At 35.9% G+C, this 50839-nt stretch overlaps 3 protein-coding genes and 1 pseudogene across 3 annotated transcripts; 1 reads left to right on the top strand and 3 right to left on the bottom strand.

Annotated features, from left to right (window-relative positions):
• Positions 1–2833: 2833 nt before the first annotated feature.
• LOC114499817 (olfactory receptor 52E2-like) lies at positions 2834–3919 on the bottom strand. The gene has a single exon (XM_028516299.2). The coding sequence runs from the start codon at positions 3773–3775 to the stop codon at positions 2834–2836; it is 942 nt and encodes a 313-aa protein (XP_028372100.1). The 5' UTR covers positions 3776–3919.
• A 10043-nt stretch (positions 3920–13962) lies between these two features.
• Positions 13963–19326, top strand: LOC114500662 (olfactory receptor 52D1-like). The gene is made up of 2 exons (XM_028517409.2): positions 13963–14074; positions 17987–19326. Exon 2 carries the CDS (start codon positions 18027–18029, stop codon positions 18975–18977), a length of 951 nt encoding a protein of 316 aa, XP_028373210.1. The 5' UTR covers positions 13963–14074; positions 17987–18026; the 3' UTR covers positions 18978–19326.
• Positions 19327–32570: 13244 nt separating this feature from the next.
• LOC114499900 (olfactory receptor 52E2-like) lies at positions 32571–33615 on the bottom strand. Its single transcript, XM_028516416.2, has one exon. The coding sequence runs from the start codon at positions 33560–33562 to the stop codon at positions 32627–32629; it is 936 nt and encodes a 311-aa protein (XP_028372217.1). The 5' UTR covers positions 33563–33615; the 3' UTR covers positions 32571–32626.
• Positions 33616–42602: 8987 nt separating this feature from the next.
• Positions 42603–45672, bottom strand: LOC114498887 (annotated as a pseudogene).
• Positions 45673–50839: the final 5167 nt, after the last annotated feature.

The raw sequence follows: 50839 nt of genomic DNA, 5'->3' as shown, positions 1-50839 counted from the left end.
ATACAGACATGTGAACCACATGTACCAAGTATTTTGATTTGGGCATCCCAGGAAAGAAGACAGAGAACAGCTTGTAACATCTGAACACAGGAGAGGACAATAAAGATTAAGTAAAAGATGAAGGTAGCAATGGCAAATAAGCCATAGATGATGTTGACTTCTTTGACTTATCAACAAATTTAAATCAGTTTCAATACTATAAGTGGAACCTCAGCAACAAAACAATGAAATGAGCAAAACAGAACCAGAGACTTGGAAATAAAGAACTAACTGACAGTGAGTAGAGGGGTGGGGGATAAGAAGGGAAAGAAGGGGAAAGGGCAAGCCAAGGAACACAAATAAAGGACTCATGGACATGACAATGGGATAGGTATTGACTGTGAGAGCAGGGGCAGGGGAGAGCAATGGGAGAACAATTGGGACAACTGTAATTGAATAACAATAAAAAAGGAAAAGAGATTTTGTTTGGATAGCAGATTTTGAAAATTAAAATGCAAATTCCAGAAAATTGGTGTGGAACTATTATTTAGCAAATGGAGAAGAAAGAAAATGGCAATAAGTTTTATAAAGTAGGTAAACTTGGATTGTAGAGGAGTTTACCAAGGAATAGACATATCTCTAGAAAATGAAGACAAGGAAGCATGTTGAGTGTGATAGAAAAAGCGAACATTGGAGAGATGTTTGGTGTGAAGAAGTCAGCAAAATGGTAAATATCATGTACTAGCCACTAGAAATAGCAAATAAAACCATAGTGTTAGAGATAGAAAGGAAAATATCGAAGAGATAATTGTGAAATTAAATCCACTGGCCTGGAAGACTGAGAATGGCTTGTGATACAAAGGTACATCAGAGATAAAGCTATGACATAGCTGATGCAAGAATTTAGGATTCAGGATACATGGAAAAGGAACATTTAATTAAGATTAAGAGATTATGAGCAGAAATGACAAAAGGTTATGGAGATAACTTCCCTCATATTACAAATGGAGGAAGAGAAGAATAAATTCTGAAAATAATTATTTACAAATTAAAAATGTCTGCTCTACAGACTAAGAGGTAATGTCATATATATATGTGTGTGTATATATATATATACACACACATATATATTATATACATATACATATATATACATATATATATAAGTGTAATTTGTGATGGACTTAGAGAAACTTCACATTTTTGCAATTTCCCTTAAATCAGAATTTCAAGACAATAACAATGTTTTTTTAAAATATCAACAAATTGCCCTGGCTGGCATAGCTCAGTGGATTGAGTGCGGGCTGTGAACCAAAGTGTCGTAGGTTCGATTCCCAGCCAGGGTACATGCCTGGGTTGCAGGCTATAACCCCCAGCAACCGCACATTGATGTTTCTCTCTCTCTCTATCTCCCTCCCTTCCCTCTCTAAAAATAAATAAATAAAATCTTTTAAAAAATCAACAAATTACTTATGCATTTATGTCTGGTATGTATAAATATAATGTGCATATAATATATGTAATCTTTATATTATATTTGATACTTATAGTTCTTTAGTTATATCATTTCAGCTTCATGGTATTTTATATGAGGGAGATATTAATAGGAAAAAACAGGTACATCTCTAATAAAAACATTATTATCAAAGGTAACAATAAAAAACAAAACAGAGTAATAAAAATAATTACGCTAATAATACTAATAGCAATAATTATTTTGTATCTACTGTTACCAACATGCATGACACTGTACTGTAATACTCTAGAAGCAATTACATAATTAAGCCATCATACCTTATATTTGAAATAAAACTATAACTATATTATTAAATTAAAAAATTCATGATCTTTGAAACTTACACATTAAAGACAGAACTAGCACTAAACTCAAGTTTTCTTCAACTGATTAAATTTTATGAAGAAAAACAACAAAGGAAACAACTACAAAATGAGCCTAAAATAAGTTAGAAAACAGAACAGATGAAAGTAAGAAAACTATTTAGATTGTAAGTGGTTCCTTTATTTATGTTTGCACCACAGTTTGGTTAGGAAAACGTTAATGTATTTGTGACAGACTCTATACAAAAATTTATAATGGATCTTTTGTAGCTTGTCACCATCTTTCCATATACAAAGTCAATACTTAATCTATGACACAATTTTGAATGTTTACAATATTTATGATGAAATCACAGTATATCATAATACAGTCCTTGTGACAAAAGAAGATTGACTGATTTCTGATAGAGAATAAAAGGAAAGGAAAACAATAATGAAGGATGAAAAGGTGAAGGAAATAATTACAGAGAGGCTTAGAAATAAAAAAGGAGTGGGAATCATTTAAAAAATCCATAAAATAATATAAGGTAGCTAATGCACACAAAAAATATGGCACATTCTACAAATCCTACTTTATATCTACTTCAAACAATGATAAAAATTACATATAGAAATTTGTAAGTCATTATTTGCCATACAAATTGAATAACAAATCTTAAATTTTCACTCTCTGAAGTCATTTGTATGATTAAAGAAGGCAGCCGAAATAAACATTTATGTCAAGCACGTTTAAATTTATTTAACTTAATATAACAAGGTATTATTCTGTTTAAAATTTCCATCTGATACATATTAGGTGCTATTTCTTTTTTAAAAAAAGAATTTATTTATTTATTTTTAGAGAGGGAAGGGAGAGAGAGAGAGAGAGAGAAAGAAACATCAATGTGCGGTTGCTGGGAGCCATGGCCTGCAGCCCAGGCATGTGCCCCAACTGGGAATCAAACCTGCAATGCCTGGTTTGCAGCCTGTGCTCAATCCACTGAGCTACGCCAGCCAGGGCAGGTGCTATTTCTTTTTAATCATATTTTTTAAATAACATTTTCTTCAGACAGTCATAGATCTGCTTAGTTCTGACTCCATATATGACAGGGTTCAGCATTGGTGGCACTATAACATAAAGATTCGCCAGAAGTATGTGGACATAGCGGGGGACATTTTGGCCAAAGCGATGTGTCATGAAGGAAAAGAGGGCTGGTGTATAGAAGGCGAGAATTACGCAAACATGTGAACCACATGTGCTGAGAGACTTGAGTCGGGCTTCATGGGAAGGGAGACGGAAAACAGCACAGAGTATCTGAACATAAGAAAGGGCAATGGCTATAATATCAAAAACTAGGATTGAAATAGCACCCAAGCCATAGATGATATTGACCTTGATGCTGGCACAAGAAAGACGAGCAAGACCCATGTGTTCACAGTAGGTATGAGGAATGACTTGATTCCCACAGAAGGGCAATCGCAAAATGAGAAATACAAATGGAATAACAGAAATAAATGCCCTCACTAACACACCAAGACCAATCACAGAAACAACCTTGTTGGTGAGGATGGTGCTGTACCGGAGTGGGTTGCAGATGGCCACATAACGGTCATAAGCCATTGCCAAGAGGACTGCCGACTCCATACAAGTGAAGTTGTGGATGAAAAACATCTGGGTGAGGCAGGCATCAAAGATTATCTCCCTAAGACCAAACCAGAAGATCCCAAGCATCTTAGGAATGGTGGCTGTGGAGAGACCCAAGTCAATGGTAGCTAACATGGCCAGGAAGTAGAACATAGGCTGGTGTAGGCTGCTCTCAGTCTGGATGACAAACATAATAGTGAGGTTCCCTGTGAGTGCAATCAGGTACACAGCAAAAAAGGGAAAACCAATCCAGATATGGAGTGTTTCCAATCCTGGAATGCCCAGCAACAAGAAGGAGGAGGGGTGGAACTGGGTGTTGTTGGGAGAGGGCATCCTGCTAGGTAATGTGTAAGTCCATGTTCCTTACAAATGTATGTTTGCCAATGTGTAGGACACCAGGTAAAACAGCAATGTTTCAAACCTAAATAAAAAAAAACACCATACAATTATGAATATTCTCTCTTGTTAATTTACATAAAACATAGTACATAAGAGCAATGTGTAGAAGTAATTTATCAAAGAAAAGGACTTAAAAGAAGTTATGCAGTAGATTGTAATTAAAAATCTACATATTATATTCATCTTTCTTGGCACCTTTTTTATCTTTCAGAAAAATGGTCTCATTTGCAATGGTCACCTCATTGGTATTATGCTAAGATTTTGCCTTAATACCTACTTCATTAATTAATTACCTTCTCTTATCATCACCAACATAATTTACTTTCACTTTTGACATTCAAAGGGCTCCATAAACAGTTCTTTCTATTGTTCCCATTTGGTTGGATAGTAACACTCAGGCGTTAACACACAAGATGGCTAGAAAGTGTTGATGAAAACAGATTCATTAAGATGTGTTCTCAAATACTAAAAATAATTCTAAAAAATGTGCCCTAGGCAGTGTGACTCAGTTGGTTGGAGCATCATCCCATAAACCAACAATCTGTGGGTTCACTTTCCAGTCAGGGCACATGCCTGAGTTGCAAGTTCAGTCCCAGTTTGGGGCACATACAAGAGGACCCCAATTGATGTTTCTCTCTCATATCAATGTTTCTCTCCCTTTCTTTATCCTTCCCATCCCCTCTTTCTAAAAATCAGTAAGCATATCCTCAGGTGAGGATAAAACAACTAATCTAAAAGATTAAAACCAACCCACTCATTAATACTTATTCTTTATTATTACAAAATAAGTAGTAAATATAGTGAAAACAGTGTTATCAACTACTATTTACTGAGATTCTCCTAGTACTTTCAATGCTGTCAAAACCTAGGAAAATATCATCTCTAATCATTATAAACACAGATAGGCAAAGATACTCAACTCTATTTTTATATACGGATCTGAACCTCAAATAGTTTAAATAACTTACCAAATGCTTGAAATGCTTATAGTTAAAGAGCTATAAAAAGAAAGTAGAAAGTGGAGGGGATATAAGTAAATTGAAATGAAAAGAGAATGGAGTCAGATATAAGAAAAAGATAATTCATGCCTCCCTTATGTCATATATACACATTCGCTCTCCTTCACATATATTCATACAAACACAAGCTCTTTTAAGCTCCCATCTATCTGAATAAGACACGTCAGTGTCTTCATTACAAGTTTGAGGCAATTGTGGTTTTAAGTGTTTACAATACATGGTAAATATTTTGAAGAGACTAGATAGAAAGCATATTCTAAACAACTTAAATTGATCACTTTTAATGTTATGTATACTGTTTTTTAAATAGTTTCATGTATCTTACTTATAGAATTTGTTAGAGGCATATTTTCAAAGCATTTGACCATTCATTATGTATAAATGTTTTGTAGTAAAAAGTATCTTTTCATCATTTTGTGCCACTGGAGGTTTACAGAGGAGAAATGATAGTTATGATCAGTTTCAGTAAGACAATCATGGTATTATGAAGACATTGATACATGAGAAGCAAATCCAGGAAAAGTGTCCTGTCCATGCTAGACAAGTAATAAAAGGAAACTACAAAGTAGATGAGGGAATAGGGAATGCCTAGTATTAAATGTAAGCATCAGAAAGGAAAAGGATCTAAGAACAATAGATGTTTGTGAGAAACACTTTATGAAATGTCCAAAAGAATAGTCTTTCTAGTATAATGTTCTTACCTTGTAATGGCACAGTGAATATTCCAAAAAGGTGTGATATGAACAACATAAGGAATGACAGTTGGATTCAATTATGGAAGCATAATTTTCTGTGCCTTATCAGTGTAAGTTCCAATGGCAAGATTTTTTTAGTAAATAAAGTTTTGTATTCCTAAATAACATCTCTGAAGATCACAAATATAGACAATAGTCTCTGAAAGTTAGAAAGACAATGTTTTCCTTTTTTCTTCATACCTACATGCAATAGATTCTCAATAAATAAGAAAATTACTCTACCTAATAGGTGCAGAGCCCATCATTAAAGGAGAGAATAAGCTACTTTCCACTTCTTTGAAGTTTTTTAGTTGTTATTGTTCTTACAGGGAAATGGTATTATATTCTGTGTTCAAAAATAAAATTATAGGGAATTATATCTGTCAACGTAGTTACATTCTGCAAAGGGGCCTTGGTAGTTTATTAAGTACAGAGTCAGTGATATGAATAACCATAGAAATAATTAGAAGATATATACAGAAAAATGAATTTCTATAGCTGTTTGTCTTAAATCATTATTATTCTGTGAATGGGCTAGATCAAAAAATCTAAATATCATCCTCCTCTCCTCCCCAAACAGTGAAGAAATACAACCAGTTCTACTTCTAGTACCTTTAAAATCAGTACATTTGTTTCATTCTAATAGAGCTATTTCAAACCCTCACCATCCCTTGGGTTTATTACAGCACAGTACTTGGCAGTGCTTAAAAGCAGGAGTTCTGCCCTGGCTGGCATAGCTCAATGGATTGAGAGAGGGCTGTGAACCAGGCATCGCAGGTTCGATTCCAAGTCAGGGAACATGCCTAGGCTGCAGGCCATGGCCCCCAGCAACCGCACATTGATACATTGATCTCTCTCTCGCTCTCTCTGTCCCTTCCCTCTCTAAAAAATAAATAAATAAAATCTTTAAAAACAAATCAGGAGTTCTGCCATCAGACTTGAAACCAACTTCAAGACGTATTCACTCTGTATTGAAAGGAAAGTAAATAACAAGCATTTTTATTTATAAAATGCAGATAAGAAAGTTTTTATTTTTAAACAGGTAACTCATTTAAAACATTTCCAATCTATTCCAAAAGTACTATGTTATCCATCATTCTTCAGATATCAGGAAATTGATTTTTCTAAAGTATACAAGAGAAGGATTCAAGTAAAATCCAAATGTGTTTACTAGTATAATATAGCCCTTTCCAAATGTGAGTCTATTTTTTTCCTAAGTGTCAGCTTCATTTTCTTTCCCTCAACTTTATCCTGTGTCTCTTCTCTTCCTTTCTTATGCTCCTTCTTTCCCTTCATCCATCACTGTAAAGTAAGGATACATTGGGAGCTGGGGCATGGGGAAGACTCACCAGACCAAGCATCAGGAACCCCATCTCTGACTTGTCTCAATCTGCCCGGTTTTTATGAGGGCACCGCTCTTTGCCTGGGAGGAGCTTCCAATAGAAAAATACCCTAGAGCCAGTTTTGTAAAGGACACAAGGTCTCTGATGACGCCAGTGTCTCACCTGCCTCTGACTCAGTGAGAGGCATAAGGAGCTCTGGCTTCTGAGGAAATGAAGTCAGAAAAGTGAGGTTTATGGTAGTAAGATGACAAAATAGGGGGTAGTGCTCCTCCTCCCATGGAAACACCAAGTTAACAACCATTAATGTATGAAAATACCTTTGTGAGAGTTTCAGTATCCAGATGAAAGTTTACAGGGGCCCTGATGGAACACAGAGGAAGAGGCAGGTGGAAAGGATATGAAGTAAAGTTTTACTCTACCCACATTACCCTTCTTTGACCTGAAACTTCTCTGCTCCACAGAGATTCCCTCAGCCCATGAGTTCTCCCATGGGGGAAGACAGAGCAAGCCTATCCCCAGATACATGTGTTGGTGTGTTTGTGTGTGTACTCACATATACTCATATATGTATTCACACAAACACACAGTAAATTCTTATTATTCTCATCAATGTCCTATAAAGTCACTGTGAACAGTGAATTAGAAAATATAAAACCATTGTTCTGGGGGAAATGCAAGAATTAGCTTCCTGTAACCTCTTGTCACATTTTTGTCAATCAATGAAAACACAATCATGTTTTATGTGTGTTTCTCCTTAAAGACACCTCATTTATGCATAGTTCTTACAAATGATTAATTTTACAGCCTTGAAATGATTAAAAGCCAAGAGCTTTGCAGTCCACTTGCATTATATTTGCTCATTCACCAACATCCTTGCATAATAAGCCAGTCTCATCAGTATCGAAAACCTGCTCTTCCACAGAATGCTTTACCTGCACCCTTAGCAGACATTTAAAAAATTCTTCTGTAGCCTCCTGAACCTTAACAGAATCTGCTTAACCTGCAAGTTTAATATGTTTTGTGCCTTGATGACTTTTAAAATGTGATACATTACTTTTTTTTAATTCTGGATGATAGTGATATAACTGGAAATATCTTTGATCTTGCAACAGAGCTGTCCACTACACTTATTTTGTTAGCTGTCATCTCATGAATCCACAAATTTAGCCTCTTTTTCATCTTTTTCATGCCTTTACTAAATAGTGCAGATATTACTTCAGTATATTCTAGAGTGACTGTATGTATAGATAGGCAAATTTCCTCTTTCTTTGTCTGATTGTACCTCATTTTTGGTTCATTAACTTTGAATTCACAACCAAGAGTGCTATTATTCATACCTGAATAAAGCTATGTAACACAGGTATTTTCTCCATAAAACACACCAAGACCTTCTTTCACTTAGGAACACTAGAAAAGTACTAATTTATCCCAGTGCACTCATAAATAAATAAAAAATATTTAATCTATGGCACTTCAGTGGTGTTCTTGGAAATATTTTAAATAGTGGAGTCATCAAAAAAAGCACAAAATAAGAAATACATGGCACTCAAAAGAATAAAAAGGTTCATTTGTTTATAGCTAAAAATGAGAAGTTATGGTCTTGTCTTGTTCAAACTTGCTGGGTATCTGCTTGTCAAGCAACTAAAATTTGCATATCTTCAAATGACTGTTAAAGAGCAACAGGTATTTATTTGGGTTTACCAATAAATTTTAAGGAGTAGAAAAATTTGCAAATATGGGATTCTTATATAACAGGGATTCACTGCATATATGAAATTTATAGGACATAGTTAAGACATATACAAAAAATACAATTAAATGTAAAACCAAAATGATATAATATCAAGTTCTACAATTTAAACATTGACATGAAAAATATTTTAAAATTGTTCAGACAAGGCAAGCAAACAAAAAAAAACTTATAGACACAGATAAGAGTATGGTGGTTAGCAGAGGGAAGGAGTGTGGAGGGGTAGTAAAAGGCATAGGGGAGCAAATATATGGTGACATGTTGCGCGTGGGTCACCGGCCAGCAGTGACCACAGAACGCTGTGGATGGCTCGCCGAAAAACACGTGAGAAAAAAAACCACACATGCACAGAGACAAGACTAGTTTCTATGGGGAAGTAGGGACAGAATGGCCACCCCCCCTAGTGGGGGGTGCCATGATTTGCCGTCCATACATGCTTTTATTGGGCTCATTTTGCATAATAATTCAGGTAAAGTACAGTACTTATCAATGGGAAGTAAGGAACCATAGAAAACAAGGAACTCTGCTGGTCTATTTTGAGTCAGGGTAAAAGAGCTGTAAAACTTTGAGGAACAAACTTCCTCCTTGGACCCCTCTCATTCAACTGAGAGCATTCTAAACAAAGAAGGTTTCACAGTAATTTACATGTTCTTTCTTAGGCCTGATCACCCAGGGAATCCGCCCCTTTTCAGCGCAGAGCTGCACCACCCTGTCATTGTTTCAGGCTTAGCACGGGAACTAAGGCAATAAGGAGATATTCTCCCAGACGCTGAGAACTCATGCTATGTCCAAGCCGAGGAGCGAGAGCCCGTCACCCTCTTTTGCTGCAGCTCCCAAAGTCCTTCTTTTGGGGGCCTCCCAAAGTGATCGTGCCTGCCTTAGGTCGTTCCCCCCGTGGGGAATCTTACCTGTCTTTTGCTAACCGACCAAGCGTTTTGGGGTTCAGCAGCAGAAGCAGCATTCCTGCCAGGGAGACAAGCCCTTGTGTCCTTGCTGGCTTACGGTTCCAAGGGCGTTCCCTTAGCCTTAGCCTAGGCAGGGGTTTCAGCTTCTGATACCAGTCAGGGCGGTTCCCAACAGTGACAGAAGACAGTTTGACTATGTGTGGTTCATACACAATGCAAGACACAGATAAGGCATTATAAAATTATACATTTCACATGTATATAACTTTATTAACCAATGTCACCCCTAAAATTTAATTTAAAATTTTTAACAATTGTTCAGATATATCAAAGGAGCCTGGAATACATGTAAAAGCATATAAATTCTAGATTGTTAAGAGGATTGCATGTTTAAACATGTAAAATTTTCCACATTAAAATTTAGATACAATTAAATTTTCATCAAAATTCCGTTTTATTTAATATAACTAAATATTTTTCTGTAAAATTTACTCTGGTGAGCTATGAAAAGAAGGTATATCACAACAGTTATAGAAAAATTTTAATCTAATATTATTTAAATGTTTAAAATAATATAAATGAAAAAATCAAGGAATAATATTAAATGAAATATGAAAGTGACAGTATGATTAATGCTAGTTTTTATTTAAATTTTCTCATAATAAAAATAAAAAAGGTGTTATTTATAATGAAGGAACTAGACACTATGTTTTTTTGATACATATATATGATCTATTTAAGAACAAACAATTCTGAAAAGCAGGCTTCATAGGCAGTCTAGAAACACTCAACTTCCCTCCCTTAGTCTCCTTAGATTCTCCTGATATGAAGATGTTAATTCTAGGTAGGGCCTGCAGTCAAGATGGCAATGTAGATAAATGTGGTACTTGAATCCTCCCACAACCACATCAAAATTACAACTATAGAAAACCATCATTCAGAATCATGTGAAATATAGTTGAACAGAAGCCCTACAACTAAAGATATAAAGAAGAAGCCACATCAAGTGTGGATAGGAGGGGTGGAATGCAGAACAGGCTGGTGTCACACACATGTGTGACACATAAAAATTGGTAGGGATATCTTGGCTGCAGAGTTTTTCCCTGAGGAGAGGGGGTACCAGTCCCACACCAGGACCCCCAGCCCAGGGTTCCTTCCAGTGCCAGGAAGTTGCCATAACTTGTGGCTGTGAAAACCAGCAGGGATTGTGGATGAGTGAGATAGAGGCTTTTGGAGACCCAGGCATTTCTCTTAATGAGCCTGTGCACAGACCTATTCAGAATCATTTGCTGTGAGTTCTGATGCTGGGAAACTAGAAAGGTGCCAAGGATGTATGGGAAGGGACTGAAGGATCTGGTATCAGAGTGAGAGCTGAGCTTTCTCCCAAACAGAAGTACTGGCACAGGCTATCTTTTCTTGGCTACCACCTACTACCACCCATGGAGCCAACAGACTGGCACTACATGAGTCTCCGTAGGGTGAGGGGTAGCACTCTTTGCCCTATCTGTTGATTCTCTGAGACCCCATCCCACCCTACTTGGGGGCCCACCCAAGCTGATTCTAGTGGCTTTTCCATATGAACAGCTTATCTTGGTTCATGCTTCAGACTTTCCTAAAATCTCTCAAGCAAGCATAATCTGGCCTTGATATGCTGCGTGTGTTTAGCTAAGTGGCCCCAGGCAGCCAGCCTTGGTTCAAGCTTGGCTTTTCTTGGGCATCTCCAAATCCAGTACAAGTAACAGCAATCTGCAGATCACTTTGTAGCTCATGCCGTGTGGCTAGGTGGTGCCTGGACTTGGCCTGCATCTCTCAGAAAGCCCTAGAGCCAACATACCCAGTGGACAACTTCAACCACATCAATGTACCACTCAACTATCTTCACAAGCAACATACCCAAGGGGTAGACTCAGTGGGCACCAGAGTCTCACTGAAGCAAGTCCTGGTCTGTGGAGTGGGCTTCTGCACAGCTGATTCTCCATGGTGTCAAAGCCAGTCTTTGCAGGCAATCAGCCTGGCATTAAATTCCTCCCACTGGTGTGCCAACAGCAATCAAGGCTACAATGGAGGGTGTAAGCAGCCCTCACAATGGGTGCACCTGGAGTGCCCAGCTTGCGTTAAAAGGGAGGTTGTACTTCTGGACCCTACAGAACACCTACTGCATAAGACCACTCTACCAAGCCCAAAATATGTAGCAGATCTACCTAATACAAAGAAACAAACACAGGGAGGCTGCCAAAATGAGGAGACAAAGAGACATCTTCCAAAAGAAAGAACAAAGCAAAAGTCCAGAAAAATAACTAAACAAAATGCAGACAAGCAATCTACCAGATGCACAATTCAAAAGACTGGAAATAGCCTTGGCAGTTGGTTGGCATGTCATCCCATAAACTGATGGGTTGCAGGTTAAATCCCCAGTCAGGGCACATACCTAAGTTGCAAGTTCAATTCCTGGTTGGGATGTGTACAGGAGGGCAACCAATTGATGTTTCTCTCTCACATCAATCTCTCTCTCTCTCTCTCTTCCTCTCTTTCTAAAATACAATAACAAAATGTCCTCAGGTGAGGATTAAAAAAATAAGAAAAACACTGATTATAAAGATGTTCCATGAACTTTCAGAAAGAATAAGTAAACTAAGTGAGAACTTCAACAAAAAGTTAGGAAACATAAAAAAATGGAACTACCAACAAATCATTATTACATAAAATGTTAAAGGAGTTTCTTTAAAAAGAAAAAAGATAAAAAATATGAAAAATAAAAGAACAATAAATACATATCTATCAACAACTGAATCTAAAAAACAAGAATAAGCAGAACAGAAACAGATCCACAGATATGGAAAACATTTTAAAGATTGCCAGATGCAGAGGGATGGGTAAAAAAGGTGAAGGAAATAAGAATTACAAATTGGTAGTTGTGAAACAGTCACAGGATTTAAGGTACAGCATAGAGAGCATAGTTAATAATATTCTAGTAACTATGTATGGTGTCAGATGGGTACTAGACTTAGTAGGATGATCAGATAGTAAGTTATAAAATGCAGTTCATAAGTTATAAAATGTCTAATCACTGGGTCGTATACCTGAAACTAATACACCAATAATGTTATATGTCAACTGTAACTGAAAAATAAAAATTTATTTCAAAAAATAGATGTTACTCCTAAGACTTACAATATGAGTTATGAACTCAAATTTCCAATTCTCAATGGTTTCTTTTCTTGACACCATGGGGAAGCCAACCCTACTCCATACCCATGGGAGTCTCAGAAATTAAGAGACATATCTATAACTGAGTTCCTTTGGAAAAGGTGTAAGTCTTGCAAGAATTAACGGCTTCCTCAGACCAGGTAGGTATTCACCCTGATCTCCACAGAACCCCTGGTGAGGTAAGGCAATGTACAGTCATTTTCATCTGTGTCTTGTTCTCAGGGCTTTAGTCAGCAAACAGGCTCTGAAAAAACAGCATTGTGTAAGATTTCTTGGGGAAACTGAACCCATTTGGTTTTGTGACCCCTGAATAGACTACCTGTGTTTCACTCTGTGATGGGTTGAGATTAGGCTGTGACTTTTGTGGAGAATAAATCAATGCATGGGTTTCTCAGCATCAGAAATGTATGGAGATTATCAGAGGAAGGCCAATGAAACAAGGATGGTACTATAGATGCAGCAATCCTAGATTTTGAGCAAATCTATGATATCTGAGCAATGTTTCATACTGGTCAAAGCAGTTTTACATGGGTTATGTCATTTTATATTTGGAAAACCTTACAGAGTACTCATCACTTCAGGGTTGATGTAAAGATTACAAACTTTGTAATTATACTTGGCTTCAAATTTATAAATCTTGAATTTGTAGTAGAATAATTTTAGCAAACTTAAGTCAACATTTTTAGCTTATTTTTAACTGTTACAAGTATGATTATCTATCCAAAAACCCCCTTAAGGACTAAATGGGATAAGTCTTCAATGTGAATAATGTAGCACTTAATATAAACCAAGTAGTGCAGATTTATTTTACTTTTATTAAGAGATGGCTAAAGATGTAGAATTTAGCAGAAGATATTACTGTTTATTCCTCCCCAAAAGCAGATGTGAATTTCCTTCACTCCAGTTCCCTCTTTTTCTCGATTCTGTAGTCAGACAAGGAACAAAATGCAGACAGAGTTCAATTTTGTTGGTGACTGATCCCTGGGTAGATCTGAGAGGTGTAATATTATAATCAAGGAAACTGTTAATGTACTACAGTGTACAGAGATAGTGCAGACTGTAATACATTCATAGGGATTACATTTTTAAATTCATATTAAAATTATTCACCAGAAAATGAATAGCAATGTCTTATATATATTTTTCTTTTTCTTCATTCATTGGAACAGCAAATGTATGAAAATACATGCCCTTTGACAAGTAAGAATTTGCAATATAGTAAAGATAAAGATATGCAGCAACATAAAATACAGTGTGACAAAAGCTAGAAGACAGGTAAGTGCACAGACCATAAAGAAACTAAAGAGGTATGTGATTATAGTTAAAAGTTGCTAGAACATAATGTCAGAGGAACTAGTTTGTGAATAGAACCTTCAGTTCTAACCAAATTACTGAGGATTTTTGTGTGTGAAGAAATATCATGAAGGACAAAGATATGTCATCTCTTTACTGAATTAAATAAATAACCAGTTCTCTATGCAAACAAGTACAGGAAAAAGTATTTCAAGAGGTTAGAAAAATTCCTAATATTTTAGAAAACATAGAAGCCCAAATCCATGTAATTTCTTGGTTTATAACATTTTATGATGAATACAATTGTAACTCTGCATTATTTATTTTCTTATCCTAAACTATACAGGTAACACGTGAATACATAGAATACATTGGCACTGGTAAAAAAAAAAAATTCAAACCATAGTATTATAGCTAAATTATGCTGTCAGCATTCTTTTCCATCCATCCCACATTTTAGACCTCTCCTAAGTTGGGTATGTGTCCTTTCAAATTGTTTCTGTATTTACAAGTGTGGTTTTATAAATATATATGTGATTATATTCTCTCTATATATGTGTATATGTAAAATTACTATATGGTAATATAAATAAGTATATAATACATAAAATTATATAAAATATATATTTATATAACCACATTTTGAAATATATATGCATACACACATATCTGTTTAATTTTTCAGGTGTTTCAATGTTAATAAACAATCAAACTTATGCTTTATTTTTTATTTAGATGTTTTTCTTTGTCAGTTTATTTACAATTTATTCTAAGTGTTTATGATTAGTCCATAATAAAAATTACCACAGATTATGAATGGACATGTTGAATGTTTTAATTTCTATTCTATTATAGGCACTTTTACAACAAGAATCACTGTATATACTTCCATGTGTATATGTGAGCATTATTCCCTAGGATGGCAAGTAGTTAAATAGATTTGCTCATTTTTTGATTTAATAATAATGATTACTAAACAATCTTTCTCTAAGTGTTGGGTTAATTTTCTCCAATCAGTTGTGCACAAGACTTGCTCTTTAACCCATAGTTTACTAATGTTCATTATCATAATCTTGACGTTCTGTTGAATTGTATTATAATGTATAAATTGTATTATATTCATTTTTAATTTTTAATTTTCTGTTTGTGAATAAGGATAAGATTTACTTTATGTAATGAGACATTTGCATTTATTTCAGTGTGAATGTTTTCATGACATAATTTGCCCACATATTTTCTATTAGTAAAGTATATTTAAATTGTATAGTGAAATTGTGCAAAAGGAGAAAGTGAAGGTTGTGGTTCAGGTGAAATATGAGAGTGTCGATGGCGTCTCAGATTTAAATAAAAGGATATATAGGCTTATTTGAGGACAAATAAAGGAAAGCATAAAAATGTATTAGTTCAATGTATATATACATAAACCTAAAGGTAGAACAGTGTAAGACTGAGAGAGCTTTTATCTGGTGACAAATGTTAATTTTCCCTCTAAGGTATGCGTAGATAGTAACTCTCATCTTTTGAGATGAAGTACACTGAAAGAGAGTTAATTAGAAAGAGAAACTCTTAAACTTGGACAGGTTCCTTTATGGACTTTAAAAACAGGGAGGCTTTTCCTGGACCAAGTGGTTCAATTTGTTGGAGTGTTGTCCTACACACCAGAAAGGTTACAGGTTCGATCCCTGGTCAAGGCACCTCCAGGAGGCACACGTCTTCATATGATGACTAAAAAAAAATACATGAAAGCAAAGTGAAGGGGTTCAATAATTATTTGTAATCAAATAAATGGTGTTTATATTTTCTAATTTTAGATATGGAACAATCCCTATCCTTTTATTTATATGTACAAATGCAAATAGACTGTCACATCATTAGGGCAATTAATCACTACAGTTAAGAGTAAGTGCTCTAGAATCAGTGTGAAGCTAAAAAACAAGGTGCATTATATAACAGTTGTTTAAACTCATAGAAGTTACTTAAATTCTCTGCATTTCAAAATGAAGATAAATTTATGAGTTAAAATATGAATTGTTCTCAGGAAAACAACTGATTCACATTAGCATTTAAAAATATTTAACTATTACTTTATTACATAAATTCCCAATAACCTGGTTTTCCTGCATTCCCCATGTCCCAGTTTACATCATGATCCAGAAATGCCATAACAGACTTTCCAGAGCTCATTGACCCACATTTCCGTATGTCAAAAGAGAGTACCTATCCTTAGGAAACTTGGAGGCTAAATAAGCAAAAGCAAAAACTTTGGGATGAAACTTCAACAACCGATTAAGAGACAATACTGTATCACTATTATAATTAACACTGATTCCCAGTCAACTGTTTATATTCCAATCTCTACTTCAATGGACAGTGATTTAGAATTATTTGTTCCTGATGACAAAGACTCCATAATCATACTCAAGTATCTGTACTAGTGGGTAAAGTACAAAGAGTGTCTCAGGAACAGTATCAATTGTGTTTCCAAAAAGAAAGGGAAAAACAAAGTATTAGGGGAGCAGTATGACTTTTGTGGGGATGGAAAATGTCTTCCTTTTTTCTAACTTCTATGGCCGGTGTATAACTAAATTGACATAACACAGATTAGAAAGAAAAAACAAATTTAATTTCATACATACAGAGGTTATTTCTATGAGACTCAAAAAATTAACTAAAATAGGAAGTTTTTATATCTCTTAGACAAGGGTACAGAAAATAAGGGGGCGAGATAAGGGGGTCTGGATTTGGGGTAGTAAATTAATAAAGAAATAACAAGTTTTTTTTATGCAGACTTCTTAGACTAAATTTCCTATTTCTGGTGATAGTGATGACTTTTACACTCCTGGTCCAGGAAGATGCCTACACATGGATATATCTCCTGCTTTCAGAGAGATAAAGGAGAGTCAGAGTGCCCTTTTTATACTGGCTATTTCTCAAATAACATTAACTTGAAATAATATGCCAAAGTGGGAGTCTTATTTCTTAATACGACTATTAGACTATTATTTTGAATATGAAGGGGAGCAGAATATGCTACCCCAAAGTATGCCACTTAGGTGTACTGATTATATTGGAACAAGTTTAATCAACAAATTGTGGCATGGGGGTTGGGGTAGGAATCAGCTAGTACAGTAGAAGTATGCAGAACAAAAGAAAATTTATAAAGGAAAGTTTGGATGAAGTAAACTGCTTGTAGAGTACATTTAATGAAAAGCAAGTCATAAAATTGTTTGACTAATTAGATACATGTAGGAAAGTGAAGGAAGCTCAGAATATAGGCTACAATAATATTGAAATGTTTCCCTGTTAAGGTCAGGAGTAAATCCCAGGGCCACTGAAGAGTGATGCCAAATGCAATGTGCTGTTTGTTTCTTGACATGCTGCCATCAGGCCCACTTTTCTCATCCCAAATGAACCATGTGTAAGTGAGAATGAACCTCTTTCTGGTCATTCTCCAATAATCAACACATTCTCTAAATGTTAGTATTTCAGTTTCAAAACTACTCCCTGTAAGTTAGTATGTCCCCAAACTGTTATTACTAAAATTATTTTTTAAGAGCCTATTTTTCCATTCAAAATACCCCTTCTGTCACACTCTATTTTGTGTTTCGCACTTTTCTTACTAACTCATCCAAACCATTTCCTCCGGAAGAAGAAATCTTCCTCTGGATGGAAGATTTTGGATTTTTATATATTTAACTCTGAACTTTGGTACCTAGATACTTTTCCTCATTTAGCATCAATACATAAGTCACATTGCATATTACAACCCTGAAATACTATTTGACACTCGGGTGATGAAATAACTTCTCCATGATTGGCAATTCCTGAATTTTGGCTTATTTCTTAACTCATAAGTGGTTTCAAAATAGTTAAGTTATGATTTATTTGCTTTAGAGGAAAATCCAGGAAGAGAAAATTTGACATCTGACTGATTATGTCAGTATACAATAAGACCAATGTCCATCCATCAACTTTTATTCTTATTGGCATCCCTGGGTTGGAGGCTGCTCACATGTGGATCTCCATCCCCTTTTGTGCCGTTTACCTTCTGGCCTTAGTGGGAAACTGCTCTCTTCTGTTTATCATCAAGACAGACGCCAGCCTCCATGAGCCAATGTACCTCTTCCTCTGCATGCTGGCTGTGGCTGATGTTATTGTGTGTACTACAGCTGTGCCCAAACTTCTCAGCCTCTTCTGGTTCCGCGATGGAGAGATTCGCTTTGAAGCTTGCCTGACTCAGGTATTCCTGGTTCACTCTTGCTCCACCATGGAGTCTGGCTTCTTCCTAGCCATGGCTTTTGACCGTTGTGTGGCCATTTGTAATCCATTAAGACACTCAGCTATTCTGACACATTCTGTAATTGGGGTGATGGGTCTAGCTATTGTCCTCCGGGGAATGGTACTTCTCAGTCCTCACCCTTTCCTGCTACGTTGGCTCCCCTACTGCAGAACCAATATAATTTCCCACACCTACTGTGAGTTCATGGCCCTCATCAAGATTGCCTGTGCTGAGACAAGAATCCGCAGAGCCTACAGCCTCATTGTTGCCTTTCTTACAGGAGGAGTGGACTTCATATTGATTATTTGTTCTTATGTCCTCATATTGCACACTGTCTTCCACCTTCCATCTAAGGATGCCCGACTCAAGACCTTGGGCACCTGTGGCTCCCATATCTGTGTAATCCTAGTGTCCTATACTCCAGCCTTCTTCTCATTTCTCACCCACAGGTTTGGGCACCATGTGCCTTCCCATGTCCACATATTTGTGGCCAACATCTACCTTCTGGTTCCACCAATGGTGAACCCCATTATCTATGGGGTAAGGACCAAGAAGATACGGGACAGGTTCCTTAAATTTTTCAGTTTTTCAAATCCTCTGAACTAAATGATTTTCATTGATGAGTAATAACCAAACAAACATTATATTACCTATCTCAGAATGTATGGTTTCTTCATCAAGATCTTCTTTTAGTAGTCAGAGAGCTAGTGATTTTTTTCAGAAAGTAACTACTCCAGAGATATATTCTATGTGTTAATAATCATCATATTAAGGCAGATATATTACCAAGTAGGATCTTTTTATCAAAATATTAAAACATTGTTTTCTAAAAACAAAACAAAACAAAAAAAAGGAAAACTATGGAGAGTCATCTGAGGCTAAACACAAGAGATATTTAAAATCAATAGGATAAAGGGGGAGGGTTTTCAGGGACCTGTATAAAGGACACATGGACAATACCAAAGGGGGTTAGGATGAAGGGTGGGAGATGGGGATGGCTAGGGTAGGGGGGAGTGGTGGGGGGAAAATGGAGACAACTGTACTTGAACAACAATAAAAAAAATAATAAAAAACAAAATCAATAGGATATATCACATATCTTCAATTTACCATTTCAGACTTACTACCAGATTTAGAAATTTCCATTTTTTTCACCCTAGTCTCTCCTTCTTGACTAAATTACCTTCTTTAAGAAGTATATACATCAAGATTTTCTTTGTAAGTTACCTAGTACTAATTTCTTTGTTACCTGTTCATCTAGTCTTCTTTATTTCACACTCATGTTTTTATACTTTTCTAGCTACACAATTCCATTTACTAGTTATTATATTTCTTGGGCTTTTGAAGTCATTACTCTGAGTCTTCTGGAATCATTATTACTTTGAAAAAATCTGTTGTTGGCCAAATCACCATACCTCTGTAGGCAATTGTAATTTTTCTCTGTCATTAAATCCTATTGCTTTCTTTGGTGTTCTGTGGTTTCACATGGATAAACCTCCCAGGCATTAAACTAACTGATACAAGTCAAACACAAAAGACTACATAATGTATGCTTCAGCCTAAATGAAACTCTAGAGAAAGTAAAACTATACCAGGGATAGTGTTTAGACACATATCTTTTAAAGTTTCCTGTGCGATTCTTAGATGGAGCTAAAATTAAGGTGTCGCAGTGCAAACTGAGGCACAGAGGAGTTAGTTGACACTGGAAAAATATTTTAATCATGTATTTCACTCCCCCTCAGGTTGAAAATGTGAAAAGAATCTACATTTATTAAGTATTTACTTGGTCACAATCTCTTTATTCTAATTTGTGTGTATAATCACTAAACTTTTTTAATGTTTTAGGGTTAATTATCATAAATACCCACATGATAAATAGTTTAACAAGCTCATATATAATAGGCTAGTGAGTAGAGGAGCTAGGATTTAAAGTCTGTTTGGATCTAAAACCATAATTATCCCATGATCTCGGAATGATTCCATGCACAGCCAAATCTCACTGAATGGCAATCTCAAGTGTCTGAGTCCCAGGTGTCAGAATTGTTGCTGCTGCTCATTCCATCCTCCATAGCCACCCTCAATTTAGATTCATTTCGTCAATGTTTAATTATTGACCGGATTTCATGAGGCCTACAGAGATGCCTAATGTAAGGTTTGTAATCCATTTCAGAGCCTTAAAGGTACACACAATAAACATATCCTTTCTTTCCCATGTGATTCATAAAAAAGATTGAGAATAGAAAAAGTATAGCAGATGTTCATGTATTGTAAACCCCACATTTTTTGTATACCCTTATCACTATATGCTAGAGAGAAGCTGATATTTTGCAAGTACAAAATATATCCTTTTTTTATTGATGAAGACTATTCTGGAGGACTTAGTTTGGCTTGAGAAGCAGTGTGCACTCTAACTAAACCTCAGAGTGAAGCATATATTCCTAATCATAATAAGAAGATTTACCACATAGAGGAGTAACAGAGAACACGTGATATTTTTAGAAAGTCTCACTAAAAGTGTGTGGAGAGTTTCAGAGGGAGGAAGTCTTAATTAAAATTACTCAGTTTAAAATTATTCAGTTTATTCTTACCAGATTTTAAAATCTACTACAGCTTCTCTTTAGCATATAGCGGCAACGGTACACACAAAACGGGGCTTTGCGATACGTGAACATTAATAGTGGGGTGGAAACATATTGCTCTAGTAGCTCAATAAAGTTGATTTAGACATATAAACAATTTTTCAGTATAATGACATCTAACACTTATATAGGGCTTACTTTCTCATAGCCCTTTCTGAGTTCTTTACATATATTAACCCAGTAAACTCTCAAACAAACTAGGAAAAATTTGTAACATTTGTATCTTCTTTTTAAAATAATAAAACTTAGGAATAGAGAAATCAGTTAACTTTCCCACAGTCACAGAAATGGTTAAAAATGAAGCTAAGATTGAACTTAGGAAGTTTGGCAGCAGATTTACATTCTTTATCATTACACTATATTTAGTTACATTATACCATATCAGTATGACAAATGGTATAACAGAAATAGAAAATAGATACTTAGCCAAGTAATAGAGTTTAGAAAGTCAAATAACAGTTTCAGGAGATTGGACATCAAGAACATCAGGAGGTAATTAAACAAAGTTCTCTGCAGACCAGGTCAAGCCAGGTGTGTGCATGTGTGTGTGTGTGTGTGTGCACGTGTGTGTTGGGATAAAGGGCAGGGAGTTGTCCAGCTTTGAGTTAGCCAATTCTGCATTCAAACATCTCGCTTCCTAAAAATTATCCCATTTTCAGCATACACCAATTTGATTAATAATCAAGTCTCGATCTTTAGAATAATAATTTCCCAAATTTTGAAGATTTGAAACCTCTTAAAAATACAGATTTCTCAGGCCCACTCTAACATTATCAGAGTAAAAAACTGTGGTGCATTTCATAATTAAAATCCCATTTGGTCTTCATCAATCATCTTGGATATTTATGATTCAGTGGCCCATGGCCCATGATTTGAGAAATACAGCTATAGGAAGATGACAATAGACACACAGATGTCCTTCCACTCAGATACATTTAAAATGTCTACCAGGACTTGTAGTTTTCACTTAGCATATAGAAATCTGAAAAGAGTGCCACTCAAAACCTTATGACCAATAAAAACATGCTGCATCAAACAACTCACAATTTTCTTGAACCTTCAGATATTTGAAATCACAGAGCAATGAAACTCAAAATCCAAAGAAAGGTAGGCAACTTCAAAGAAAGATGGAACACAATCCCATGCATACAGGGGTATATGCCAGGCTCCATACAAGGCAGTGAAAATAATGCCTCCAAATAATTTTTTAAATTAATAAGGATTTTTTATTGAACTTTTGGGTGACATTGGTTAATTAAATTACATAGGTTTCAAGTATACAATTCTATGGCACATCATCCATATATTGTATGTATGTCCATTTCCCAAAGATCTTCCATCATTCCATTTACCCTTTGCTACCTTACCTCTCTTCCCTGTGGTAACCACCATACTATTGTCTGTGTCTAGTTTTTGTTTGTTTATCTTGTTTCTTCATGTGTCACTTTCAGTTTTCTTTCCCACATATGAGTGAAATCATATGGTTCTTGGCTTTTTCTGTCTTATTTAGCTTAGCATGATATTCTCAAGGCCCATCCCTGTTGTCACACATGGCAGTATTTCACCTTTTTTATGCTGAGTAGTATTCCATTTTATGCTGAGTAGTATTCCATTTGGGGTACATATTCCATACATACTCCATCTTCTTTCTCCAATCATCTACATGAGGACACCTCCACTTCTTGGCCACCATGAATAATGCTGCAATGAACATAGGGTTGGGTATAGCTTTGCAAATAAATGTTCTCAAAATTTGGGGGTAGATACTCAGAAGACAGTTTACTGAATCAAATGGTAACTCTGTTCTTAATTTGCTGTGGAGTTGTCATAGTATTTCCATAGTGGTTGTATCAATTTACATTCCCACCTGCAGTGAATGAGGGCTCCTTTTTCTCCACAACCTCTCCGACATTTGTTATTGCTTCTCTTGTCGATAATAGCCATTCTAACAGGTTTGAAGTGGTATCTCATTGTAGTTTTAATTTGCATTTCTCTAAAGCTAGTGAGGTGGAGCATCTTTTCATATATCTGTTGACCACTTATGTGTCTTCATGTGAGAAGTTCCATCTATTTTTTAATTGGATTGTTTGGGTTTTTGTTGTTAAGTTGTATGAGTTCTTTATATACTTTGATATTCACCTCTTCTCAGAACTATTGTTTGCAAATACCTTCTCATATTTGTTTTTATAACTTTTGTACTGGACTGCTTGTTGTCCCCATATACAAAAATTTACTCAAAATGGATCAAAGACTTAAATCTAAAGCCAGAAACAATAAATTACATACATGAGAACATAAGTACTAAACTTATAGACCCATGATTTTATGAATTTGAGCCCAAAGGGAAAGGAAGTGAAAGCAAAAATAAATAAATGGGACTATATCAAACTAAAAATTCTCTGCATACCAAATTTGTTCAAATTTATCAACAATCCTCAAAGCTAAGTGTGGACCTACATGAAAATACAGAATGACTGGGAGTCATGTGTTTATGACGCAAAGGGAAATTCACACCCACTCAGATTTTGTACCTTGGCCTTAACCAGATACTCATAAGAAAGTCAGAGCAAAAGGATAGGCTTGAGAAGGCCTTCATTATGAAACAGGCCTGGTAGAAAATAGCAGCCACTGTAGGATGGGCACTACACCTCACTTAATTTCTCTCCCTTGGGAACAAAAGCCTTTAGCCCCTGGAGGGAAAGGACAAGTGAAGACCCCTGCTGCTGAGTGAAAGGATAAGAAACAAACTCTATAGCCTGAGGCTGAGGCAGGTTCATCAGAAGCTTCCTACAGCACTAGGGAAGGGAAAGAATTACTGAGAAGTCTCCACTTTCAAGACACAGAAACATGACATCTGCCTAAGACTGAGACTGAACTGACACAATTGATATTGTAATGTGCCCCAGCTCCCACTACTAGACTAGCTGGGTTTCAGTAACAAGTAACAGTGTTTTACTCCTGAGGAAGGGTGGAGAATATGGAGAATGGTCTTATCTGTTGCCTAGGAACAAAGGGAAGATTTAAAACTGATATGGGGTTCTGACTCATTAGCCCACACCCTAAACACAGGTAAAGCTGGCGGAATGTGAATCCTGTGATGCACTCACTGACAACATTCATACCAACTGCAGGAAGAAATGGATGGACTGAATAGTTCATTTTCTGTTAAAGAAGTAGTTAGCAACCTTCTAAAACAAAAAAACTTTAAGCCTAGATGTCTGCACTGGTGAAGTCTACCAACATTTAAACAAATCTAATTGCTCATTCTTTACAAATTACCCAAAACATATAAAGAGAACTAATACTTTCCAAATCATTCAAGATGTAATTGGGGCCCTATAGATCAGAGGTTATTTCATAAGTAGAATAAATGAATAGATATAGATGAGTTCAATGTCACAAAGGATTATGGGAAAAGCCACTTGTGCCTAAAACTGAAGAGGCTAACTAATTATTTTCAAAGCATTGCAAGTTCAGGGTGTGATGGCATTTAATACAAAATCTTTCTAAGAATTTATGGCATATTTTATTGCAATATAAATAGGATTTTTTTTTTTCTAAAATGCATTCTACAGAATATCAGTGTCATGTAATGGTCTAAGGAACATTTTTAATATCAATAACATCTTAATGTTTCAAGTGAATATTTCTTTTTAAATATATTTTATTGATTATGATATAACAGTTGTCCCATTTTCCCCCCTTCACTCCCCTCCACCCTGTACACCCTCTTCCACCCACATTCCCCCCTTTAGTTCATGTCCATGAGTCATACTTATAAGTTGTTTAGCTTCTACATTTCCCACACTGTTCTTACCCTCCCCCTGTCTATTCTCTACCTATCATCCATGCTACTTATTCTCTGTACCTTTTCCCTCTCTCTGCTCCTCCCACTCCCGTGTTGAAAACCCTCCATGTGATCTCCATTTCTGTGGTTCTGTTCCTGTTCCAGTGTTTGCTTAGTTTGTTTTTGTTTTAGGTGTGGTTGTTAATAATTGTGAGTTTGCTGTCATTTTACTGTACATGTTTTTTGTCTTCTTTTTCTTAGATAAGTCCCTTTAACATTTCATATAATAAGGGCTTGGTGATGATGAACTCCTTTAATCTGACCTTATCTGAGAAGCACTTTATCTGCCCTTCCATTCCAAATGAAAACTTTGCTGGACAGAGTAATCTTGGATGTAGGTCCTTGCCTTTCATGACTCAAAATACTTCTTTACAGCCCCTTATGCCTATACATTTTCTTTTGAGAATTCAACTGATAGTCTTATGGGAACTACTTTGTAAGTAACACTGTCCTTTCCTCTAACTGCTTTTAAGATTCTCTCCTTATCTTTAACCTTGCATAATGTAATTATTACGTGCCTTGGTGTGTCCCTTCTTTGGTCCAATTTCTTTGGGACTCTCTAGGCTCCCTGAATTTCTTGGGGGTCTATTTCCTTTGCCAGATTGGGGAAATATTCCTTCATTATTTCTTCAAATAAGTTTTCAATTTTTTGCTCTTACTCTTCTCCTCTGGCTCCCCTATGATTCAGATGTTGGAGCACTTAAAGTTGTCCCAGAGATTCCGAAGCCTCTCCTCATTTTTTTGAATTCTTGTTTCTTCATTCTGTTCCAGCTGCATATTTATTTCTTCCTTTTGTTCCAAATTGTTGCTTTAGGTACTGGTTTCCTTCCCTTCACTGTTTGTTCCCTGTTTATTTTGCTTTAATTCACTTTGTGTTACCTTCATTTTGCTACCAAGGTCAATCAATTCTGTGAGCATCCTAATTACCAGTGATTTGAACTCTGCGTCAGATAGGTTGTCTATCTCCTCATCGCTTTGCTTTTTTTCTGGAGTTTCCATCTGTTCTTTCATTTGAGCTATGTTTCTTTGTCTTGGCATACCTGTTAAGTTATAAGGGGTGGAGCCTTAGGTATTCACCAGGACAGGGCAACCCAGGTTGTTGCGTTGTGGTACTGTCTGTAGGACAGACAGTCCTTGACCAGCTGTAGCCCCACTTTCCAATGAACTCTCCTGTGAGACTGGGATTTTCTCCCACTTTTGCAACCCCCATGGTATTTAACCACTAGCGGTTTTGAGTCTTTGGTTTCCCAGTGAGCCAGCCCCTCCTTGCCACTGGTCTGCAGCCTTGCCATGAGTCCTCTCCTCCTGCCCAGATGACCTTCTTTGCCCTCTCCTACCGGTCTGGATGAATGTTTCCTTAACTTCTTGGTTGTTGGAGTTCCATGCAATTTGCTATTCTAGCAGTTCTGGTTGTTTATTGTTTTTAAATTAGTTGTTATCCTTCTTTGGTTGTGCAAGAAAGCAAAGTCTTTCTACCTATACTTCCATCTTGGCTGGACCCCCCTCACCTGTGGTATTTTCGATATAGCTCCTTCACCCTATTTTCCAGTTTCTTCCTGTAAAATTTTTTATAAGTACTATTTCAGAAAATTTCAATGTATGCTCCACTGATATAAATATTATTCAACAATTATTCAATCTTATTATTTTTACTCTTCTATACTGTATCTTTAATGAATTATTGAGTGCTATTTGGAAATTATAGTTATTTTTTTAGGATTTATACTTTGTTAATTTGTATTCAACAACTGTAAAATATGACTGCAATAATTATTACATGATTCTCCATTTTAGTTTGTATTTCTCAATTACAATAATATCACTGTAATATTTTAATCTTTTGTTTTTGAAAATTACAGACATAGACATTTTAAACACTTCATAGCTCCTCAATTTGTTTAGTTACTTCATCTTTTTCTGGACTTTTTTTTTTTACTGTGGATATTTTGGTTGACTTTCCTTATGTATTGTGTTATATAGGTTTCAAGATTCGTTTTAAGTGAGATATTTCCCTATCTTCTTTTTCTCTCCCTTTTAAAAATTTGTCTTTTTTCTCTTGTTTCTCTCTCACTCACTCACTTTATTTTTTCTTCTATAAATCTCACCATCATTATACCTACAAATAAATTTCTGGCTAGAACTTCTGAGATGGTTCTCAATCAAAATTTGTGTGATCGTCAGTGTAAAAATTAGTCTTCTAGTTGTAACTTCAGGATATTTAGGGTGAAGGCAATGTCCAGAAAGTGCCTGAATTATTTGAGTTAAGAGACTGAGAGTACGATCTGTGAGCTATGGTCATACAACTTTATGAAAATATTTGTATCAAAAAATTATTCCCAGTAGTTATTTTTCACCTTTCATTCTGATGTGTTAACCTTATTCCATACTGAATTTTGAATAAGATCTCTTTTAGGCTCCTGATTCTGATGGGATATTTTCATCCTCATTGTCTCAAAGAAGGAGATATCCCATGTTATTCGGTATCTTTCTTTTTCCTGGAGTATGTGGTATATACTTTGTTTACTTTTTGAGAAGTAATTTACATGTAGTAAAATGGTTAACTCTTTTGTGTACAATTTCATAAATTTAGACAAATGAAGTTACTCATGCAGCCATTGTGTAAATCTGAGTATGCATATTTCCATTACTCCAGAAAGTTCTCTCATACAACTTGACTCGTCTCCCAGGATAGGCAAACACAATTCTAATTTCTATCATTGTAGGGTTGTCTCACCTGTTCTTGAGTTTTAGTTGCATTGAAGCATACAGTATATGTATATATTTTTCTTTTAGCTTATTTCCATCAGAAAAATGTTCTGATATTCATTATTTTATAGTGTACACAGTAGTTCTATTTTTTTTATCATGGAGTATTATTTCATTGCATGAACATACCACAATGTGTTTATCCATTGTAGAAATGAAGTGCATTTGGATTGTTTCTCCGTTGGCAGTACTGTGAATTAATTTGCCATGAACATTTTAATATTCTCTTTTCTGTGCATAAATGTTTCCATTTCTCTTGGCTAAGTAACTAAAAAGTAGAACTTTTAAGTCATAAGACTGGGGTAGCAGAATGTACATTTCACATTATAATATTTTTCACCCCCATCATCAATTTATGAGATTTCCAGTGTTCTCTATTGTATATCATTTGTACTGTCACCACTTCATGTTGTCATTTATTTGTGTGTGTGCCAACCTACTGAAGCATGAAAAGGCATTTTATTAAAGAGTTAACTTGCATTTTCATTTTTAATTGATTATGCTATTTTTATTATATGTTAATTGATTTGATTATACTAATTGATTATATTGTATTGATTATGCTATTACAGTTGTCCCAAATTTTCCCCCTTTGTCCCCCTCTACCCATTATCTACATTCCCTCTAGCACTCCACCCCTCTTAGTTCATGCCTATGAGTTGTATATACAAGCTCTTTGGCTTCTTCATTTCCTATACTGTTCTTAACATCCCCATGAATGTCTATTTTGTGCCTACCAATTATCATCCTATGATTAAAATTTCTAGGCATTTTTGTGTTTATTGGATATTATGTATCTTTTTATGAGTGCATGTTCAATTTCTTTGCCCACTCATTTATATTTTATTTTCATCTCTTAATAATTGACTCATAGAATATATTTGGTTTGCTTACATGACCTTTATTAGAACTACATATTATAAATATTTTCTCTCTGTCTGTGGTTTGCCCTTTCATCTTTAATAGTTTCCTTACAGAATGAAATATTTGAATTTTGAGGTAAAATCCAAAGTGTTTTCTTTTATGTGTCCTGTTTAAGAAACATTTTTCTGCCCCAAGGTCTCAACTTATCACCTTATTATTTCCTTTAGAGATGTTATAATTTGAATTTTAATAATTAGATGAAAAACTTGGATTATCTCAAGAAATGCTCAGATTTTACATATAATTTTAAGGGAGAGTAAATGCAATTGACTGATAGTTTACATGTGGATTGTGAGAGAAAGAGATGGATAAAGGATGGACCCATGTTTTATTTTTCTTAAGATGTTAGAAATAGAATTGTAATGATCAGTACTTATGAGGAAATACAGGACTGCTACATGTAGTTAGAAACCTTGGCAATAATAAGCTTTTATTTATAAGTTAGGTTTAAACATGGAAACATAAGAAATGATTAAATAGTAGGTATTCAATCTTACTTCCTTTTATTCTTCTTTTAGTTTTTCATGGCTTAATGACATTTTACAATTTCAAATATTATAGATGTTTGACATTGAAAATTTTATACAATTAACAAAACTTTCAAAAAATAAATCTCACTGTCTAGGGATAAATTGTTTAAAATCATATAAATTTATATGTAAAAATTACATTTTTTATATTCTGCATACTGCACACAATTTCATAACTTGCATTTTTTCCACTTAACACTGAATCATGAGAAAAGTCCAGTGTGAGTAAACTATCTTGAAGTAGCTCATTGTAGGGGACCAGTTTGTTTTGGTCTGGCAAATGTGACTCAGCCCCGTATGGAAAACCTGAAGAAGCAAGGTGGTGGACAGGAGCCTGACCCTCAAACCAGATTTTCCTGTGGGAATCAGGCCTAGAAAATGCATACAGACTGTTATGGCTTGCTCTTGCTAAAACTCCCTCACCCTGGTCTGAAACAGTAGATGTTTATTGCCTATCTTCAAGGTAATTTCCCAGGCTTGTGTGAATTTTCCAGAGTGTGATGCTAATCAGCTCACCACCTTTCCCTTCTGCATTTGTTATTTTCATCTCCTTGATTGTACCTAAAATGTAGACAATAATATTCTATATAATAGATAATAAATCCTTCTTTAATGTAAGACCCAAAGGAAACAATAAAAGCCTGTCCAGGCAAGGATCGGTGCGCTCTCCTCTTGAAAGAGTGGCTGAAGCACTCAGAGGTGCTCTCCCCTTAAGAGTGACCCCGTGCTGTCCCTTTTTCTCCACAGGATTGCTGTAGCCTGTGCGTTGTTTTCGTCTTCAGTCTCAACAGGCTGACTCTGTGGGCCAGAGTCTGCCACAACTTATTAAAGGTTATACATATTATTACATTGTAGCAGAGTATAAAAATCAAACTGTGGAATTCAGGCTCCATGTGTTACTACTGCATGAAGTGACCTATCAATACTTTATATTTGTATGTCTCATTTTCCTCAACAGTTAGAGGATAAAAATAGCACCTATGCTGGAGGAATGCTGTGATAATGAAATCAAATAATATATGTAAAGTATATAAAACTATGCTTGATACACAATAAGAGCTTTAAAATCATTAGCTATTTTATGATTTTGAATAATTTATTTATTATTAATTTTATATTTAAGATCATACTGATTTTAAATATACTGTTTTGATTCCCATAACTATGACATATATAACATATAATAAAATCCAATTACCAATAATGTTCAAAGTGTATCATTGAACCTTATTAGAGCATCTTCTTATAATTTTAACTAAAAATACAGCAGAAGTAGATTTCCAGTTAAATTTGAGAATAATGTGAAAGCAACAATGTTCAATCAGGTCCAAAAATAGCAGTGGTCTGTGAAACTATAAAATAATATTCTTTTACAACTTAAGTCCATGTTATACATCCTGGTTATCTTTTTTCCACATAACAAATGTAATTTGTTCCCAGCTTGCACATAAGAAAACTTCTAGTGTTGCAGAGTTAGTTATTATGAGTTAAATAGCAAATCCTTTCACGTAGAAAATAGATGGTACATGATCTATGTTAATCTTACCCTGCTGGTTTTGGTTCTTTCTATCTCTGTATTAACTACACTGTTCCACCTTGTATGTGAATGTGCAAAAACAAGTTTTTATCAAATTTCTCTCATCACCCTCATGCATATTGTTTTCTCTTCTTGAAATGCCTTTGTGTACCTAACAAAAAAGTAGTCCGAGTCCATACAAATGGTTAACTTATACATGATATCTGAGCATGTATTGACTCCCTGAATAGAAATAGTCTCATCTTATTCAGTGATGTAGTGGTATTTTGTTGCTCTACATACTTCACTCTCAACATATATATTTGCAGAAATTCTATGTTTTCTTGACACACAGTTGATTTTGTAAGGCAAATTACTTTTACAACCAAAGTGTGCGAAGACCCGGCAATTAAAAGATTGTTCTTAAAGAGTATACATCATTCCCCCTACCATAGCCAGAAAGTCAGATTGATAAAGAATTGGCTGGTGGCAAATACTTTCTGAAGGCAAGTCAAAAGAAGGTGACAGGAATGAAAGCAGTGAAGGTTAAATGAGCAGAAGCTCTCAATAAGAGACAAGAGGGGGAAAACAGAGCTTTGATTCTACCTACAGAAAAACTAGGTGTAAAACTGAGGAAGCTTCTTCTGAAACTGAAATTGATGTGGCTGCCATTGAGGAAAAGATGAAGAGGGCAAAGCATAAAAACGTGGGAGCTACTTGCAACTGAAGAAGTTAAGTTTAAAATGGAAGCAGATGAAAAGAAAAAGAGGATAAATGAAATTTGCATTTAAAAAACAAAACAAAACCCTAAACTAGAACTCATTAAGCTATCTCCTTTTGTAAAGAATTTTGAGATACTAGGGCATTAGTTGCCTTATATGTAAGAAGCAATGCTCTGATTAAAAAAAAAAAAGATTGTTCTTAAAATAGAGACATTTGTTGTGACTGAATTGTATGCAAACAAATAGTGCTTCCATAAACAATATAGAAAATATTTTAATGAGATGATTATGTATTTAGGTTTTTTTAAAGATTTTATTTATTTATTTTTAGAGAGGGAAGGGAGGGAGATAGAGAGAGAGAGAAACATCAGTGTGCGGTTGCTGGGGGTCATGGCCTGCAACCTAGGCATGTACCCTGAATGGGAATCAAACCTGCAACACTTTGGTTCACAGCCCGCGCTCAATCCACTGAGCTATGCCAGCCAGGGCTTTGTATTTAGTTTTAAACATATGAAATTTCAAGTAGATATAAGAATAAATTTATTTGTGCTTAGTTCCCTGGCCTCCTGCTTTTACCTGTACTTCTTTGTTTCTAATTCTTCCTGATGTAGCTCTTTGATCAATTTATTTTTAAATGCTTTCATCCACCTTCACTTCACTCTAGTTCTCTGGCATGCTCTTGGGATGTAATTTGGTTTCTTCATTAGGTAAAGTAATCCATTAACTCAACCACTCAACCACTCAATTAAACCAATAAGAAAAAAAAAGTTGTTTATACTTTGAAAGTAAATGGGACAGAGTATGAACAAGGGTAAGAAAGGAGGTACAGGGCAGGCTGAGAAAGCTATAGTAAGCCACACTGAAATAGGCTGACAGAAAAAATGCTAGAAGGAGAGAGAAAAGGTGAGTAACAGAAGAAATTGAAGTAGGAGGGAAAGAAAGAAGGTATACAAGAGAGGAAGCAAGGGAGAAAGAAGGTGAAGGAAGAAGCAGTACCTGTTACTGATAGTGAAAGTGGAAAAATGTCTTCTGAATCTTGACTACTTATATCTTTGAGAATCATAACCTAATTTAAGACACTTAAGTTATTCTTCAAAATAATCACATAGAATCATTGTTCATCCAACTTAGTAGTGTTTAAAATTAAAAGCTTTTATTCTTGGTCCCTGAATAGATGAAATACACAAAAAAGATATCAACATCCTTCCCATTAAGTGATCATTTTCTTTTCAAAGCCTCTTCTCATTCTTTAGATGCATACATATTAACAATTAATCATGTGGGCAAAAACTGGAGGTACTCATACTCTATTTATTGATGGATAAATATTCTGAGAGCCCTTTCACGGATCTGCTTGGTTCTAACTCCATAGATGATAGGGTTGAGCATTGGTGGAATAACTACATACATATTAGCCAGAAGGATGTGAATATAGCGGGGAACATTTTGGCCAAAGCGGTGTGTCATGAAAGAGAAAAAAGCTGGGGTATAAAAGGCCAAAATTACACAAACATGGGAACCACAGGTGCTAAGAGACTTGAGCCTGGCCTCACGGGAGGGGAGACGGAAAACAGCACAGAGAATGTAGATGTATGAGAGTGCAATGGCCATGATGTTAAGTCCCAAGACAGCAATGGTCCCCAAACCATATATGATGTTAATCCTGATGCTTGCGCAGGCCAGGCGGGCAAGACCCATGTGCTCACAGTATGTGTGGGGAATGACATGGTGTCCACAGAAAGGCAATCTCATGATGAGAAATACAAAAGGGAAAACAGCAAGGAAAGGTTTCCCAACCACCCCCAAACCAATAAGAGATACTACCTTGTTAGTAAGGATTGTGCTATAATAGAGAGGGTTACAGATAGCTACATAGCGGTCATAAGCCATAGCAAGAAGGACCACTGACTCCATGCCAGTAAAGATGTGAATAAAAAACATCTGAGTGAGGCAGGCATTAAAAATAATCTCCCTGAGGCTGAACCAGAATATGCCCAGCATCTTAGGGACAGTGGCTGTGGAGAGACCCAGGTCAATGGTAGCCAGCATAGCCAGAAAGTAGAACATGGGCTGGTGGAGGCTGCGCTCAGTCTGGATGACAAACAAGATGGTGAAGTTTCCTATGAGTGCAATCAGGTACACAGCACAAAAAGGAAAGCCAATCCAGAGGTGGTTGTTTTCCAGACCTGGGATTCCCAGAAGCAGGAAGGAGGAGGGGTGGACCTGTGTATCGTTAGAAAGGGACATCTCACTTGTGATTTTTTATGAATGTGTTCATTGCAGATGTGTGTTGACCCACATTGGAAGATACCAGTCTGTTACCATGATGTTTAACAGTACTGCAAAAAAGAGAAGACATCTTAACTGTTTATCTCATGGATAACCTTATCAACAGTTTTCTTTTCAGAATAAGTGAAATCTTTTTAGTAAAACTTTTATAATTGGAATTCAGTTACAGAAAACTTCATTAATTTTATTACTCCAAATATTTGTTTTATAATGCATTTCATTTACTCTATGCAAGATCATTGTTTATTGTATGCATTTATTTATGTATGTGCTTATTTATATATGCTATATATACTATACATACATAGACATATATGTATATATACACACATAATTAAAGGGTAATGAATGAATGAGTAGAATTTTACACACACACCATACATTACCTTCATTATCAACTTGTTTCTGCTTCTTTCCCACTTAACAGATTATTAACCAGGACCACGATATTCTTTAGTACTTGCTAACACTCTCTATGAGCTGCCCAAATATGTACTAATGACAACTGATGCCTATTGGTGACTTAAAAATTCTGACCAAAAACACACATAACACAATAACACACAGGCAAAAGTTGTTGTTTTTCTTTCATGCTTATATTTTTAATATGCTAAAAAGAGCTCAGAAATTTTTAAAAATCACTTTGGATTGGAAAATGTTTAAATTTGTCATCTTTGAATGATGATCCTCAGGGGTTTTAATGTACTGATCTTCAAAGTAGGTTACATGCAAACTCACATGGCACACAATATGATAATAATATATTAATTTCTTAATATGTGCATTTTAGTGACCAGTGGTTCAAAAATACTAATCAATTAACCAAAGTATTACAAAGGAGACAAAATACAGAAAATAAAAATTACATTTGACTATAAAGAACATTCTAGGTCTCATAATGACCAACCCACTTGGAACTACTTAAGTGTCCCCAATCTTTACAGTACTCACTCATTACAGTGAACAACCAGGTAAAGCATATATCCTTTCATCTAATATTTATTGATTTATAATTCCATTATGACTAACACCAGTTAGATGTGAAAGATTTGTTGGATTAAATAAATATTGGTCTAGAATTAAAAGTCAGGAATACCCAGGGAAAAGAGTCTCTCCATGCCAACAGGAAGGTTTGGTTTAGATGTTTAAGTATGAACAACTTAGTTAATTCTGAAAAATGTTTTAATTGGGGAATAGAGAGAAAAAGTGTGAGAGAAGAAAGAGACAAGAAAGTAAGATATTATACATAGTTTGAAGTGAATTTAGTGAATTTAGCCTCCTCATTTTCACACATCACTGAGTGTGTCCCATTGCTTCAAAAGGTGAACTTCTTGCCAAGAACATGGAGTGGTAAAAACAGGCAGTTAGAGGACTAAAAGCATAATTACTATTGGACAACAAAAAGTACAAACATGACAACCAAAGATTGTTTCTTATCTAATAACTCACTCTTTTAATCTCGGCTATCTTTTTTATAACTAACTAGATGTTTATACACAAGCTATAAGATGCTATGAACAGTAAAATATTTCCATTAAGTATATGAAAGCTGTGGAAAATGATAAGATTAATATAAGTAGTTGTTACACAAATGATTGCTAAGGGATTTTTTTTCCTGCCTTTTAAGAGAATGTAAATTATTCTAAGCTCGGGGGAATACTGAGTAACTGTAAAAATGGAACTCCTATCTCTTACAGGCATATTCTAGAGTGGCTGACAATGTTTTTTGAAAAAAGAAAGAAAGAGAAAAGAAATACAAAAAGACTCAGAGTTAGATTCTGTCTGATAGAAGAAAAGAGACAGTAAATATCTTTCAAATTTGGAGCTACAGGAAGAAATAGTGACAGAATACTCTCTCTCCTACACAACTATTATCTATGGAATGGTATTTTACAAAATTATTTGAAATTACATTTATCTGTTGTTTAACCTAATTTTTAGACAGTTAGCTCTTTAATGCTAATTAAACTCTCTGAAAATTCTAGACTCTAAAAGATAGAGTGGTATGTACCAATGCTACACATGGAAATACATTAACAAAATCTTGTAATTTCTGGAGACTGATCACAGTTTTTCTCCCCATAGGGTCCACATATGCTGTAATCTGTTTATACAGCACAATATTATTTTTGAGTATGGGGTTGATTTTGACTTGCTCTCTGCAAAACTAGTGCTTAGAAGTGCACCAGACTATTTTTATTGTGTTTTTAATATCTTTTACTTATAATTTTCTTAACCTTGGGATGTGAGAGGACATATTTACAGTTTATTTTACTTTATTTTTGTACCTCACCCTGATAGAAAACAATGAATAAATATCCCCAAGATAAAACATCCAACCTTACGATGACGAAAAAGATAAAAATGTAAACAAGATTTATCAATGATATTTTTGCTAGAATGTGTAAATACAGAACTTCTTTCATGTCATGAACCCGATCTCAGTCCCTGCTCACCTCAGCTTTATGACACTCCTATTTTTTTCTTTCTTCTCTGCTAGCTGTCATGCTATCTGTAGGCTGGAAAAGTGGGTAGTAGACTTACCACACTGTGTACCATAAGTGATTCTGAACCTATGTACCTACACAGTAATGGACTTTTATCCTTTATATCATGTTCCCCAAAGGAAAGACTCATGAATTCCCTAGAGCCATATTTGTAAAGGACAGAAGGACCCAGAGGTCATCCAGTGGGGTGCCTGTCCTCCTCTAGGGATAAGGAGGTCAACTATTCAGAATCAGTGATGCAGCCTCAGCCTACGTACACCAACTATACTCCTTGTCTAGAAGACAGGCCATTGCACACATCAGAACTCTTAACCTCCTCAAAGCAAGTTTACTAATGTGATTGAACCCAAATACAATAAATTCTAATTGCCTGTATCCCCATGATGACTCATCCACTTACTACCTGTGCTATGTTGAGCATGCCACTTAATCTCATTAAGATATAATATTCTAATACAAAGAGGGGGCATAAAATACAATATACCTGAAGTGGTTTATGTAAAGCTTAAATGAAGGATAACATACAGTTGCCAGTTAGTATGCAATTTACATAATAAGTATTTAGTAAATGTTAATAATAAACAGAAAATGCCACCAGCTTTGTGAATAATGCCCATTTACTTTATTTCACAATAAAACTCTTATGTTTCTTCACAGAATCAAAAATAGACAGATGAGGTTTGAGGTCCCACCAAGTAATTATCTGTTGCTTTCTCCACTTAGCATATCAGAGCTTTCATAATCTTCATCATCTATCAGATTTATAAATAATTTCAGATTTCTTTGTGGTTGTATTTAATAGTTCTCATTATATAATATTTTAAACAAGGAAATAATACAAACAAAAAGTTGTGTACTCAGTGTTAGCACAAATAATAAGACAGAGATTAAAACTGAAGTATGCTATACACACATTTCTCACTTCCTCATCAACTATAACTACTACTATCTTGACTTTGATGTTTATTATTGTCTTACTTTTCTTTTTACTTTATTACACACAAAAAGCTCATACAGAAGGAGAACTCACTCCTTGGCATTAACTAGGTCATTGTTAATGTACCTGAAATTTCAAATTCCAGTAGAACTTTGTCCAACTGGCAAAGCAAATTCTTGAGTTCCACTTCTTAAGTTGAGCCAATAGGTGTTTTTAAAGAAAAAGTGACCACAAATGCCAAGCCATCCTTTTAAGTTCTGTTTTCTCTTTTACCTTGTTCTTTTAATTCCTTGAAAGCCTTGAGAACTCTCTGATTCCTTCAAATGTTATTTTAATTTCTAATGTTATACAGCTGTTCAAATTGTTCTAAGACAGTGTTGGCTAAATTACACGTTCATTATCAAAAAAACCCTGAAATTTCTAAATCCTGTATTTTTTTTTTACTTTTTAGATGAACTCCATTTTTAAAAAATTTAGATCCAGAGAATAATTGGAAGATAGTATAGAATTCCCATGTACCTTGCACTGTGTCCCCTATTATTAACAACTTACATTAATACAGTATATTTGTACCAAATGAAAGGGGAGGACAGGTGGTCCATACAACACAAACATGACTGGAGCATGGGAGCCCCAAGAGCTCAGCATATTGTGACAGGCATTTTGCCATTAGAGATGGAATACAGCACAGACAATGTAACCATAGAAGGTACCAGACAGTGCCAGCAAGGAAGGAAGCAACAAAGAGACCCTAGATGCATTGATTCAAACGTTGTCACAAGCCAACTTGACAATACCCATGTGCTCGCAGTTGATGTGGGCAATAATGCAGGCATCACAAAAGTACAGATGGTAGATTGAGTAGGTCTTGGGCAGTGTGAGCACTCAAATGCACTCAGTACAACACCCAGTCCAATTCCTGACAGCACTCAGGCTGTCACATGGTTGTGTGACAGAGTGGTGCACAGAGGGCTACACAGCAGTCCAAAGCTATTGACAGGAGAATAGTAGATTCCATTCCTCTAAAGGTGTGTATGAGAAACATCTGGGTCACACAAGAGAGTGTTCTCTGTTAATACAACTATCAAAATTGTTACATTGCAAATTAGAGCCACAGTGTAAACACAAGTAAAGGGCAAGGAAATCTAGGCATAGGTGTAATCAATGCTAAGAAATAATATAACATCATCTGCAGTTCTGAACAAAAATTATTGATATTTTGGTACTTTTCAATGAGGAAATATAAGCTGTAAGGTATTCCCAAAGTGAGGAGTTTAATGAACCTTACAAATTACCAAGGCATAGAAAGACAGACATGGGGAACTAAACATAGCTACACTGAGATAAACCCAGAAGTAAAAGCCATACACATAAAATGGTGCTTCATATGTCAAATGCTTTAAGTATGTTTTATTTAATACTAATTTTAACATTAATTCAAATTCAAAAAGTCACCTCTAAAATCAGTAAGCATTCTCACAAAACCATTCAACGCTTATTGATAGACGTCGAACAAACCTGAAACCCAATAAACTTAGAAAGACTTAAGTAAAAATCACAGATCAATCATTTCTTATTATACCAGTGAGCATCCCTTTGTTTCCATCACCACAAACTTCCCAAAATTATCCTTTTATAAGCTTTCTTACCACTGCCACTTGACTCCCTTGGTCTTATATCCTGGTAAGCACTAATCTATTACTCATTTCAATAATTTTATCATTTAAACAATGCTACATAAATGGAATAATATATCATGAAATCTTTGGGGACTAATTTTTTCACTCAATTTAAATTATCTAGTCATTCATCTAAGTTGTCAGTATCAATAGTTCATCTTAATTGATGACATAATATTCCATGTATGAATATACTACCAACTGTTTAGCCATTCACTCATTGAAGGACATCTGGGTTTCTCTAGTATTTGGCAATTACTAATAGAGTTGCTATAAGCATTTTGCAAAGGTTTTACTGAAACACAGACACACTCATTTGGTTTTATTTAATATAATGGCAGTTTTTACATTAAATACCAGAATTTAATAGTTACAAAAAAAACCATATGGCTTGCAAAGCTTAAAATAATTTCTATCTTGCCCTTTATAATAAACTTTTGGAACACTCTTTCAGCTAAACTAAAAGTAGGAAAGTAATACATTTTAAGTTAATTCATTCTATTCATTTCATTATTGCAAATCAAGTTTCAGAGGCCCTGTTTACCTTCTCTAGTAGAGATACAGAGTCTGACAAGGGATTGCAATTTTAACTACCATCTGTTAAATTTTATGGCGATTGTCCAGTAAACAGTCACCACAAAAATCATTTCTTTTGTATGTAGATGGAAAACAGATGAACTTAATGTCAATATTAGAGTCATTTACTCTTAGAAACAGAAAATTCTCACAAAATTTTTTGTGCAAAACCATGAAAACTTTTTTGAGGCATACTCAATCCAAAACACCAGTTTTCAACTGGCTTTCATAGCCTTATTCTAACTGGATAGCCAATATGGAATTGTGCTTTTTGAATACCTGGTATATTTCATCTCAGAAGTTTTATCTAACAAATCTCTAAATTCTGAGTATTTTTCTTTCATCAGTGAACATTTATTTTTGCAAATACCTGCAGGTTACTTCAGAGAAAAATCAAAAGAAGACATCTAGTATTGCTGTGTTTACCTATCAGTGCCATAAACAGTGCTACATAAATTACAGAATATAATGGCTGCTGCTTGACATTTGTTCCCACAGCTCATGTATACTTTCCATGTGATCAACTCCGAACTGCACATTCAGAGGGAAAAGAATTCTAGGAAACAGTGCTGGGACATTTCAGCAAGGGACATTTTATCACTGGTGCTTATCCAACTGAGAAGCATAATTAATTGCCAGTGAATACTGTAAGAAATACATTCATCATTTAATTAAATGATAGTAAATGAACTAAGAAATAAATTACCCCAAATTTCATCTGGATATTTTTAACCATGGCAAAATGAGAGCTTTTTTACAAATTATTGTAAAGCACAAAAAGAGGCTCAGAAAGTTATACAAGGATAATCAGCTTTAAAAGTTATTAAGGTATATTTTAATTCTGTACGATGAAAGCATTATGATACTGATAGGAGAATAAACAGACAAGCTGACTATATTAACAAAAAGCAGACTATTGTACATATTAAAACTTAATATTAAGAAAGAATGAAAAATCAGTTCTGAAGTGCTTAATTATTAAGCCAATTATACTATAAAATGGATTAAAAATAAAAACAGAAAAGTATTTAATGTTCTTACATTTTACACAAGAAATGAATTTCAGTTAAGTTAGAATTAAATGTAAAAATTAATATATACATGCTCATAAGCACTCACCAATAATAAAATAAATGTTGGGATGTTGACATATAGTAAAGCGATGCAGAAACCCTAAGTATAAAATAAAGAGTAGGCTGTGCAATAGGTAGTATAATCAGTGTTAATTTTGCTTAAAATGTTGTTCTATTAAATATAAAGACTTTATAGGGAAATGTTAATATATTAAATATACTTAAAAAAACCCCATGCAATGAGATTTTTAAGAAGCTGCACAGAAACACTTGAGGAGGGGAAAGGAAATTAGAGTAGGTATAAAACACAATACAAAAAAGCAAGAACATGACTTACTTAATCAGTGAGTTACTGTTTAACAATTCTAACTATAGACTCTTTAGAAATTTTTCAAATATACACAAAAACTATTCATAAAGAGGTCACAACATTTATCCAAAATTAAAACCAATAAACTATTATAAATATCAAAAGATTAAGAGATAAATAAAATGCAAATGAAAGATTCTGTTACATTTTAAAAGAAAATAACTATATCACATATGTATCAGCATAGATAGATTTCTAAACATAATATTTAGAGAAACAATTATCTATGGAATAATACACAGTGAATTACCATTCACATAAATTAACAATTCCAACTAACTCCCCTCAAATTTTTACATTTCAAATGATAAGTTTAGACCAAAGAAAGAAAAAAAAAAGGTTGTGGTAGTCACACCAGTATCTGAGGATAAGAAAAATAGTGGAAGTGGATTGGGGTATTAGTCATATCTAATTTCAATTTAAATATCTCATGCATTTTAAGAGTGAAGATATTGGTTATATGTATCCTTGTATTTATAGACTGAGGGAAAATACAGAACAACAATTTGGTGGGGAAACAAAGCAATGCTAAAGCATCTGTACAGCTAAAGAAAGCATCAGCAAAATGAAAAGGGAACCAACCATGTGGGAAAATATATTTGCCAATGATGCATCAGACAAGAGTTTGATCTCCAAAATACATAAAGAACTCACATGACTTTACACTAGGAAGACAAACAATCCAATTAAACAATGGGCACAGGACCTGAACACAGAATACTCCAAGGAGGACATACAGAAGACCCAGAGACATATGAAAGGACACTCAACATCACTAGCCATCAGAGAGATGCAAATTAAAACCACAATGAGACACCACTTCACACTGGTCAGAATGGCTATCATTAACAAGTCAACAAAAAACAAATGCTGGTGAGGTTATGGAGAAAAGGGAACACTAGTACAATGTTGGTAGCAATGCAGACTGGTATAGCCACTGTGGAAAACAGTATATAATTTCCTCAAGAAAATAAACATCAAACTGCCTTTTGACCAAGCAATTCCACTGCTGGGATTATGCCCTAAGGATCCTAAAACACCAATTCAAAAGAACCTATGCACCCCAATGTTCATAGCAGCATAATTTACAATAGTCAAATGTTGGGAACAGCTTCAGTGCCCATCAGTAAATGAATGGATAAAAAAAACTGTGGCACATTTACATAATGGAACACTTACTATGCAGCAGTAAGAAAGAAGGAGCTCCTACCCTTCACAACAGCATGATAGAACTGGAGAGCATTACTCTAAGTGAAGTAAGCCAGGCAGTGGAAGACAAATACCATATGATCTCACCTATAAGTGCAACCTAATCAACACAAGGAACAAGCGAGCAAAATAGAACCAAAGATGTGGGAATAAAGAACTAACTGACATTAATGGGCTCGATGGGGAAGGGGGATAATAGGGGAAAGAAGAGGAAGGGGAAGGGTCAAATCAAGGAACATGTATAAAGGACCCATCAACAAAGACAAGGGTTGGGAGGGGGATTGAAAGTGGAAGTTGGGAGAGTGGATAGGGCAGGGGAGACTAATGGGGGTAAAATGGTCACAAATGTAATTGAACAACAATAAAATTTTTAAAAAATGTAATGATGAGACAGTCATTGCTTTGACTATTCACTCATTCACTCTCACTCAAAGGGAACTAATGCGAAAAGTTCCCCAGTAGGTATTGGTCCTTGACCTTAAAATATGATGAAGACTTTTCTAGCATAGAATCAATAAGTAGCCAAGATCAAATTCCCCAGAATGTAATTTAGCAGAATTAAATTTAGAGAAATGTCTTTCTCACAATGGCACATTTTTTTTGCTTACTGGATCCAAATGCTTGCTAAGCAAAGGATGTAGAAGTCCCTATGTTTTAATAAAGACATAGAGCACTTGCTCTCTAATCTCTTTGGTTCTCACACCACAAATGTTGGGTTTGAGTGAGGGTGGGATAACCAAATAGAGGTTGGCAATGAGAATATGAATACAGAGGACTATGTTATGTCCAAATCAATGAGTGAGAAAAGAGAAAACTGAGGTAATATAGAAAACACAGAGGACTGCAACATGAGAGCCACACATACTTAGGAATTTTAGCCATACATCCTACAATGGGAGGCAGAAGCCAGCACGCAGAATGTAAAAGTAGGAAATGCCAATGAGGACAAGTTTTGTAAGAAAGAGACTACAAAGAGCCCATAGATAGCATTGATACAGATGTTTCCACAGGACAACTTTGTAATGCCCATGTGCTCACAGTAGGAATGAGCTATTATCCAAGCTTGACAAAAGGGTAGGTGGTAGATGAGATAGATCATGGGAAATGTAACTAGAACTGGACGAATTACAATGTATAAACCAAAGACTACCAGCACCTGGGATGTTAAGATGGCCGTGTAGTGGAGTAGAGCACAGATAGCCACATAACGGTCAAAGGCCATGGCCATCAGGACTTCAGCTTCCATGCCAGTGAGGGCATGGATCAGAAACATCTGGGCCACACAAGCTCCAAAGTAAATCTCATGTGCATCAAACCAGAAGATACCCAGCATCCAGGGCACAGGGGTGGTGGAAAGGGCCAAATCAATTGTTGAAAGGATGGCCAGAAAGTAGAACATGGGCTCCTGGAGGGTCTGCTCAGCCTTGATGACTAGCAGAATTGTGACATTGTCCAGGAGAGCCACAAGGTAAACACAGCAGAAATGTTACAGAACAAACAAGGGGGGCCTGGGACGATATACTATTATTGAAAAAAAAGCCCCCAGGTCTGTCATGTCCACCGCCAGAGGAAAGACATCTCTCAATGCCAGAGATTCGTGAAAAGGAAAGGAAACGTTTATGTAATGCTATACAGGCTTAAAGTAGTGACCTAATGTCTTCACCAAAATCCCAAAGTCCCTTAAAACACCCACAAACAGACACAGTCCTTCTTTCCTTCCCCCTTTGCCCAGTCTAGAGTACTGTATCTCAGGAAAGGAAATAGAAGTCCATGGCTCAGGCAGTCCTCTGGTTATTCCCAGTTAGTACTCCATCTCGACTGGGAGACCTCCCTCGGTTCCCAGCACCCTCAGCTGAGTCGCCAGGATCTCTGCTAAAACCAGGCGGTGGTTCCCCCTTCTAAAGCTGTGGGGGTCCCCACTCTTGCAAAGGCACGTGGTCCTCTCTCTCAGGGCCATGGGAGTCCCCACTCAGCCAAAGCTGCGTGGTTCTCTCTCCCAGGGCTGTGGGAGTCTCCACTCTGTCAAGACCGCGTGGTTCTCCCTCCAATGCCTGCAAGGGCGGGGGCGGGGGGTGGGGGCACCACTCTGCCAAAGCTGAGCGGCAGTTCTCTCCTAAAGCCGCATGGTGCTTCTCTCTTGCAGGGCTGCGGGAGTCTCCACTCTGCTGAAGCTGTGTGGTTCTCTCTCTTCTCAATGGCTGTGATCCTCTCTGCACTTCCACAGCTACATGGTTCTCCCCTCAGGGCTGCGCATGGTTCTCTCTCCTCAATAGCTGCGCATGGTTCTCCCTCTCAGGGCTGCCACCTCTGGGTTTAAATTCCCACGCCAGTCTTCCTCTGCAGCCCCATTTCCGACTCCTCCCACACTCGGCTTCACATGCCAGAACTCACATCCTTCCAGCTTTACTGGACTGCCATCATGAGTCTGTGCAGGCGTGGCCCCATGTCATGGAGCCAATCTTCTCTGAGCTCCCATGCAGGCGCTGTTAACTCGGGGGACCTGCCCCCAGTCACATCTTGGTGGGGTAGTTATTTCCATTCCCCTGGCTCAGAGCTTGGCCACAGCTATTTAACATATCTAAGCAACCAGCCAAAGGCTATAGACATGTTAAATGACCACACCAGAGGTTAGCTGCAAGGCTGTTGCTATGCAAAACAGCTCTCAATGGCCCTGCTCCATTTGTCCCCACCCCCAACCCACACCCTGGGGGGGTGGGTGAAGACATCCTAAAATCTCCTAGACACCTTGAGTTCTGGACCCCATTTCAAATGCCCATTTGGGGTCCCCCTTCTTGGCTGCACCCTGTAACAGAAAGGCAGGGAGATCCACCCATGGAACTTTTCCAGACCTGGGATTCCAATGAGGAAAAATGTGGCTGCATGGAAAAGGCTCCTATTGTGGTAAAACACCCTTCCAAATCATAGAATAAGAGAAGCTCTCAGTCCTAGGAGGAAAAAGAGTTTGAAAAAGGGATAGTTATAAAAATGATTAACTTAGTTGATTCAGGATATAGTGAAAATGAAAAGATTTGATATTTTGAAGCGCCTAGTCATGCATTTTTAAAATTTTAAATCAAGATATGCTTATTTTTCAGTGGGTCATTCTCAGAGCATTATAGAGATTAATCTTAATTTTTTTTCACACAATGCTGATCAGCAAGCCCATTACAGTGTTATAAGACATAGAATTTGATATGAAATATAGAATAGTTTATTATGCCCCATACCTTTTGTGAAGCCTCTGTTTGAAGAGAGACACATGAAAAATCAAATATCCATACATGGAAATGCAGGCATTATTGATAAAAAAATACTTATAGAAGAAAGTAATATCATAGAGACAGATATACAAGATATTTCCATAATCAAAAAATGCAGAAATTCTGTAATGATTCATTCATCATTTATTGACATAGAGGAACTCCAAGATCAAGTCTAATATCCTGTCAAAAAGATAAACAAAATATCAGCTACACATGATCACAAACAAAGAGCCAACACTCCAGAATTCCTGCTCAGGGGCAAATAGGCTGTGGCACATGCCTCTATACTTTAAAGAGAGCAGAAAGAAAGATAATAATATACCTTCTGCATATTTTCATTGGTGTCTCTATTTTCCCAAGACCATCCATATCATAACAGGCAATTTTAGGGAGTTATGGTTTTCAGATTTATTTGAAAGTTTCTTCACTCATTCTTCATTCCATACCAGTTCATGACGTGATCACCATCCAGCAGTGACCACGGAATGTTGTGGATGGCTCATCAACACGAGAAAAACATACACAGAGACAACTGAGTCCTATGGGGAAGTAGGAACAGAATGGCCACTCTTTCTGGTGAAGAGAGCGCCTTGGCCACCCTCTCTCCTGGAGGGGGCCATGGCCACTCTCTCTCTGTTAGGGAGAGTGGCCATGTTCCCCCTCCGGAGAGGCTTTTTATTGGTTTCGTTTGAAATAAGAATTCAGGTAAAAGCTCATTACTCATTGCTAGGAAGTAAGGATCAAACAATAGATAACAAGGAAGTCTAAGGGCCTATTATGAGTCAGGATCAAAGAGCTATAAAACTTTAAAGAACAAACTTACTTCTTCCTTGGACACTTATCATTCAACTGAGAGCATTCTAAACAAAGCAGGTTTCACAGGATTTTACCTATTCTTTCTTAGGCCTGATTACCCAGGGAACCCACCCTTTTCAGCACAGAGCTGCACCACCCTGTTATAGTTTCAGGTTTAGGTGGAGCAAGGGAACTAAGGCAACCAAGAGATTAGGAGATTTTCTCCCAGATGATGAAGACTCAGGCTGTGTCAAAGCCAAGGAGTGAGGGTCCATCACCCCCTTTTGCTATAGCCCTCAAAGTCCTTTCTTGGGGGCCTCCCACATGATTGTGCCTGTCTTAGATCATTCCCCCCTTGGGGAATCTTACCCATCATTGGCTAACTGACCAAGCATTGGAGTTCAGTTATGAATGAAGCAGCAGAAGCAGCACTCCTGCCAGGGGGGTAAGCTTTTGTCTCCTTGCTGGCTTAAGGTCCAAGGCCACTCCCTGAGCCTTAGCCTTGGCACGGGTTACAGCTTCTGATACCAGGCAGGGCATTTCCCAACAAGTTCATCTGAGAAAATCTGCAAATTTTACCACTGCTAAAGAAGTCACATGTACTGGGTTCATAGCTTCTGCCTGGTCAAGTCACTGGAAATGTGGGTAGAGGACAGTCTAGAAGACTTCAAGTAACTATGAACCTAGAGATGGTATTTTTGAGCAGCATTAACTGGAACAACAAAATTCAATTACAGAAAGAATTACTTTCTGTAACTATTTAAAGGAAATAGAGAAGAGCACATACATTTCAATAGATGCAACATGAAGGAGAAGAAACATGGAACTCATGGACTCAAATGAAATAAAGACACTTTCTCCGGGTCTTCAACTTGAGGCAGAGTGATTAAACTTCAAGATAAATTAGAAGGGATTCTTGTTTTAGTCCTTTTTATAGCTTAATATTTTTATGGGAAATATATCAAGATGAAAATATAAAGTACATTCATTCTAAGATTAGGTGACAGAGAGAAAGGGAGAGAGGGAGGGAGAGAGACGAGGGCTGTATTTTGCAGTGTGGCTCCCTTATTTGTGTTTTTTAAGAACTAAAACATATGGGTAATAGCTGTTGCTCAGTGGTAGGATGCTGGTCAAGAAGAAGCCTTAACACCCTGGCATATACTTCTTAACACCCTTATGCCTACATTGGGTTCATCTCTGTAAATAAACTCTCAGGAACATGCCATGGTTCACCTTAGACTTTCATCATGTTTACAAAGTGCATTTCTTTCCTTATAACCTATAGCAGAAGCAGAAATTATACTCTATCAACCAACTATATAATCGTCTTGTCCATAAATTTTAAATGACATGGATTTCTAGATATATTTAATGACACCCAATCTTCATTTAAAAGTTGCAAGGTTATTTTCCCCTTATTAGATTCAGAAATTGGACTACATGATGCATATCATATAAACCCAGTTGTTATCAGCCACTTTTGATCATCTCTCTTTCATTTGACTAAACTACATACCTAAATCAAAAGGAAATTCACTTCCGATGCTTCATTTTTCAATAGCAATAAAGACACAATTAACTATCAAGCAGCAAAGCTCTATTCCCCTTTTTCTACACAGTCTGAGGAAACTAGTTTTATGTTAAGTCTACAACTGTTTATGACATTGGAAAATCTGAGTTAACTCAGTTTTTTACCATAAGGGTGCCCTGGTAAATTCTGAGATTACTCACAAAACTCCTAGACTATAATTTGGAGAAACAGAAGTCCTAGAACAAGGGACATGAAAAGGATTTATATAGAGAAAATTACAAATTTAGGGAAAAACTACACAGATACTATTATTTATATGTGGCATACAGATAGATACATTTCATCACCCTCTAAGTAGTATTTTGTAGACAGATTCTGTGGGTTGTTGTTTCTATCCGATAGATAAAATTATATTTAATCCATATTCTAAATTCAAAATGATGAGTGATTGATCTCTCACTCACTGCTCCCCTTCACCAACTATGCTTTCTTGGTCCATTGACTACTTGGCTCCACGGATTCAGATCTGTGAGTCTTTGGTACCACCATCCTCCTTTCATGATTGTTCCTCTCCCTCTGCCTTCTTGACAAAATATTAATCTATCTCACAGAGGCCATAAAGGTAAGTGGTAAAAGTTTCACCCTGGAGTTGGTCTGACTCAGTTTACACATTGGATTTCTCATGTACTAACTATCTCACCTTGAGTGATTTTACTAATCTTCTCTAGGTCTCAGTTTCCTCAACTGGAAAATTAGAGTTGACAACAGTCCCAAGAGCATAGAATATTTTGAGGAATATTAAGTAGTGAGTCTCAGGCACTTAGCACAATACTTGGCACATTTTAAGAGGTTTGTTAAAATAGAATTTAGCTCACAACATCACCTTCATAAACCCATAAATCTGGACCTGTATAAACCAGATTGAGAAATCTCTCATGCCACTAAGTTTATAATATTCAGTTTGTAAGTTTTTATTTATCTTAAACATTTTTCAGTCAAATGTATATGTATTTCCCATTCTCAGTAGAATAAAATTATTTTGAGTGGAGGAATTCTCTTTACTACACATTTGATCAGACATCTTAAACAATACTTAAGATACAAAGCACAAACTACAAAGCATAAGGTTAAGTCATTCTGACTTTTTTGTCTTTCCAGTTATAACACACAAACCTTAAAATTGAGTCTCTGACAATTTACAATTTTCTACATAAACATATACACATACAGTTGACCCTTGAACAACACAGATTTGAATTTTGCATGTCCACTTACATGCAGATTGTTTTTAATAAATTCAATCAGTCTTTCATCTTCATGGGTTTTGCATTCATAGTTCACTAATTGCTGGTAGAAAACAGTATTTTTGATTCCCAACCTCAGAATAAAATGCCACCATTTTTCACTTGGTGGGGTCATGGATTCTGGTAAACTTCCCATGTTACTCAAAGATTATATATGTGTTTGAATATGGAACTTTCTTGGATACTGTGAGTTTGCAACTGGTAAATTCAATCAGAGCTAATTTTAGGACATATGCTAAGAAATATTAGACAAGCACCTACCCCAGTTTCTGCTCTTTGTTTATGAAGAAGCATCTATCCCTGAGTTGCTATTGATAGAAGTCACGGGACCATGACAAGAGCCAGTCTTTGGATCAAGATGAGTTGCAGAATGTCAACCTTAAAATACTGAAATAAACTTATTTTTTGGTGACAAAATACACAGACCGTCTTCTTGGTCACAAAGAGATCACACAGACATTTTTATTTCATTTTAAGTTCAGACAAAATTTCCTTTAGTGTTTAAGGAAGTTAAGTAAAGATGAAGTCTCTTACTTATAAAGTGTTCTAAAGATACGCACTTTTAAAAAAATTTTATTTTGTATTGGTCTCAGGTGTATAGCTTGGTAGTTAGACAATAATATGCTATACATAATTTCCCCTTGATATTTCCAATACCCCAACTGGCACCATAAATATTTATCAAAATATTATTAACTATATTATATTCCCTATGCTTTACTTACATCTCCATGACTATTTTGTAACCACCAATTTGCACTTCTTAATCCCCTCACCTTTTATACCCATGATCCAACCCCCATCCCTCTGACAACCACCAGTTTATTTTTTGTGTCTATGAGTTTGTTTCACTTTTGTTTGTTTGTTAATTTTGTTCTTTAGATATGGTATTTGTCTTTCTATTACTTATTTTACTGAGTATAATACCCACTAGCTCCATTGATACTATTGCAAATGGCAATATTTTACTTTTTATGTCTCAGCAATATTCTCTTGTGTTTGTGTATATATACATAACTGCTTTCTTATCCACTCATCTGTTTTTTTCAAGATTTAATTTATTAATTTTAGAGGGAGGTGAAGGGAGGGAGAAAGAGAGGGAGAGAAACATTAATGTGTGGTTACCTCTTGCATGTCCCCAACTCGAGAAGTAGCCCAAATCCAGGCATGCACCCTGACTAGGAATCAAACCGGCAACCCTTAGGTTCACAGGCCAGCATTCAATCCACTGAGCCACACCAGCCGAGACTATCCATTCATTTACTGGTGGGCACTTGGGTTGCTTCCAAATCTTGGCTACTGTAAATAATGCTACAATGAACATAGGGGTGCATATCCTTTCAAATTAGTGTTTTGGGTTTTTTTGGATAAATCCCAAAAAGTGGAATTGTTGAGCCATAAGGCAGGTACATTTGTATTTTTTAATGACTTTTATTGTATTTTTTTCCATTACCATTTAGTCCCCTTATACACCCCACCCCCCACAATCACCACACTGTTGTCCATGTTCATGGATCCTTTTTCCTTTCTGCTCAATCCCTCTTTTCTTTAACCACCCCCTTTTAGCTATCATTCTGCTCTCTATCTATAAGTCTGTCTCTATTTTGTTTATTAGTTCAGTATTTTCATTAGATTACACATATGAGTGAAATTATATAGTATTTTTCTTTGTCTGACTGGCTTATTTCACTTAGCATAATGTTCACCAGGCCTAGCCATACTGTCACAAAGGGTAAAACTTTCTTCTTTTTATGGCCAAGTAGTATCCCATTGTGTAAATTTCCCATAGTTGTTTTATCCAGTCATTTACTAATGGACACTTGAACTGCATCCATATCTTGGCAATGGTAAGTAGTGCTCCAATAAACATAAGAGTACTTATGTTCTTTCAAATCAGTGTATTGGATTCCCTCAGATATATTCCCAGAAGTGAGATGGCTGGGTCAAAAGGCAGATCCATTTTTAATTTTTTGAGTTATCTCCATACTGCT

This window comes from Phyllostomus discolor, chromosome 6 (assembly GCF_004126475.2).
Source record: "Phyllostomus discolor isolate MPI-MPIP mPhyDis1 chromosome 6, mPhyDis1.pri.v3, whole genome shotgun sequence".
NCBI lineage: Eukaryota > Metazoa > Chordata > Mammalia > Chiroptera > Phyllostomidae > Phyllostomus > Phyllostomus discolor.
This window is presented reverse-complemented; position numbering and strand designations above follow the sequence as displayed.

Coding starts and splice junctions, on each gene's coding strand:
- LOC114499817 (XM_028516299.2), bottom strand. CDS start 3,775: ATGCCCTCTCCCAACAACACCCAGTTCCACCCCTCCTCCTTCTTGTTG.
- LOC114500662 (XM_028517409.2), top strand. CDS start 18,027: ATGTCAGTATACAATAAGACCAATGTCCATCCATCAACTTTTATTCTT.
- LOC114499900 (XM_028516416.2), bottom strand. CDS start 33,562: ATGTCCCTTTCTAACGATACACAGGTCCACCCCTCCTCCTTCCTGCTT.